This window comes from Lithobates pipiens, unplaced genomic scaffold (assembly GCF_037356315.1).
Source record: "Lithobates pipiens isolate NorthernLeopardFrog02 unplaced genomic scaffold, aLitPip1_a1.2 Scaffold_41, whole genome shotgun sequence".
NCBI classification, from domain to species: Eukaryota; Metazoa; Chordata; class Amphibia; order Anura; family Ranidae; genus Lithobates; species Lithobates pipiens.
In genome coordinates this window covers 7,484,364-7,545,168 of record NW_027507861.1, presented here as the reverse complement: position 1 = coordinate 7,545,168, position 60,805 = coordinate 7,484,364, and the positions used below count along the sequence as shown (strand labels likewise).

The 60,805-nt window shown below is 45.6% G+C and overlaps 1 protein-coding gene across 1 annotated transcript; it reads right to left on the bottom strand.

Moving 5' to 3' along the window:
* Window positions 1-1,845: 1,845 nt before the first annotated feature.
* On the bottom strand, window positions 1,846-56,638 carry LOC143956826 (olfactory receptor 51E1-like). The gene is made up of 2 exons (XM_077467000.1): window positions 56,382-56,638; window positions 1,846-5,011 (listed from the first exon to the last, which is right to left on the bottom strand). The coding sequence occupies exons 1-2, from the start codon at window positions 56,447-56,449 to the stop codon at window positions 4,027-4,029; spliced, it is 1,053 nt and encodes a 350-aa protein (XP_077323126.1). The 5' UTR covers window positions 56,450-56,638; the 3' UTR covers window positions 1,846-4,026.
* Between the last annotated feature and the right edge of the window lie 4,167 nt (window positions 56,639-60,805).

The window sequence follows — 60,805 nt, the reverse complement described above, 5'->3', positions numbered from 1 at the left end:
CTGGAGTAGAAAAACACTGATGTAACCTACTCCATTCCCTGCCTGTTTGCTTATGTGGCCTTGTAAGTGAAGGAGCCAAGTGACATCAGCTGGTTGGTATGGACACAGCAGCTGCAAGCACCCTCTGCTTACTTAGCGACCATTGACAGAAGAGATGATAGAGATATCATTGCCTGAATATAACAATGTGGTCATATTTAGGTGGTCATGTAACCTACTCCATTCACCGCCCATTTGCTTTTGTGGCCTTGTAAGTGAAGGAGCCTAGTGACATCAGCGGTTAGTATGGACACAGCAGCTGCAAGTACCCTCTGCTTCCTTAGCAACCATTCACAGACAAGATAGTAGTAATTTCATTGCCAGAATATGACAATGTGGTCATATTTAGGTGGTCATGTAACCTACTCCATTCACCGCCCATTTGCTTTTGTGGCCTTGTAAGTGAAGGAGCCAAGTGACATCAGTGGATTAGTATGGACACAGCAGCTGCAAGCACACTCTCCTTCCTTAGCAACCATTCACAGAAAACATAGTAGTAATTTCATTGCCAGAAAATGGCAATGTGGTCATATTTAGGCAGTGATGTAACCTGCTCCATTCCCCACCCATTTGCTTTTGTGGCCCTGTAAGTGAAGGGGCCAAGTGATGTCAGTGTTTAGTATGGACATAATAGCTATAACCACCCTCTGCTTCCTTAGCAACCATTGACAGATGAGATGATGGTGATATCATTGGCCAAATATAGCCATGCCGTCACATTTAGGCAGTGATATAACCTACTCCATTCCCTGCCTATTTGCTTATGTGGCCTTGAAAGTGAAGGAGCCAAGTGATATCAGCGGTTAGTATGGACACAGCAGCTGCAAGCACCCACTGCTTCCTTAGCAACCATTCACAGACAAGATAGTAGTAATTTCATTGCCAGAATATGACAATGTGGTCATATTTAGGCAGTGATGTAACCTGCTCCATTCCCCACTCATTTGCTTTTGTGGCCTTGTAAGTGAAGGAGCCAAGTGACATCAGCGGTTAGTATGGACACAGCAGTTGCAAGCATCCTCTGCTTCCTTAGCAACCATTCACAGACAAGATAGTAGTAATTTCATTGCCATAAAATGGCAATGTGGTCATATTTAGGCAGTGATGTAACCTGCTCCATTCCCCACCCATTTGCTTTTGTGGCCCTGTAAGTGAAGGGGCCAAGTGACGTCAGTGGTTAGTATGGACATAATAGCTATAACCACCCTCTGCTTCCTTAGCAACCATTGACAGATGAGATGATGGTGATATCATTGGCCAAATATAGCCATGCGGACACATTTAGGCAGTGATATAACCTACTCCATTCCCTGCCTATTTGCTTATGTGGCCTTGAAAGGAGCCAAGTGATATCAGCGGTTAGTATGGACACAGCAGCTGCAAGCACCCACTGCTTCCTTAGCAACCATTGACAACCGGATCCTGTCAAGTTCGTCTTTGCCAATTCGGCCTGAACTAATGTGCATTCCTATTGGACAGTTGTTACCAAAACATTTGTTCCCATTGGGAGTCTTCCCTTACCCCTTGCTCTGCTGGCAACTCCAACATTTTAGATTTCCCTTCACTTTCTGTTGACAAGGACCAATGAAGAGGGTGAATCTCCCCAGCAGGGACACAGACATCTATAAAAACCTCTTAATTTGTAGGTAGGAGATGATGGATCTGAAATGTTTTTGGTTCCCCAGGGTGAGGATACATCTGTATGGTGGAGAACAATGACTTTGGTTAGGCAGCTCTGTAACACAAAAGGGCCTCCAGTGAACAATAGAAAGGTATAAAGATAGGAGAGTCACACCAAAAGTCCAAATGCTTTATTTAATCACAGAAGTCCACAAATAACAAATTGACAAACGTGTTTCGGGGAATATTAGGTCCCCCCTCCCCCTTCATTCAGTCTCAAATAAGCTGGCTTGTTAATGAGGAACAAAACTGTATCTGAGCACCACAACCTGACAACACAATTTAATTTATTTCTAATATTCAACGCAAACTTCTCCATCCATCCATCTCTCCATGCTTTATTTGGTAGAGAAACAACCTCCCTAGCATTTCTAGCCATGGACATCTTGAGTTAGGGCAGATGATTCATGCAGCATTTACTTTCTGCAATCCACCTGCCCTTAGCTCAGGAATGCAAGCAGGAAGGTGTGCTTTTAAGCAGGTGAGGACAGAGTAGGTCCCCTTTTAATGGCTCCTCCTCTCTCTGGGAGAAGGTCGGGAGCTTCTATATAGGTGAGAGAGGAGAGGAGGTCAGTAGGCCCCAGGAAGAGAGAGAAACCGAGAGCTAGCAGACTGCTGTGCTCCTGTTCTCCCCCCTCCTAGGGGACAGCAGGGTGTCCCGGGGGATTCCCTCTCTGGATCCATGGGGAAGTTGAGGACACGCCACAGTACTTCTGAGTTGAGGTGAAACAGCTAGGACTTTGTCCGCTTCCTTGGTTCTCCTTTCACCACGGGAAGGAAGCTATGAAGATAATAGCTGGGAGAATGTTGGCTAACCACTCTTGTTGAGGCGGGGGGCGGACATCTTCCAGTTGGGCAGGGATTAACTACTTCCCTCACCTTGGGATCGGTTTTAGGGGTCCTGGACCCAACACTGTTGTGCTGCTAGTCAGTTTGATAAAGTAAAGGAACTCAACTTCGACCTCCATGTGAATCTGTCTATAAGCACAGCCAAATCCGGGTAGCATCTTAGAAGAGTGCCAGGGCCGTCTTTAATGCAGGGCAAAAGGGGGAAGCCACCCCAGGCCCAGTCATTGTTGTGGGGCCCAAAGCAGTTGAGCTGCCCCTTGACCCCACGCTGCCCGCAAACAGTTGATAAGTGGATTTGGCTATCACTCAGGAGGGGAGGGTGGAATTGAATGTTGGGGGTGCTGGTGATTGGTTGGGTGTTATGTCTGCAGCCTGTGTGGTGATTGGCCTGCCTGGTAAAGTAAACCTTGTCTGAGGATAGCATCTGTCAGTCTCGGGAACAGTCACACTGACCCCTCTCCCTCACCATGTCCGACAAACCGCAGACCATCGGCCCGCTGAGGAACCTCTTCACACCAGGGTTGCGGAATGGTGTGCCTGGTGTTCACCTGACATCCTCTGGACAATATCAAGGGATGGGGGTGGTATGAGGGAGGGGGGTTTTGTGTAATGATGGTGTAGTATGGGGTTTCTGTGTAATAATGAGGGTAGAATGGGGGAGGGGGTCCTGATTAATGATGGGGGTGGTATAGAGGGTCCTGCGTAATAATGGGGGTAGCATGTGGGAGGCGTCCTGTGTAATGATGGGGTAGAATGGAGGAGTGGGTCCTGTTTAATGATGGAGGTATTATGAGGGGGTCCTGTGTAATGATGGGGGTAGAATGGAGGAGGGGTCCTGTGTAATGATGGGGGTAGAATGGGGGAGGGGTCCTGTGTAATGATGGGGGTAGAATGGGGGCGGGGTCCTGTGTAATGATGGGGGTAGAATGGGGGAGGGGTCCTGTGTAATGATGGGGGTAGTATTAAGGGGTCCTGTATAATGATGGGGGTAGTATGGGGGAGGGGGTCGTGTATAATGATGGGGGTAGTATGGGGGGTTCCTGTGTAATGATGGGGTAGTATGGGGGAGTATGGGGAAGGGGTCCTGTATAATGATGGGTGTAGTATGAGGGGGTCCTGTATAATGATGGGGGTAGTGTGGGGGAGGGGGTCGTGTGTAATGATGGGGGTAGTGGGGGGGGGTCTTGTGTAATGATGGGGATAGTATGGGGGGTCCTGTGTAATGATGGGGATAGTATGGGGGGTCCTGTGTAATGATGGGGGTAGTATGGTTCCAACTGAAAAGCAGCTTTAACTGGTTTTGAGAGCCAATTTGATCTCCGCAGAGGGTCTTAGACGACCTCTGTCCGTAAAATTAGGAGGTAAAAAGCACTGGAATTGGACCTCTGATTGGCCGCAGTTCTACGACGTTCCCGATATTGTCTTGTGCTCATCCTGAGTCTTAAACCTCAACAAGTTTTACTTGGACTTTATTATTTTACTGACCAATTTGCTAAGCCTGTTTCGAATCTGCTTGGTTTTAATGCCATAAACTAAGGGGTTTATCACCGGGGGCAGTAGAAGGTAAACATTTCCAAAAAGGATATAAAGGTAGGGAGGCGAGGCATTCGGATACCGGTGCACCAAAGAAAGGCCGATGAGGGGGATGTAGTAGACGAGGACGGCACATATGTGGGCGGCGCAGGTACTAATGGCCTTCAGACTGGCCTCGGCCAGCAGACACACCGCCGTCTTTATGATCAGCAGGTACGAGATGGAGATGAAGAGAGAGTCCATGCCCATGGTATAGAGGATGATGAACAGGCCGTAGATGATGTTGACATTATAGTCAACGCAGGACAACGTCATGACTTCTTGGTGGAGGCAGTAAGAATGCTTCAGTGAATATTTCTGAAACAAGGTAAGCCTTTTAATAAGCAGCGGGAGAGGGGTCATCCCCGCTACCCCTCGTATTATTATGACCAAGGAGATCTTTGCGATGTTTCGGTTCGTTAAAGTGGAAGTATATCGAAGTGGGTGGCAAATGGCCACATATCGGTCTACAGCCATGGCCACCAGTATCCCAGAATCCAGAGCGGATAGGAAATGGATGAAGAACATCTGAGTCAGACACATGTTGAAAGTGATCTGCCGCCGGTTAAACCAGAAGATCCCCAACATCTGGGGCATGACTGTGGTGGCTATTAGGATTTCCACAACCGATAGCAGGAAAAGGAAGACGTACATGGGTTCATGAAGCTCCTGGTCCACCTTAATGATGTAGAGAATGGTGGAATTCCCCACGACAGCCATGACATACATTATGGCAACGAGAATCCCAAGCCATAAATTATAGCTATCCAAGTTGGGTATACCGCTGAGGGTGAATTCACTGACATTGCTGCATGACGTGATGTTGGCCTCTGCCATGTCTTTTAGACGGTCACCAGAGCTGCATCTTGTCCTGGAACAAGAGTGGAACACATTAGTCACATGATAGGACAATTCTGATCTTACCACCGTCTCCTTAGAGAAGATGTTTGACTTGGGATCAAACGAATACAATGTAATGGCCACAAAGCCATCGCTGTCTTACACACCTCCTTTCCGGCAATGCCCCCCACCCTGCTCCAAGGCCTACCACCTGCCTTCTTCTTTAATGAACAGCATTATAACAACCACTTCCTGTGACTCCAGGACCTCATTGACCCACCCCCTGGGAAAGCAGCATTAAGCCATCCTTGAGATTGAGTCGCTCCGTGTGTTGGATCTGGGACAGGATATTGCTGCACTAATTAACACTTTACTTTGCTTACTATCTTTCCCTTTGGTGGGAACCCAGTCAGGGTTCCAGGACATAGACTGATGGACTTGTGTAGCGCTGGCTCCTAACGAGCAGGCGCTATGGTTTTTTCAAAGTTAACCTTTCTGAAACCACAGTTGGGTTTTGGGGCTAATTTACTAAATTTATGGTTTCAGTACCAGTCTAGCACTGGGTTTCTCCTTGGCCGCAGGTGTCACCGTCATCCCTGGAAAGGGTAAGAACGCAGTCTAGCTGGGTGTATTGAATGCCACGTTTCTTTCAGAACCAGCCCAGTGGGAGTTTTCTCCTGCTGTGCATTCTGGGAGGTGGTATTTAAGGTACCGACATCACATGCTTCGGGGTTCCACTCCAGAGAATATTTTCTGTCTGTTTGGTTCTGGTCCTCCTCACCAGCCTCCATGGCCCTCCTGGCCTGGGGTGCGGAACCATGCATTTCCAAGTCTCGGGGTTGGCTAGCCCGAGGCAACGCAACTGCAGGGACAGGCCTGAATGGATCTCGGGGGCCTATTGATTCAAAGGTGGTCCGGTGCCGTCTCATCTAAGGGAGAGGCCCAGCAACTGGAGAAACCCCAGGGGGGGACTCTTCAGGATAAGGCCGTGCACAAGGCTGGCTTCTCTGAAGGAGCCTGGAGGCTCCGTTGAAGGACACTACATGGATCTTCACTCATACGGTATCTCCAGATTAGCTGAGAGATACTGATACCGTATGATAGCTCTTTAAATTTGTCTACGTCCTTCAGTTACTCAAGTCTGTGGCAGAGACTTTTCTCAAGTATTCTACGCTCAAGTTTGTGGCAGAGACTTTCCTTAACACCTTACCAGCTGCTAGGCCTAGTGAGAGGAGGTCTATCCGGGGGTTGTAAAATCCAGCTGTGAAACAGTCGCTATTCTCTGGATTTTTTCTATAAGAGCCTTTCTATTTTTTGCAGTTCAAAGTATCTGAACTTACTCCTCCCGTCTACCCTAACCTGTGAGACTCTGTTTCTGCTTCAAATAAATAACCCAAAAGAAGATTCAGTGTCAGTTTCCACAGTTCTTTGGGCCATCTACCACGGGAAACCCTAGATGCAAACAAGAAGGTAACGGTAAGCCCAATAAAACCAGCAGCTCCTTCGGGGGCCAGTGCTACACTTGTATAAGTGTACTAGGGACTTTGAGGACTCTCTCCAATTCAAATGGTATGACCACCTCAAGGAGCAAGGGCACCTGGAGGCACAAGCTAGAACTTTGTAAGAGGAGTGAAATGTATATGGAGAAGCTAACCCTAAAATTCCTCCCCAGCTTCCTTCTGGGACCTTCTTCCAGAGACAATATGATAAATATTTATACTGGATATTTGACTCTTCCTGCCCTACATTACAAAGGTGATAAACCACAGGGATATCCCGGACGAGCCCCCATATGTAACGCTCACCCCCTGGAGGAGCCACTAAAAATATGCCCAGGTCTGGAGCCCAGACATCAATTATTGTCTTAGTAGCCCTCTCCCAGGAGCAGCAGCCCCAGGAAAACTGGAACCCTCCCTGGAGAGGAAAAAACTCAGGAAAGGCCTCCTAAACATTTATCATCTCCCCAGTCACCTTCTGGGTACCTCTTTCCAGGGATTGCCTGAGGCATGATAAATATTCATACTGGATATTTGACTATTCCTGCCCTACATTACAGGTCCTTCTCAAAAAATTAGCATATTGTGATAAAGTTCATTATTTTCTGTAATGTACTGATAAACATTAGACTTTCATATATTTTAGATTCATTACACACAACTGAAGTAGTTCAAGCCTTTTCTTGTTTTAATATTGATGATTTTGGCATACAGCTCATGAAAACCCAAAATTCCTATCTCAAAAAATTAGCATATCATGAAAAGGTTCTCTAAACAAGCTATTAACCTAATCATCTGAATCAACTAATTAACTCTAAACACCTGCAAAAGATTCCTGAGGCTTTTAAAAACTCCCAGCCTGGTTCATTACTCAAAACCGCAATCATGGGTAAGACTGCCGACCTGACTGCTGTCCAGAAGGCCATCATTGACACCCTCAAGCAAGAGGGTAAGACACAGAAAGAAATTTCTGAACGAATAGGCTGTTCCCAGAGTGCTGTATCGAGGCACCTCAGTGGGAAGTCTGTGGGAAGGAAAAAGTGTGGCAGAAAACGCTGCACAATGAGAAGAGGTGACCGGACCCTGAAGAAGATTGTGGAGAAGGACCGATTCCAGACCTTGGAGGACCTGCGGAAGCAGTGGACTGAGTCTGGAGTAGAAACATCCAGAGACACCGTGAACAGGCGTGTGCAGGAAATGGGCTACAGGTGCCGCATTCCCCAGGTCAAGCCACTTTTGAACCAGAAACAGCGGCAGAAGCGCCTGACCTGGGCTACAGAGAAGCAGCACTGGACTGTTGCTCAGTGGTCCAAAGTACTTTTTTCGGATGAAAGCAAATTTTGCATGTCATTCGGAAATCAAGGTGCCAGAGTCTGGAGGAAGACTGGGGAGAGGGAAATGCCAAAATGCCTGAGGTCCAGTGTCAAGTACCCACAGTCAGTGATGGTCTGGGGTGCCATGTCAGCTGCTGGTGTTGGTCCTCTGTGTTTTATCAAGGGCAGGGTCAATGCAGCTAGCTATCAGGAGATTTTGGAGCACTTCATGCTTCCATCTGCTGAAAAGCTTTATGGAGATGAAGATTTCATTTTTCAGCACGACCTGGCACCTGCTCACAGTGCCAAAACCACTGGTAAATGGTTTACTGACCATGGTATTACTGTGCTCAATTGGCCTGCCAACTCTCCTGACCTGAACCCCATAGAGAATCTGTGGGATATTGGGAAGAGAAAGTTGAGAGACCCAACACTCTGGATGAGCTTAAGGCCGTTATCGAAGCATCCTGGGCCTCCATAACACCTCAGCAGTGCCACAGGCTGGTTGCCTCCATGCCACGCCGCATTGAAGCAGTCATTTCTGCAAAAGGATTCCCGACCAAGTATTGAGTGCATAACTGAACATAATTATTTGAAGGTTGACTTTTTTTGTATTAAAAACACTTTTCTTTTATTGGTCGGATGAAATATGCTAATTTTTTGAGATAGGAATTTGGGGTTTTCAGGAGCTGTATGCCAAAATCATCAATATTAAAACAAGAAAAGGCTTGAACTACTTCAGTTGTGTGTAATGAATCTAAAATATATGAAAGTCTAATGTTTATCAGTACATTACAGAAAATAATGAACTTTATCACAATATGCTAATTTTTTGAGAAGGACCTGTATATAGGCGATGGCAGCATATACCACAGGGATATTCTAGACGAGCCTCCACATGTAACACTCACCCCCTGGAGGGGCCACTGAGAATATGCCCAGGTCTGGAGCCCAGAATGCAATTCTTGTCTCAGTAGCCCTCTCCCAGGAGCAGCAGCCCCAGGAAAACTGGAACCTCCCCTGGAGAGGAAAGAACCGTCTGGAAAGGCTTCCCAAACATTTTTTTACCTCCCCAGTCACCTTCTGGGTGCCTCCTTCAAGGGATTGGTTGAAACACGACAAATATTCATGTAGTGGCAGCTCCTGAAGAGCACGTGCTATGCATTTTTCTAAAGTTAAAGTTGCCTAAACTGCAGTTTGGTTTGGGTATAATTGCCTAAATTGGAACTCAGCATCAGTCTGACTAGACCATGAGATGTTCAGCCTGGCCACAGAGGGCACTGTCTCTGGTGGCAGGTGTGGAACTATGGCTCTCTTTCGGAGTCAGGTCAGTGGGAGTGGCGCTCTCGCTGTGCTTTCTGGGAGAGGGTATTTAAGATGTGGACATCACGTGGTTCGGGGGTTCCGGTCCAGAATGATGTGCTGACTTCATGGTCCTGGTCCTCCTGACCAGCCCCCAGGAAGGCTATGGCCTGGGGTGCGGATCCACCCGACTTTAATGTCTCAGGGCTGGCTAGCCCGAGGCAAGGAAACTAAAGGAGGATTCTGAGGTGGTTGGGTGCCGTCCTCGGTTTGGGAGAGACCCATTGGACTTCAAGCATTCCAGGGGAGGACTCTTCAGAAGAAGACCACGTACGGGTTGGTTTTCTTAACAAGAGCCTGGAAGGGCTGAAGATACCGAGAGAATCCGGTCTTGTGGGTACTTTATACTGGAGCCCCCCCATTGTATTACAAATGTACTTTATACTGGAGCCCCCCCCCCATTGTATTATACATGTACTTTATACTGGAGCCCCCCCCCCCCATTGTATTACAAATGTACTTTATACTGAAGCCCCCCCCCCCATTGTATTATACATGTGCTTTATACTGGAGCCCCCCCCCATTGTATTATACATGTACTTTATACTGGAGCCCCCCCCATTGTAGTATACATGTACTTTATACTGGAGCCCCCCCCATTGTATTATACATGTACTTTATACTGGAGCCCCCCCATTGTATTACAAATGTACTTTATACTGGAGCCCCCCCCCCATTGTATTATACATGTGCTTTATACTGGAGCCCCCCCCCCCCATTGTATTATACATGTACTTTATACTGGAGCCCCCCCCATTGTAGTATACATGTACTTTATACTGGAGCCCCCCCCCCCATTGTATTATACATGTACTTTATACTGGAGCCCCCCCCATTGTATTATACATGTACTTTATACTGGTACCCCCCCCCATTGTATTATACATGTACTTTATACTGGAGCCCCCCCCCCATTGTATTATACATGTACTTTATACTGGAGCCCCCCCCCCCATTGTATTATACATGTACTTTATACTGGAGCCCCCCCCATTGTATTGTACATGTACTTTATACTGGAGCCCCCCCCATTGTATTGTACATGTACTTTATACTGGAGCCCCCCCATTGTATTATACAAGTACTTTATACTGGAGCCCCCCCCCATTGTATTATACATGTACTTTATACTGGAGCCCCCCCCCCATTGTATTATACATGTACTTTATACTGGAGCCCCCCCCCCCCCATTGTATTATACATGTACTTTATACTGGAGCCCCCCCCCCATTGTATTATACATGTACTTTATACTGGAGCCCCCCCCCCATTGTATTATACATGTACTTTATACTGGAGCCCCCCCCCATTGTATTGTACATGTACTTTATACTGGAGCCCCCCCCCCATTGTATTGTACATGTACTTTATACTGGAGCCCCCCCATTGTATTATACATGTACTTTATACTGGAGCCCCCCCCCATTGTATTGTACATGTACTTTATACTGGAGCCCCCCCCCCCATTGTATTGTACATGTACTTTATACTGGAGCCCCCCCCCATTGTATTATACATGAGCTTTATACTGGAGCCCCCCCCCCCATTGTATTATACATGTACTTTATACTGGACCCCCCCCCATTGTATTATACATGTACTTTATACTGGAGCCCCCCCCATTGTATTATACATGTACTTTATACTGAAGCCCCCCCCCATTGTATTATACATGTACTTTGTACTGGAGCCCCCCCTCCATTGTATTATACATGTACTTTATACTATAGCCCCCCCCCCATTGTATTATACATGTACTTTATACTGGAGCCCCCCCCCATTGTATTATACATTTACTTTATACTGGAGCCCCCCCATTGTATTATACATGTACTTTATACTGGAGCCCCCCCCCCATTGTATTATACATGTACTTTATACTGGAGCCCCCCCATTGTATTATACATGTACTTTATACTGGAGCCCCCCCCCATTGTATTATACATGTACTTTATACTGGAGCCCCCCCCCCCATTGTATTATACATGTACTTTATACTGGAGCCCCCCCATTCTATTATACATGTGCTTTATACTGGAGCCCCCCCCCATTCTATTATACATGTACTTTATACTGGAGCCCCCTCCCCCATTGTATTATACATGTGCTTTATACTGGAGCCCCCCCCCCCCCCCATTGTATTATACATGTGCTTTATACTGGAGCCCCCCCCCATTGTATTATACATGTACTTTATACTGGAGCCCCCCCCCCATTGTATTATACATGTACTTTATACTGGAGCCCCCCCCCATTGTATTATACATGTACTTTATACTGGAGCCCCCCCCCCCCCCATTGTATTATACATGTACTTTATACTGGAGCCCCCCCCCCATTGTATTATACATGTACTTTATACTGGAGCCCCCCCCCCATTGTATTATACATGTGCTTTATACTGGAGCCCCCCCCATTGTATTATACATGTGCTTTATACTGGAGCCCCCCCCATTGTATTATACATGTGCTTTATACTGGAGCCCCCCCCCCATTGTATTATACATGTACTTTATACTGGAGCCCCCCCATTGTATTATACATGTGCTTTATACTGGAGCCCCCCCCCCCCATTGTATTATACATGTACTTTATACTGGAGCCCCCCCCCCATTGTATTATACATGTGCTTTATACTGGAGCCCCCCCATTGAATTATACATGTACTTTATACTGGAGCCCCCCCCCCCATTGTATTATACATGTACTTTATACTGGAGCCCCCCCATTGTATTATACATGTACTTTATACTGGAGCCCCCCCCCCATTGTATTATACATGTACTTTATACTGGAGCCCCCCCCCATTGTATTATACATGTACTTTATACTGGAGCCCCCCCATTGTATTATACATGTACTTTATACTGGAGCCCCCCCCCCATTGTATTATACATGTACTTTATACTGGAGCCCCCCCCATTGTATTATACATGTACTTTATACTGGAGCCCCCCCATTGTATTATACATGTACTTTATACTGAAGCCCCCCCCATTGTATTATACATGTACTTTATACTGGAGCCCCCCCCATTGTATTATACATGTACTTTATACTGGAGCCCCCCCATTGTATTATACATGTGCTTTATACTGGAGCCCCCCCCCCATTGTATTATACATGTACTTTATACTGGAGCCCCCCCATTGTATTATACATGTGCTTTATACTGGAGCCCCCCCATTGTATTATACATGTACTTTATACTGGAGCCCCCCCCCCCATTGTATTATACATGTACTTTATACTGGAGCCCCCCCCCCCATTGTATTATACATGTGCTTTATACTGGAGCCCCCCCATTGTATTATACATGTACTTTATACTGGAGCCCCCCCCATTGTATTATACATGTACTTTATACTGGAGCCCCCCCCCATTGTATTATACATGCGCTTTATACTGGAGCCCCCCCATTGAATTATACATGTACTTTATACTGGAGCCCCCCCCATTGTATTATACATGTACTTTATACTGGAGCCCCCCCATTGTATTATACATGTACTTTATACTGGAGCCCCCCCCATTGTATTATACATGTGCTTTATACTGGAGCCCCCCCCCCATTGTATTATACATGTACTTTATACTGGAGCCCCCCCATTGTATTATACATGTGCTTTATACTGGAGCCCCCCCATTGTATTATACATGTACTTTATACTGGAGCCCCCCCCCCATTGTATTATACATGTACTTTATACTGGAGCCCCCCCCCATTGTATTATACATGTGCTTTATACTGGAGCCCCCCCATTGTATTATACATGTACTTTATACTGGAGCCCCCCCCATTGTATTATACATGTACTTTATACTGGAGCCCCCCCCCCCATTGTATTATACATGCGCTTTATACTGGAGCCCCCCCCATTGTATTATACATGTACTTTATACTGGAGCCCCCCCCATTGTATTATACATGCGCTTTATACTGGAGCCCCCCCCCCCATTGTATTATACATGCGCTTTATACTGGAGCCCCCCCCCCATTGTATTATACATGCGCTTTATACTGGAGCCCCCCCCCCATTGTATTATACATGTGCTTTATACTGGAGCCCCCCCCATTGTATTATACATGTACTTTATACTGGAGCCCCCCCCCCCCCATTGTATTATACATGTGCTTTATACTGGAGCCCCCCCCCCATTGTATTATACATGTACTTTATACTGGAGCCCCCCCCCCATTGTATTATACATGTGCTTTATACTGGAGCCCCCCCATTGTATTATACATGTACTTTTTACTGGAGCCCCCCCCCCATTGTATTATACATGTACTTTATACTGGAGCCCCCCCCCCCATTGTATTATACATGTACTTTATACTGGAGCCCCCCCATTGTATTATACATGTACTTTATACTGGAGCCCCCCCCATTGTATTATACATGTACTTTATACTGGAGCCCCCCCCCCCCATTGTATTGTACATGTACTTTATACTGGAGCCCCCCCATTGTATTATACATGTACTTTATACTGGAGCCCCCCCCCATTGTATTATACATGTACTTTATACTGGAGCCCCCCCCATTGTATTATACATGTACTTTATACTGGAGCCCCCCCATTGTATTATACATGTACTTTATACTGAAGCCCCCCCCATTGTATTATACATGTACTTTATACTGGAGCCCCCCCCATTGTATTATACATGTACTTTATACTGGAGCCCCCCCATTGTATTATACATGTGCTTTATACTGGAGCCCCCCCCCCCCATTGTATTATACATGTACTTTATACTGGAGCCCCCCCATTGTATTATACATGTGCTTTATACTGGAGCCCCCCCATTGTATTATACATGTACTTTATACTGGAGCCCCCCCCCCCCATTGTATTATACATGTACTTTATACTGGAGCCCCCCCCCCCCATTGTATTATACATGTGCTTTATACTGGAGCCCCCCCATTGTATTATACATGTACTTTATACTGGAGCCCCCCCCATTGTATTATACATGTACTTTATACTGGAGCCCCCCCCCCATTGTATTATACATGCGCTTTATACTGGAGCCCCCCCATTGAATTATACATGTACTTTATACTGGAGCCCCCCCCATTGTATTATACATGTACTTTATACTGGAGCCCCCCCATTGTATTATACATGTACTTTATACTGGAGCCCCCCCCATTGTATTATACATGTGCTTTATACTGGAGCCCCCCCCCATTGTATTATACATGTACTTTATACTGGAGCCCCCCCATTGTATTATACATGTGCTTTATACTGGAGCCCCCCCATTGTATTATACATGTACTTTATACTGGAGCCCCCCCCCATTGTATTATACATGTACTTTATACTGGAGCCCCCCCCCCATTGTATTATACATGTGCTTTATACTGGAGCCCCCCCATTGTATTATACATGTACTTTATACTGGAGCCCCCCCCATTGTATTATACATGTACTTTATACTGGAGCCCCCCCCCCATTGTATTATACATGCGCTTTATACTGGAGCCCCCCCCATTGTATTATACATGTACTTTATACTGGAGCCCCCCCCCATTGTATTATACATGCGCTTTATACTGGAGCCCCCCCCCCCATTGTATTATACATGCGCTTTATACTGGAGCCCCCCCCCATTGTATTATACATGCGCTTTATACTGGAGCCCCCCCCCATTGTATTATACATGTGCTTTATACTGGAGCCCCCCCCATTGTATTATACATGTACTTTATACTGGAGCCCCCCCCCCATTGTATTATACATGTGCTTTATACTGGAGCCCCCCCCCATTGTATTATACATGTACTTTATACTGGAGCCCCCCCCCCCATTGTATTATACATGTGCTTTATACTGGAGCCCCCCCATTGTATTATACATGTACTTTTTACTGGAGCCCCCCCCCCCATTGTATTATACATGTACTTTATACTGGAGCCCCCCCCCCCATTGTATTATACATGTACTTTATACTGGAGCCCCCCCATTGTATTATACATGTACTTTATACTGGAGCCCCCCCCATTGTATTATACATGTACTTTATACTGGAGCCCCCCCCCCCATTGTATTGTACATGTACTTTATACTGGAGCCCCCCCATTGTATTATACATGTACTTTATACTGGAGCCCCCCCCCATTGTATTATACATGTACTTTATACTGGAGCCCCCCCCATTGTATTATACATGTGCTTTATACTGGAGCCCCCCCATTGTATTATACATGTATTTTATACTGGAGCCCCCCCCCATTGTATTATACATGTACTTTATACTGGAGCCCCCCCCCATTGTATTATACATCTACTTTATACAGGAGCCCCCCCATTGTATTATACATGTACTTTATACTGGAGCCCCCCCCCATTGTATTATACATGTACTTTATACTGGAGCCCCCCCATTGTATTATACATGTACTTTATACTGGAGCCCCCCCCCCCATTGTATTATACATGTACTTTATACTGGAGCCCCCCCATTGTATTATACATGTGCTTTATACTGGAGCCCCCCCCCCCCATTGTATTATACATGTGCTTTATACTGGAGCCCCCCCATTGTATTATACATGTACTTTATACTGGAGCCCCCCCATTGTATTATACATGTGCTTTATACTGGAGCCCCCCCCCCCATTGTATTATACATGTACTTTATACTGGAGCCCCCCCCCATTGTATTATACATGTGCTTTATACTGGAGCCCCCCCCCCCCATTGTATTATACATGTACTTTATACTGGAGCCCCCCCATTGTATTATACATGTACTTTATACTGGAGCCCCCCCATTGTATTATACATGTACTTTATACTGGAGCCCCCCCCATTGTATTATACATGTACTTTATACTGGAGCCCCCCCCCCCCCATTGTATTATACATGTGCTTTATACTGGAGCCCCCCCATTGTATTATACATGTACTTTATACTGGAGCCCCCCCCCATTGTATTATACATGTACTTTATACTGGAGCCCCCCCCCCCCCCATTGTATTATACATGTGCTTTATACTGGAGCCCCCCCATTGTATTATACATGTGCTTTATACTGGAGCCCCCCCCCATTGTATTATACATGTGCTTTATACTGGAGCCCCCCCCCATTGTATTATACATGTACTTTATACTGGAGCCCCCCCATTGTATTATACATGTGCTTTATACTGGAGCCCCCCCATTGTATTATACATGTGCTTTATACTGGAGCCCCCCCATTGTATTATACATGTGCTTTATACTGGAGCCCCCCCCCCCCATTGTATTATACATGCGCTTTATACTGGAGCCCCCCCCATTGTATTATACATGTACTTTATACTGGAGCCCCCCCATTGTATTATACATGTGCTTTATACTGGAGCCCCCCCCCATTGTATTATACATGTGCTTTTATACTGGAGCCCCCCCCCCATTGTATTATACATGTACTTTATACTGGAGCCCCCCCCCCCCATTGTATTATACATGTGCTTTATACTGGAGCCCCCCCATTGTATTATACATGTACTTTATACTGGAGCCCCCCCCCCCCATTGTATTATACATGTACTTTATACTGGAGCCCCCCCATTGTATTATACATGTACTTTATACTGGAGCCCCCCCCATTGTATTATACATGTACTTTATACTGGAGCCCCCCCCCCCATTGTATTGTACATGTACGTTATACTGGAGCCCCCCCATTGTATTATACATGTACTTTATACTGGAGCCCCCCCCCATTGTATTGTACATGTACGTTATACTGGAGCCCCCCCATTGTATTATACATGTACTTTATACTGGAGCCCCCCCCCATTGTATTATACATGTACTTTATACTGGAGCCCCCCCCATTGTATTATACATGTGCTTTATACTGGAGCCCCCCCATTGTATTATACATGTATTTTATACTGGAGCCCCCCCCCATTGTATTATACATGTACTTTATACTGGAGCCCCCCCATTGTATTATACATCTACTTTATACAGGAGCCCCCCCATTGTATTATACATGTACTTTATACTGGAGCCCCCCCCCCCATTGTATTATACATGTACTTTATACTGGAGCCCCCCCATTGTATTATACATGTACTTTATACTGGAGCCCCCCCCCATTGTATTATACATGTACTTTATACTGGAGCCCCCCCATTGTATTATACATGTGCTTTATACTGGAGCCCCCCCCATTGTATTATACATGTGCTTTATACTGGAGCCCCCCCCCATTGTATTATACATGTACTTTATACTGGAGCCCCCCCCCATTGTATTATACATGTACTTTATACTGGAGCCCCCCCATTGTATTATACATGTGCTTTATACTGGAGCCCCCCCCCCATTGTATTATACATGTACTTTATACTGGAGCCCCCCCCCATTGTATTATACATGTGCTTTATACTGGAGCCCCCCCCCCCCATTGTATTATACATGTACTTTATACTGGAGCCCCCCCCCCCCATTGTATTATACATGTACTTTATACTGGAGCCCCCCCCCCCCATTGTATTATACATGTACTTTATACTGGAGCCCCCCCCATTGTATTATACATGTACTTTATACTGAAGCCCCCCCCCATTGTATTATACATGTACTTTATACTGGAGCCCCCCCATTGTATTATACATGTACTTTATACTGGAGCCCCCCCCATTGTATTATACATGTACTTTATACTGGAGCCCCCCCATTGTATTATACATGTACTTTATACTGGAGCCCCCCCCCATTGTATTATACATGTACTTTATACTGGAGCCCCCCCCCCCCTGTATTATACATGTGCTTTATACTGGAGCCCCCCATTGTATTATACATGTACTTTATACTGGAGCCCCCCCCCATTGTATTATACATGTACTTTATACTGGAGCCCCCCCCCCCCCATTGTATTATACATGTGCTTTATACTGGAGCCCCCCCATTGTATTATACATGTGCTTTATACTGGAGCCCCCCCCATTGTATTATACATGTGCTTTATACTGGAGCCCCCCCCCCCCCATTGTATTATACATGTACTTTATACTGGAGCCCCCCCATTGTATTATACATGTACTTTATACTGGAGCCCCCCCCCCATTGTATTATACATGTGCTTTATACTGGAGCCCCCCCATTGTATTATACATGTGCTTTATACTGGAGCCCCCCCCCCATTGTATTATACATGTGCTTTATACTGGAGCCCCCCCCCATTGTATTATACATGTGCTTTATACTGGAGCCCCCCCCCATTGTATTATACATGTGCTTTATATTGGAGCCCCCCCCCCCATTGTATTATACATGTACTTTATACTGGAGCCCCCCCCCATTGTATTATACATGTGCTTTATACTGGAGCCCCCCCATTGTATTATACATGTACTTTATACTGGAGCCCCCCCCCCATTGTATTATACATGTGCTTTATACTGGAGCCCCCCCCCCATTGTATTATACATGTGCTTTATACTGGAGCCCCCCCCCCATTGTATTATACATGTACTTTATACTGGAGCCCCCCCCATTGTATTATACATGTGCTTTATACTGGAGCCCCCCCCCCCCATTGTATTATACATGTACTTTATACTGGAGCCCCCCCATTGTATTATACATGTGCTTTATACTGGAGCCCCCCCCCATTGTATTATACATGTACTTTATACTGGAGCCCCCCCCCCATTGTATTATACATGTACTTTATACTGGAGCCCCCCCCCCCATTGTATTATACATGTACTTTATACTGGAGCCCCCCCATTGTATTATACATGTACTTTATACTGGAGCCCCCCCATTGTATTATACATGTACTTTATACTGAAGCCCCCCCCCATTGTATTATACATGTACTTTATACTGGAGCCCCCCATTGTATTATACATGTACTTTATACTGGAGCCCCCCCCATTGTATTATACATGTACTTTATACTGGAGCCCCCCCATTGTATTATACATGTACTTTATACTGGAGCCCCCCCCCATTGTATTATACATGTACTTTATACTGGAGCCCCCCCCCATTGTATTATACATGTGCTTTATACTGGAGCCCCCCCATTGTATTATACATGTACTTTATACTGGAGCCCCCCCCCCCCATTGTATTATACATGTACTTTATACTGGAGCCCCCCCCCCCATTGTATTATACATGTGCTTTATACTGGAGCCCCCCCATTGTATTATACATGTGCTTTATACTGGAGCCCCCCCCCCATTGTATTATACATGTGCTTTATACTGGAGCCCCCCCCCCCATTGTATTATACATGTACTTTATACTGGAGCCCCCCCATTGTATTATACATGTACTTTATACTGGAGCCCCCCCCCATTGTATTATACATGTGCTTTATACTGGAGCCCCCCCATTGTATTATACATGTGCTTTATACTGGAGCCCCCCCCCATTGTATTATACATGTGCTTTATACTGGAGCCCCCCCCCATTGTATTATACATGTGCTTTATACTGGAGCCCCCCCCATTGTATTATACATGTACTTTATACTGGAGCCCCCCCCCATTGTATTATACATGTGCTTTATATTGGAGCCCCCCCCCCATTGTATTATACATGTACTTTATACTGGAGCCCCCCCCCCATTGTATTATACATGTGCTTTATACTGGAGCCCCCCCATTGTATTATACATGTACTTTATACTGGAGCCCCCCCCCCCATTGTATTATACATGTACTTTGTACTGGAGCCCCCCCATTGTATTATACATGTACTTTATACTGGAGCCCCCCCATTGTATTATACATGTACTTTATACTGGAGCCCCCCCCATTGTATTATACATGTGCTTTATACTGGAGCCCCCCCCCCATTGTATTATACATGTACTTTATACTGGAGCCCCCCCCCCATTGTATTATACATGTGCTTTATACTGGAGCCCCCCCATTGTATTATACATGTATTTTATACTGGAGCCCCCCCCCCCATTGTATTATACATGTACTTTATACTGGAGCCCCCCCCCCCCCCATTGTATTATACATCTACTTTATACAGGAGCCCCCCCATTGTATTATACATGTACTTTATACTGGAGCCCCCCCCATTGTATTATACATGTACTTTATACTGGAGCCCCCCCCCATTGTATTATACATGTACTTTATACTGGAGCCCCCCCATTGTATTATACATGTGCTTTATACTGGAGCCCCCCCATTGTATTATACATGTGCTTTATACTGGAGCCCCCCCCCCATTGTATTATACATGTACTTTATACTGGAGCCCCCCCCATTGTATTATACATGTACTTTATACTGGAGCCCCCCCCCCCATTGTATTATACATGTACTTTATACTGGAGCCCCCCCCCATTGTATTATACATGTGCTTTATACTGGAGCCCCCCCATTGAATTATACATGTACTTTATACTGGAGCCCCCCCCCCCCATTGTATTATACATGTACTTTATACTGGAGCCCCCCCCATTGTATTATACATGTACTTTATACTGGAGCCCCCCCCCCATTGTATTATACATGTACTTTATACTGGAGCCCCCCCATTGTATTATACATGTGCTTTATACTGGAGCCCCCCCCCCCATTGTATTATACATGTACTTTATACTGGAGCCCCCCCCCATTGTATTATACATGTGCTTTATACTGGAGCCCCCCCCCCATTGTATTATACATGTACTTTATACTGGAGCCCCCCCCCCCATTGTATTATACATGTACTTTATACTGGAGCCCCCCCCCCCATTGTATTATACATGTACTTTATACTGGAGCCCCCCCATTGTATTATACATGTACTTTATACTGAAGCCCCCCCCCATTGTATTATACATGTACTTTATACTGGAGCCCCCCCATTGTATTATACATGTACTTTATACTGGAGCCCCCCCCATTGTATTATACATGTACTTTATACTGGAGCCCCCCCATTGTATTATACATGTACTTTATACTGGAGCCCCCCCCCATTGTATTATACATGTACTTTATACTGGAGCCCCCCCCCCCTTGTATTATACATGTGCTTTATACTGGAGCCCCCCCATTGTATTATACATGTACTTTATACTGGAGCCCCCCCCCATTGTATTATACATGTACTTTATACTGGAGCCCCCCCCCCATTGTATTATACATGTGCTTTATACTGGAGCCCCCCCATTGTATTATACATGTGCTTTATACTGGAGCCCCCCCCATTGTATTATACATGTGCTTTATACTGGAGCCCCCCCCCCATTGTATTATACATGTACTTTATACTGGAGCCCCCCCATTGTATTATACATGTACTTTATACTGGAGCCCCCCCCCCATTGTATTATACATGTGCTTTATACTGGAGCCCCCCCATTGTATTATACATGTGCTTTATACTGGAGCCCCCCCCCATTGTATTATACATGTGCTTTATACTGGAGCCCCCCCCCATTGTATTATACATGTGCTTTATACTGGAGCCCCCCCCATTGTATTATACATGTGCTTTATACTGGAGCCCCCCCCCATTGTATTATACATGTACTTTATACTGGAGCCCCCCCCCATTGTATTATACATGTGCTTTATACTGGAGCCCCCCCATTGTATTATACATGTACTTTATACTGGAGCCCCCCCCCCATTGTATTATACATGTACTGGAGCCCCCCCCCATTGTATTATACATGTACTTTATACTGGAGCCCCCCCCCCCATTGTATTATACATGTAGCTTTATACTGGAGCCCCCCCCCCATTGTATTATACATGTTCTTTATACTGGAGCCCCCCCCCATTGTATTATACATGTGCTTTATACTGGAGCCCCCCCCCCATTGTATTATACATGTACTTTATACTGGAGCCCCCCCCATTGTATTATACATGTGCTTTATACTGGAGCCCCCCCCCATTGTATTATACATGTGCTTTATACTGGAGCCCCCCCCCATTGTATTATACATGTGCTTTATACTGGAGCCCCCCCCCATTGTATTATACATGTGCTTTATACTGGAGCCCCCCCCCCCCATTGTATTATACATGTACTTTATACTGGAGCCCCCCCCCATTGTATTATACATGTGCTTTATACTGGAGCCCCCCCCCATTGTATTATACATGTAAGCCTTTTACTGGAGCCCCCCCCCCCATTGTATTATACATGTACTTTATACTGGAGCCCCCCCCCATTGTATTATACATGTACTTTATACTGGAGCCCCCCCCATTGTATTATACATGTACTTTATACTGGAGCCCCCCCCATTGTATTATACATGTACTTTATACTGAGCCCCCCCCCATTGTATTATACATGTACTTTATACTGGAGCCCCCCCATTGTATTATACATGTACTTTATACTGGAGCCCCCCCATTGTATTATACATGTACTTTATACTGGAGCCCCCCCCCATTGTATTATACATGTACTTTATACTGGAGCCCCCCCATTGTATTATACATGTACTTTATACTGGAGCCCCCCCCCATTGTATTATACATGTACTTTATACTGGAGCCCCCCCATTGTATTATACATGTACTTTATACTGGAGCCCCCCCCATTGTATTATACATGTACTTTATACTGGAGCCCCCCCCCATTGTATTATACATGTACTTTATACTGGAGCCCCCCCCATTGTATTATACATGTGCTTTATACTGGAGCCCCCCCCCATTGTATTATACATGTACTTTATACTGGAGCCCCCCCCCCATTGTATTATACATGTGCTTTATACTGGAGCCCCCCCCATTGTATTATACATGTGCTTTATACTGGAGCCCCCCCCCATTGTATTATACATGTGCTTTATACTGGAGCCCCCCCCCATTGTATTATACATGTACTTTATACTGGAGCCCCCCCCCATTGTATTATACATGTACTTTATACTGGAGCCCCCCCCATTGTATTATACATGTGCTTTATACTGGAGCCCCCCCATTGTATTATACATGTGCTTTATACTGGAGCCCCCCCCCATTGTATTATACATGTGCTTTATACTGGAGCCCCCCCCATTGTATTATACATGTGCTTTATACTGGAGCCCCCCCCATTGTATTATACATGTACTTTATACTGGAGCCCCCCCATTGTATTATACATGTTACTTTATATTGGAGCCCCCCCCCATTGTATTATACATGTACTTTATACTGGAGCCCCCCCCATTGTATTATACATGTGCTTTATACTGGAGCCCCCCCCCATTGTATTATACATGTACTTTATACTGGAGCCCCCCCCATTGTATTATACATGTGCTTTATACTGGAGCCCCCCCCATTGTATTATACATGTACTTTATACTGGAGCCCCCCCCCCCATTGTATTATACATGTGCTTTATACTGGAGCCCCCCCCATTGTATTATACATCTACTTTATACAGGAGCCCCCCCCCATTGTATTATACATGTATTTATACTGGAGCCCCCCCCCATTGTATTATAACATGTACTTTATACTGGAGCCCCCCCCCCATTGTATTATACATGTACTTTATACTGGAGCCCCCCCCATTGTATTATACATGTGCTTTATACTGGAGCCCCCCCATTGTATTATACATGTGCTTTATACTGGAGCCCCCCCCCATTGTATTATACATGTACTTTATACTGGAGCCCCCCCCCATTGTATTATACATGTACTTTATACTGGAGCCCCCCCCCCATTGTATTATACATGTACTTTATACTGGAGCCCCCCCCATTGTATTATACATGTGCTTTATACTGGAGCCCCCCATTGAATTATACATGTACTTTATACTGGAGCCCCCCCCCCATTGTATTATACATGTACTTTATACTGGAGCCCCCCCCATTGTATTATACATGTACTTTATACTGGAGCCCCCCCCCATTGTATTATAAAACATGTACTTTATACTGGAGCCCCCCCCATTGTATTATACATGTACTTTATACTGGAGCCCCCCCATTGTATTATACATGTACTTTATACTGGAGCCCCCCCCATTGTATTATACATGTACTTTATACTGGAGCCCCCCCCCATTGTATTATACATGTGCTTTATACTGGAGCCCCCCCATTGTATTATACATGTACTTTATACTGGAGCCCCCCCCCATTGTATTATACATGTGCTTTATACTGGAGCCCCCCCCATTGTATTATACATGTACTTTATACTGGAGCCCCCCCCATTGTATTATACATGTACTTTATACTGGAGCCCCCCCCCCATTGTATTATACATGTACTTTATACTGGAGCCCCCCCCATTGTATTATACATGTACTTTATACTGGAGCCCCCCCCATTGTATTATACATGTACTTTATACTGGAGCCCCCCCCCCATTGTATTATACATGTGCTTTATACTGGAGCCCCCCCATTGTATTATACATGTGTTTTATACTGGAGCCCCCCCCATTGTATTATACATGTGCTTTATACTGGAGCCCCCCCCCATTGTATTATACATGTACTTTATACTGGAGCCCCCCCCCCCATTGTATTATACATGTGCTTTATACTGGAGCCCCCCCATTGTATTATACATGTACTTTATACTGAGCCCCCCCCCCCATTGTATTATACATGTACTTTATACTGGAGCCCCCCCCTATTGTATTATACATCTACTTTATACAGGAGCCCCCCCCATTGTATTATACATGTACTTTATACTGGACCCCCCCCCATTGTATTATACATGTACTTTATACTGGAGCCCCCCCATTGTATTATACATGTACTTTATACTGGAGCCCCCCCATTGTATTATACATGTGCTTTATACTGGAGCCCCCCCCATTGTATTATACATGTGCTTTATACTGGAGCCCCCCCCCCCATTGTATTATACATGTACTTTATACTGGAGCCCCCCCCCATTGTATTATACATGTGCTTTATACTGGAGCCCCCCCATTGAATTATACATGTACTTTATACTGGAGCCCCCCCCCATTGTATTATACATGTACTTTATACTGGAGCCCCCCCCCATTGTATTATACATGTACTTTATACTGGAGCCCCCCCCCCATTGTATTATACATGTACTTTATACTGGAGCCCCCCCATTGTATTATACATGTACTTTATACTGGAGCCCCCCCCCATTGTATTATACATGTGCTTTATACTGGAGCCCCCCCCCATTGTATTATACATGTACTTTATACTGGAGCCCCCCCCCCATTGTATTATACATGTACTTTATACTGGAGCCCCCCCCCATTGTATTATACATGTACTTTATACTGGAGCCCCCCCCCCATTGTATTATACATGTGCTTTATACTGGAGCCCCCCCCCATTGTATTATACATGTGCTTTATACTGGAGCCCCCCCCCCATTGTATTATACATGTACTTTATACTGGAGCCCCCCCATTGTATTATACATGTGCTTTATACTGGAGCCCCCCCATTGTATTATACATGTACTTTATACTGGAGCCCCCCCCATTGTATTATACATGTACTTTATACTGGAGCCCCCCCCCCATTGTATTATACATGTGCTTTATACTGGAGCCCCCCCATTGTATTATACATGTGCTTTATACTGGAGCCCCCCCCCCCATTGTATTATACATGCGCTTTATACTGGAGCCCCCCCCCATTGTATTATACATGTACTTTATACTGGAGCCCCCCCATTGTATTATACATGTGCTTTATACTGGAGCCCCCCCCCCCCCATTGTATTATACATGTGCTTTATACTGGAGCCCCCCCCCCATTGTATTATACATGTACTTTATACTGGAGCCCCCCCCCCATTGTATTATACATGTACTTTATACTGGAGCCCCCCCCCATTGTATTATACATGTGCTTTATACTGGAGCCCCCCCATTGTATTATACATGTATTTTATACTGGAGCCCCCCCCATTGTATTATACATGTACTTTATACTGGAGCCCCCCCCATTGTATTATACATCTACTTTATACAGGAGCCCCCCATTGTATTATACATGTACTTTATACTGGAGCCCCCCCCCCCATTGTATTATACATGTACTTTATACTGAGCCCCCCCATTGTATTATACATGTACTTTATACTGGAGCCCCCCCCATTGTATTATACATGTACTTTATACTGGAGCCCCCCCATTGTATTATACATGTGCTTTATACTGGAGCCCCCCCCCCATTGTATTATACATGTACTTTATACTGGAGCCCCCCCCATTGTATTATACATGTGCTTTATACTGGAGCCCCCCCCCCCATTGTATTATACATGTACTTTATACTGGAGCCCCCCCCCCCATTGTATTATACATGTGCTTTATACTGGAGCCCCCCCATTGAATTATACATGTACTTTATACTGGAGCCCCCCCCCCCATTGTATTATACATGTACTTTATACTGGAGCCCCCCCATTGTATTATACATGTACTTTATACTGGAGCCCCCCCCCATTGTATTATACATGTACTTTATACTGGAGCCCCCCCATTGTATTATACATGTACTTTATACTGGAGCCCCCCCCATTGTATTATACATGTACTTTATACTGGAGCCCCCCCCCCATTGTATTATACATGTACTTTATACTGGAGCCCCCCCCCCCATTGTATTATACATGTGCTTTATACTGGAGCCCCCCCATTGTATTATACATGTGTTTTATACTGGAGCCCCCCCATTGTATTATACATGTGCTTTATACTGGAGCCCCCCCCATTGTATTATACATGTACTTTATACTGGAGCCCCCCCCCCATTGTATTATACATGTGCTTTATACTGGAGCCCCCCCATTGTATTATACATGTACTTTATACTGGAGCCCCCCCCCCCATTGTATTATACATGTACTTTATACTGGAGCCCCCCCTATTGTATTATACATCTACTTTATACAGGAGCCCCCCCATTGTATTATACATGTACTTTATACTGGACCCCCCCCCCATTGTATTATACATGTACTTTATACTGGAGCCCCCCCCATTGTATTATACATGTACTTTATACTGGAGCCCCCCCCATTGTATTATACATGTGCTTTATACTGGAGCCCCCCCCCATTGTATTATACATGTGCTTTATACTGGAGCCCCCCCCCCCATTGTATTATACATGTACTTTATACTGGAGCCCCCCCCATTGTATTATACATGTGCTTTATACTGGAGCCCCCCCATTGTAATTATACATGTACTTTATACTGGAGCCCCCCCCATTGTATTATACATGTACTTTATACTGGAGCCCCCCCCCATTGTATTATACATGTACTTTATACTGGAGCCCCCCCCCATTGTATTATACATGTACTTTATACTGGAGCCCCCCCATTGTATTATACATGTACTTTATACTGGAGCCCCCCCCCATTGTATTATACATGTGCTTTATACTGGAGCCCCCCCCCATTGTATTATACATGTACTTTATACTGGAGCCCCCCCCCCATTGTATTATACATGTACTTTATACTGGAGCCCCCCCCCATTGTATTATACATGTACTTTATACTGGAGCCCCCCCCCCATTGTATTATACATGTGCTTTATACTGGAGCCCCCCCCCATTGTATTATACATGTGCTTTATACTGGAGCCCCCCCCCATTGTATTATACATGTACTTTATACTGGAGCCCCCCCATTGTATTATACATGTGCTTTATACTGGAGCCCCCCCCATTGTATTATACATGTACTTTATACTGGAGCCCCCCCCCATTGTATTATACATGTACTTTATACTGGAGCCCCCCCCCCATTGTATTATACATGTGCTTTATACTGGAGCCCCCCCATTGTATTATACATGTGCTTTATACTGGAGCCCCCCCCCCATTGTATTATACATGCCTTTATACTGGAGCCCCCCCCCCATTGTATTATACATGTACTTTATACTGGAGCCCCCCCATTGTATTATACATGTGCTTTATACTGGAGCCCCCCCCCCCATTGTATTATACATGTGCTTTATACTGGAGCCCCCCCCCCATTGTATTATACATGTACTTTATACTGGAGCCCCCCCCCCATTGTATTATACATGTACTTTATACTGGAGCCCCCCCCCATTGTATTATACATGTGCTTTATACTGGAGCCCCCCCATTGTATTATACATGTATTTTATACTGGAGCCCCCCCCCCATTGTATTATACATGTACTTTATACTGGAGCCCCCCCCATTGTATTATACATCTACTTTATACAGGAGCCCCCCCATTGTATTATACATGTACTTTATACTGGAGCCCCCCCCCATTGTATTATACATGTACTTTATACTGGAGCCCCCCCATTGTATTATACATGTACTTTATACTGGAGCCCCCCCCCATTGTATTATACATGTACTTTATACTGGAGCCCCCCCATTGTATTATACATGTGCTTTATACTGGAGCCCCCCCCCCATTGTATTATACATGTACTTTATACTGGAGCCCCCCCATTGTATTATACATGTGCTTTATACTGGAGCCCCCCCCCCCATTGTATTATACATGTACTTTATACTGGAGCCCCCCCATTGTATTATACATGTGCTTTATACTGGAGCCCCCCCCCCCATTGTATTATACATGTACTTTATACTGGAGCCCCCCCCCCCATTGTATTATACATGTGCTTTATACTGGAGCCCCCCCATTGAATTATACATGTACTTTATACTGGAGCCCCCCCCCCCATTGTATTATACATGTACTTTATACTGGAGCCCCCCCATTGTATTATACATGTACTTTATACTGGAGCCCCCCCCCCATTGTATTATACATGTACTTTATACTGGAGCCCCCCCATTGTATTATACATGTACTTTATACTGGAGCCCCCCCCCATTGTATTATACATGTGCTTTATACTGGAGCCCCCCCCCCCCCCATTGTATTATACATGTACTTTATACTGGAGCCCCCCCATTGTATTATACATGTACTTTATACTGGAGCCCCCCCCCCATTGTATTATACATGTACTTTATACTGGAGCCCCCCCATTGTATTATACATGTACTTTATACTGGAGCCCCCCCCATTGTATTATACATGTGCTTTATACTGGAGCCCCCCCATTGTATTATACATGTACTTTATACTGGAGCCCCCCCATTGTATTATACATGTACTTTATACTGGAGCCCCCCCCCCCATTGTATTATACATGTGCTTTATACTGGAGCCCCCCCATTGTATTATACATGTGCTTTATACTGGAGCCCCCCCCCATTGTATTATACATGTGCTTTATACTGGAGCCCCCCCCCCCATTGTATTATACATGTACTTTATACTGGAGCCCCCCCATTGTATTATACATGTGCTTTATACTGGAGCCCCCCATTGTATTATACATGTGCTTTATACTGGAGCCCCCCCCCATTGTATTATACATGTACTTTATACTGGAGCCCCCCCCCCATTGTATTATACATGTGCTGTATACTGGAGCCCCCTCATTGTATAATACATGTACTTTATACTGGAGCCCCCCCCCCATTGTATTATACATGTACTTTATACTGGAGCCCCCCCATTGTATTATACATGTACTTTATACTGGAGCCCCCCCCCATTGTATTATACATGTACTTTATACTGGAGCCCCCCCCCCCCATTGTATTATACATGTACTTTATACTGGAGCCCCCCCCATTGTATTATACATGTACTTTATACTGGAGCCCCCCCCATTGTATTATACATGTACTTTATACTGGAGCCCCCCCCCCATTGTATTATACATGTACTTTATACTGGAGCCCCCCCCATTGTATTATACATGTACTTTATACTGGAGCCCCCCGAATTATACATGTACTTTATACTGGAGCCCCCCCCCCCATTTGTATTATACATCTACTTTATACAGGAGCCCCCCCATTGGATTATACATGTGCTTTTATACTGGAGCCCCCCCCCATTGTATTATACATGTGCTTTATACTGGAGCCCCCCCCCCCATTGTATTATACATGTACTTTATACTGGAGCCCCCCCATTGTATTATACATGTGCTTTTATACTGGAGCCCCCCCATTGTATTATACATGTGCTTTATACTGGAGCCCCCCCCCCATTGTATTATACATGTACTTTATACTGGAGCCCCCCCCCATTGTATTATACATGTGCTGTATACTGGAGCCCCCTCATTGTATAATACATGTACTTTATACTGGAGCCCCCCCCCCATTGTATTATACATGTACTTTATACTGGAGCCCCCCCCATTGTATTATACATGTACTTTATACTGAGCCCCCCCCCATTGTATTATACATGTACTTTATACTGGAAGCCCCCCCCCCCCATTGTATTATACATGTACTTTATACTGGAGCCCCCCCCCATTGTATTATACATGTACTTTATACTGGAGCCCCCCCATTGTATTATACATGTACTTTATACTGGAGCCCCCCCCCCCATTGTATTATACATGTACTTTATACTGGAGCCCCCCCCATTGTATTATACATGTACTTTATACTGGAGCCCCCCATTGAATTATACATGTACTTTATACTGGAGCCCCCCCCCCATTGTATTATACATGTACTTTATACTGGAGCCCCCCCCATTGTATTATACATGTACTTTATACTGGAGCCCCCCCCCCCCATTGTATTATACATGTGCTTTATACTGGAGCCCCCCCCCCATTGTAATATACATGTACTTTATACTGGAGCCCCCCCATTGTATTATACATGTACTTTATACTGGAGCCCCCCCCCCCCATTGTATTATACATGTGCTTTATACTGGAGCCCCCCCCCATTGTATTATACATGTACTTTATACTGCAGCCCCCCCCATTGTATTATACATGTGCTTTATACTGGAGCCCCCCCCCCATTGTATTATACATGTGCTTTATATTGGAGCCCCCCCCCCATTGTATTATACATGTACTTTATACTGGAGCCCCCCCATTGTATTATACATGTACTTTATACTGGAGCCCCCCCCCATTGTATTATACATCTACTTTATACAGGAGCCCCCCCATTGTATTATACATGTACTTTATACTGGAGCCCCCCCCCCATTGTATTATACATGTACTTTATACTGGAGCCCCCCCCCATTGTATTATACATGTACTTTATACTGGAGCCCCCCCATTGTATTATACATGTGCTTTATACTGGAGCCCCCCCATTGTATTATACATGTGCTTTATACTGGAGCCCCCCCCCCCCATTGTATTATACATGTGCTTTATACTGGAGCCCCCCCCCCATTGTATTATACATGTACTTTATACTGGAGCCCCCCTCCCCCATTGTATTATACATGTGCTTTATACTGGAGCCCCCCCATTGAATTATACATGTACTTTATACTGGAGCCCCCCCCCCATTGTATTATACATGTACTTTATACTGGAGCCCCCCCCCCATTGTATTATACATGTAATTTATACTGGAGCCCTCCCTCCATTGTATTGTACATGTACTTTATACTGGAGCCCCCCCATTTTATTATACATGTACTTTATACTGGAGTCCCCCCCCCCATTGTATTGTACATGTACTTTATACTGGAGCCCCCCCCCCCATTGTATTATACATGTACTTTATACTGGAGCCCCCCCATTGTAGTATACATGTACTTTATACTGGAGACCCCCCCATTGTATTATACATGTACTTTATACTGGAGCCCCCCCACATTCTATTATACATGTGCTTTATACTGAAGCCCCCCCCATTCTATTATACATGTGCTTTATACTGGAGCCCCCCCATTGTATTATACATGTACTTTATACTGGAGCCCCCCCCCCATAGTATTATACATGTACTTTATATTGGAGCCCCCCCCCCATTGTATTATACATGTACTTTTTACAGGAGCCCCCCCCCCATTGTATTATACATGTACTTTTTACTGGAGCCCCCCCCCCATTGTATTATACATGTACTTTATACTGGAGCCCCCCCCTATTGTATTATACATGTACTTTTTACTGGAGCCCCCCCCCATTGTATTATACATGTACTTTATACTGGAGCCCCCCCCATTGTATTATACATGTACTTTATACTGGAGCCCCCCCCCCCCATTGTATTGTACATGTACTTTATACTGGAGCCCCCCCCCCATTGTATTATACATGTACTTTTTACTGGAGCCCCCCCCCATTGTATTATACATGTACTTTATACTGGAGCCCTCCCCATTGTATTATACATGTACTTTATACTGGAGCCCCCCCCATTGTATTATACATGTACTTTATACTGGAGCCCCCCCCCATTGTATTATACATGTACTTTATACTGGAGCCCCCCCCCCCCCCATTGTATTATACATGTACTTTATACTGGAGCCCCCCCATTGTATTATACATGTACTTTATACTGGAGCCCCCCCCCATTGTATTATACATGTACTTTATACTGGAGCCCCCCCCCCATTGTATTATACATGTGCTTTATACTGGAGCCCCCCCCATTGTATTATACATGTACTTTATACTGGAGCCCCCCCCCCATTGTATTATACATGTACTTTATACTGGAGCCCCCCCCCCATTGTATTATACATGTACTTTATACTGGAGCCCCCCCCCCATTGTATTATACATGTACTTTATACTGGAGCCCCCCCCCATTGTATTATACATGTAATTTATACTGGAGCCCTCCCTCCATTGTATTGTACATGTACTTTATACTGGAGCCCCCCCCATTGTATTATACATGTACTTTATACTGGAGCCCCCCCCCATTGTATTATACATGTGCTTTATACTGGAGCCCCCCCCATTGTATTATACATGTGCTTTATACTGGAGCCCCCCCCCATTGTATTATACATGTACTTTATACTGGAGCCCCCCCATTGTATTATACATGTGCTTTATACTGGAGCCCCCCCATTGTATTATACATGTACTTTATACTGGAGCCCCCCCCCATTGTATTATACATGTACTTTATACTGGAGCCCCCCCCCCCCCCATTGTATTATACATGTGCTTTATACTGGAGCCCCCCCCCCCCATTGTATTATACATGCGCTTTATACTGGAGCCCCCCCCATTGTATTATACATGTACTTTATACTGGAACCCCCCCCTATTGTATTATACATGTGCTTTATACTGGAGCCCCCCCCCCATTGTATTATACATGTGCTTTATACTGGAGCCCCCCCCCCCATTGTATTATACATGTACTTTATACTGGAGCCCCCCCCCCCCATTGTATTATACATGTACTTTATACTGGAGCCCCCCCCCATTGTATTATACATGTGCTTTATACTGGAGCCCCCCCATTGTATTATACATGTATTTTATACTGGAGCCCCCCCCCCCATTGTATTATACATGTACTTTATACTGGAGCCCCCCCCCCATTGTATTATACATGTACTTTATACTGGAGCCCCCCCCCCATTGTATTATACATGTGCTTTATACTGGAGCCCCCCCCCCATTGTATTATACATGTACTTTATACTGGAGCCCCCCCATTGTAATTATACATGTACTTTATACTGGAGCCCCCCCCCCCCATTGTATTATACATGTACTTTATACTGGAGCCCCCCCATTGTATTATACATGTACTTTATACTGGAGCCCCCCCCCCATTGTATTATACATGTACTTTATACTGGAGCCCCCCCATTGTATTATACATGTACTTTATACTGGAGCCCCCCCCATTGTATTATACATGTACTTTATACTGGAGCCCCCCCATTGTATTATACAGGTGCTTTATACTGGAGCCCCCCCCCCCATTGTATTATACATGTACTTTATACTGGAGCCCCCCGCCATTGTATTATACATGTACTTTATACTGGAGCCCCCCCCATTGTATTATACATGTACTTTATACTGGAGCCCCCCCCCATTGTATTATACATGTGCTTTATACTGGAGCCCCCCCATTGTATTATACATGTACTTTATACTGGAGCCCCCCCCCATTGTATTATACATGTACTTTATACTGGAGCCCCCCCCATTGTATTATACATGTGCTTTATACTGGAGCCCCCCCCATTGTATTATACATGTGCTTTATACTGGAGCCCCCCCCCCCATTGTATTATACATGTACTTTATACTGGAGCCCCCCCATTGTATTATACATGTACTTTATACTGGAGCCCCCCCATTGTATTATACATGTGCTTTATACTGGAGCCCCCCCCATTGTATTATACATGTGCTTTATACTGGAGCCCCCCCCCCCATTGTATTATACATGTACTTTATACTGGAGCCCCCCCCCCCATTGTATTATACATGTGCTGTATACTGGAGCCCCCTCATTGTATTATACATGTACTTTATACTGGAGCCCCCCATTGTATTATACATGTACTTTATACTGGAGCCCCCCCCCATTGTATTATACATCTACTTTATACAGGAGCCCCCCCATTGTATTATACATGTGCTTTATACTGGAGCCCCCCCCCCCATTGTATTATACATGTACTTTATACTGGAGCCCCCCCATTGAATTATACATGTACTTTATACTGGAGCCCCCCCCCCCCATTGTATTATACATGTACTTTATACTGGAGCCCCCCCCATTGTATTATACATGTACTTTATACTGGAGCCCCCCCCCATTGTATTATACATGTGCTTTATACTGGAGCCCCCCCATTGTATTATACATGTACTTTATACTGGAGCCCCCCCCCATTGTATTATACATGTACTTTATACTGGAGCCCCCCCCCATTGTATTATACATGTGCTTTATACTGGAGCCCCCCCCATTGTATTATACATGTGCTTTATATTGGAGCCCCCCCCCATTGTATTATACATGTACTTTATACTGGAGCCCCCCCCATTGTATTATACATGTACTTTATACTGGAGCCCCCCCCCATTGTATTATACATCTACTTTATACAGGAGCCCCCCCATTGTATTATACATGTACTTTATACTGGAGCCCCCCCCCCATTGTATTATACATGTACTTTATACTGGAGCCCCCCCCCCCATTGTATTATACATGTACTTTATACTGGAGCCCCCCCCCATTGTATTATACATGTGCTTTATACTGGAGCCCCCCCATTGTATTATACATGTACTTTATACTGGAGCCCCCCCCCCCATTGTATTATACATGTGCTTTATACTGGAGCCCCCCCCCCATTGTATTATACATGTGCTTTATACTGGAGCCCCCCCCCATTGTATTATACATGTACTTTATACTGGAGCCCCCTCCCCCATTGTATTATACATGTGCTTTATACTGGAGCCCCCCCCCATTGAATTATACATGTACTTTATACTGGAGCCCCCCCCCATTGTATTATACATGTACTTTATACTGGAGCCCCCCCCCATTGTATTATACATGTACTTTATACTGGAGCCCCCCCCCCATTGTATTATAAATGTACTTTATACTGGAGCCCCCCCATTGTATTATACACGTACTTTATACTGGAGCCCCCCCCATTGTATTATACATGTACTTTATACTGGAGCCCCCCCATTGTATTATACATGTACTTTATACTGGAGCCCCCCCCCATTGTATTATACATGTGCTTTATACTGGAGCCCCCCCCCATTGTATTATACATGTGCTTTATACTGGAGCCCCCCCCATTGTATTATACATGTACTTTATACTGGAGCCCCCCCCCATTGTATTATACATGTACTTTATACTGGAGCCCCCCCCCCCATTGTATTATACATGTACTTTATACTGGAGCCCCCCCCCCCCCATTGTATTATACATGTGCTTTATACTGGAGCCCCCCCCCCATTGTATTATACATGTGCTTTATACTGGAGCCCCCCCCCCCCATTGTATTATACATGTACTTTATACTGGAGCCCCCCCCCCCATTGTATTATACATGTGCTTTATACTGGAGCCCCCCCCCCCATTGTATTATACATGTGCTTTATACTGGAGCCCCCCCCCATTGTATTATACATGTACTTTATACTGGAGCCCCCTCCCCCATTGTATTATACATGTGCTTTATACTGGAGCCCCCCCCATTGAATTATACATGTACTTTATACTGGAGCCCCCCCCCATTGTATTATACATGTACTTTATACTGGAGCCCCCCCCCATTGTATTATACATGTACTTTATACTGGAGCCCCCCCCCCCATTGTATTATAAATGTACTTTATACTGGAGCCCCCCCATTGTATTATACACGTACTTTATACTGGAGCCCCCCCCATTGTATTATACATGTACTTTATACTGGAGCCCCCCCATTGTATTATACATGTACTTTATACTGGAGCCCCCCCCCATTGTATTATACATGTGCTTTATACTGGAGCCCCCCCCATTGTATTATACATGTGCTTTATACTGGAGCCCCCCCCCATTGTATTATACATGTACTTTATACTGGAGCCCCCCCCCATTGTATTATACATGTACTTTATACTGGAGCCCCCCCCCATTGTATTATACATGTACTTTATACTGGAGCCCCCCCCCATTGTATTATACATGTGCTTTATACTGGAGCCCCCCCATTGTATTATACATGTGCTTTATACTGGAGCCCCCCCCATTGTATTATACATGTGCTTTATACTGGAGCCCCCCCCCCATTGTATTATACATGTACTTTATACTGGAGCCCCCCCCCCCATTGTATTATACATGTGCTTTATACTGGAGCCCCCCCATTGTATTATACATGTATTTTATACTGGAGCCCCCCCCATTGTATTATACATGTACTTTATACTGGAGCCCCCCCCATTGTATTATACATGTACTTTATACTGGAGCCCCCCCATTGTATTATACATGTGCTTTATACTGGAGCCCCCCCCCATTGTATTATACATGTACTTTATACTGGAGCCCCCCCCCATTGTATTATACATGTACTTTATACTGGAGCCCCCCCATTGTATTATACATGTACTTTATACTGGAGCCCCCCCCCCATTGTATTATACATGTGCTTTATACTGGAGCCCCCCCCCCATTATATTATACATGTACTTTATACTGGAGCCCCCCCCCCATTGTATTATACATGTGCTTTATACTGGAGCCCCCCCATTGAATTATACATGTACTTTATACTGGAGCCCCCCCCCCCCATTGTATTATACATGTACTTTATACTGGAGCCCCCCCCCATTGTATTATACATGTACTTTATACTGGAGCCCCCCCCCCCCATTGTATTATACATGTACTTTATACTGGAGTCCCCCCCATTGTATTATATATGTACTTTATACTGGAGCCCCCCCATTGTATTATACATGTGCTTTATACTGGAGCCCCCCCCCATTGTATTATACATGTACTTTATACTGGAGCCCCCCCCCCATTGTATTATACATGTACTTTATACTGGAGCCCCCCCCATTGTATTATACATGTACTTTATACTGGAGCCCCCCCCATTGTATTATACATGTGCTTTATACTGGAGCCCCCCCCCCATTGTATTATACATGTACTTTATACTGGAGCCCCCCCCCATTGTATTATACATGTGCTTTATACTGGAGCCCCCCCATTGAATTATACATGTACTTTATACTGGAGCCCCCCCCCCATTGTATTATACATGTACTTTATACTGGAGCCCCCCCCCCATTGTATTATACATGTACTTTATACTGGAGCCCCCCCCCCCATTGTATTATACATGTACTTTATACTGGAGCCCCCCCATTGTATTATACATGTACTTTATACTGGAGCCCCCCCCCCCCATTGTATTATACATGTACTTTATACTGGAGCCCCCCCCCATTGTATTATACATGTGCTTTATACTGGAGCCCCCCCCCATTGTATTATACATGTACTTTATACTGGAGCCCCCCCCCCCCATTGTATTATACATGTACTTTATACTGGAGCCCCCCCCCCATTTTAGTATACATGTACTTTATACTGGAGCCCCCCCCCCATTGTATTATACATGTACTTTATACTGGAGCCCCCCCCCATTGTATTATACATGTACTTTATACTGGAGCCCCCCCCCCCCCATTGTATTATACATGTAACTTATACTGGAGCCCTCCCTTCATTGTATTGTACATGTACTTTATACTGGAGCCCCCCCATTGTATTATACATGTACTTTATACTGGAGCCCCCCCCCCATTGTATTGTACATGTACTTTATACTGGAGCCCCCCCCCATTGTATTATACATGTACTTTATACTGGAGCCCCCCCATTGTAGTATACATGTACTTTATACTGGAGACCCCCCCATTGTATTATACATGTACTTTATACTGGAGCCCCCCCCATTGTATTATACATGTACTTTATACTGGAGACCCCCCCATTGTATTATACATGTACTTTATACTGGAGCCCCCCCACATTCTATTATACATGTGCTTTATACTGAAGCCCCCCCCCCCATTCTATTATACATGTGCTTTATACTGGAGCCCCCCCATTGTATTATACATGTACTTTATACTGGAGCCCCCCCCCCATAGTATTATACATGTACTTTATATTGGAGCCCCCCCCCCATTGTATTATACATGTACTTTTTACAGGAGCCCCCCCCCCCCCATTGTATTATACATGTACTTTATACTGGAGCCCCCCCTATTGTATTATACATGTACTTTTTACTGGAGCCCCCCCCATTGTATTATACATGTACTTTATACTGGAGCCCCCCCCATTGTATTATACATGTACTTTATACTGGAGCCCCCCCCCCATTGTATTGTACATGTACTTTATACTGGAGCCCCCCCCCATTGTATTATACATGTACTTTTTACTGGAGCCCCCCCCCCATTGTATTATACATGTACTTTATACTGGAGCCCCCCCCATTGTATTATACATGTACTTTATACTGGAGCCCCCCCCCCCATTGTATTATACATGTACTTTATACTGGAGCCCCCCCCCCATTGTATTATACATGTACTTTATACTGGAGCCCCCCCCCCCATTGTATTATACATGTTCTTTATACTGGAGCCCCCCCCCCCATTGTATTATACATGTACTTTATACTGGAGCCCCCCCCCTCATTGTATTATACATGTACTTTATACTGGAGCCCCCCCCATTGTATTATACATGTACTTTATACTGGAGCCCCCCCACCCCATTGTATTATACATGTACTTTATACTGGAGCCCCCCCCATTTTATTATACATGTACTTTATACTGGAGCCCCCCCCATTGTATTATACATGTACTTTATACTGGAGCCCCCCCCCCCCATTGTATTATACATGTACTTTATACTGGAGCCCCCCCCATTGTATTATACATGTACTTTATACTGGAGCCCCCCCCCATTGTATTATACATGTACTTTATACTGGAGCCCCCCCCCCATTGTATTATACATGTACTTTATACTGGAGCCCCCCCCCCCCCATTGTATTATACATGTACTTTATACTGGAGCCCCCCCCATTGTATTATACATGTACTTTATACTGGAGCCCCCCCCCCATTGTATTATACATGTACTTTATACTGGAGCCCCTCCCCATTGTATTATACATGTACTTTATACTGGAGCCCCCCCCCCATTGTATTATACATGTACTTTATACTGGAGCCCCCCCCCCATTGTATTATACATGTACTTTATACTGGAGCCCCTCCCCCATTGTATTATACATGTACTTTATACTGGAGCCCCCCCCCATTGTATTATACATGTACTTTATACTGGAGCCCCCCCCCCATTGTATTATACATGTACTTTATACTGGAGCCCCCCCCCCATTGTATTATACATGTACTTTATACTGGAGCCCCCCCCCCATTGTATTATACATGTACTTTATACTGGAGCCCCCCCCATTGTATTATACATGTACTTTATACTGGAGCCCCCCCCCCATTGTATTATACATGTACTTTATACTGGAGCCCCCCCCCATTGTATTATACATGTACTTTATACTGGAGCCCCCCCCATTGTATTATACATGTACTTTATACTGGAGCCCCCCCCCCCCATTGTATTATACATGTACTTTATACTGGAGCCCCCCCCATTGTATTATACATGTACTTTATACTGGAGCCCCCCCCCCCCCCATTGTATTATACATGTACTTTATACTGGAGCCCCCCCCATTGTATTATACATGTACTTTATACTGGAGCCCCCCCCCCCATTGTATTATACATGTACTTTATACTGGAGCCCCCCCCCCATTGTATTATACATGTACTTTATACTGGAGCCCCCCCCCCCATTGTATTATACATGTACTTTATACTGGAGCCCCCCCCATTGTATTATACATGTACTTTATACTGGAGCCCCCCCCCCATTGTATTATACATGTACTTTATACTGGAGCCCCCCCCCATTGTATTATACATGTACTTTATACTGGAGCCCCCCCCCATTGTATTATACATGTACTTTATACTGGAGCCCCCCCCCCATTGTATTATACATGTACTTTATACTGGAGCCCCCCCCATTGTATTATACATGTACTTTATACTGGAGCCCCCCCCCCCCCATTGTATTATACATGTACTTTATACTGGAGCCCCCCCCCATTGTATTATACATGTACTTTATACTGGAGCCCCCCCCCATTGTATTATACATGTACTTTATACTGGAGCCCCCCCCATTGTATTATACATGTACTTTATACTGGAGCCCCCCCCCCCCATTGTATTATACATGTACTTTATACTGGAGCCCCCCCCATTGTATTATACATGTACTTTATACTGGAGCCCCCCCCCCCCCATTGTATTATACATGTACTTTATACTGGAGCCCCCCCCATTGTATTATACATGTACTTTATATTGAACCCTATTGTACATTTTGTAGATATTTATGATTTTCTTTCCTCTATTTTCTCTCCGTTGTATGAAGAGATGAGAGACGCCGGAAATCTCACCACAAACATTTCCCAGGCCTTGTCATAAAATGGAAATCAGATCAATCACAACCCTAATTATTGTCTGTATTCCCAGCGATCAATACGAGAGAACGATCGTCACACGGCTCCGATTGGAACAGATTCCAACTGTAGATCAATATATCAGCCGGGAATTCCTTATTTTACACAATATGAAATGTAATACTCATTTCATGTTCACACACCTCACAGTGACATCACACAGACTTCATAGTGACATCACAGTGACATCACACACACCTTACAGTGACATCACACACACCTCACAGTGACATCACACACACCTCAAAGTGACATCACACACACACAAACACACCTCACGGTGACATCACACACAACTCACAGTGACATCACACACAGACACACACCACAGTGACATCACACACACACATCACAGTGACATCACAGTGACATCACACACACACATCACAGTGACATCACACACACACACACACATCACAGTGACATCACACACATCACAGTGACATCACACACACACACACACACACATCACAGTGACATCACACACACACATCACAGTGACATCACACACACATCACAGTGACATCACACACACACACACACACACACACACACATCACAGTGACATCACACACACACACATCACAGTGACATCACACACACACACACACACACATCACAGTGACATCACACACACATCACAGTGACATCACACACACACATCACAGTGACATCACACACACACACATCACAGTGACATAACACACACACACACACACACACATCACAGTGACATCACACACACACACACATCACAGTGACATCACACACACACACACACACACACACACACACACACACACACACACACATCACAATGACATCACACACACATCACAGTGACATCACACACACATCACAGTGACATCACACACACACACACATCACAGTGACATCACACACACACACATCACAGTGACATCACACACACACATCACAGTGACATCACACACACACACACATCACAGTGACATCACACACACACACACACACACACACACATCACAATGACATCACACACACATTACAGTGACATCACACACACACACACACACACATCACAGTGACATCACACACACACACACATCACAGTGACATCACACACACACACACACACACACACACATCACAATGACATCACACACACACATCACAGTGACATCACACACACATCACAGTGACATCACACACACACACACATCACAGTGACATCACACACACACACATCACAGTGACATCACACACACACATCACAGTGACATCACACACACACACATCACAGTGACATCACACACACACACACACACACACACATCACAATGACATCACACACACATCACAGTGACATCACACACACACACATCACAGTGACATCACACACACACATCACAGTGACATCACACACACACACACACATCACAGTGACATCACACACACGCACACACACATCACAGTGATATCACACACACACACACACACACACACACACACACACACACACACACACACACATCACAGTGACATCACACACACACACACACACACATCACAATGACATCACACACACACACACATCACAGTGACATCACACACATCACAGTGACATCACACACACACACACACACATCACAGTGACATCACACACACACATCACAGTGACATCACACACACATCACAGTGACATCACACACACACACACACACACACACACACACACACACACATCACAGTGACATCACACACACACATCACAGTGACATCACACACACACACACACACACATCACAGTGACATCACACACACACATCACAGTGACATCACACACACACATCACAGTGACATCACACACACACACATCACAGTGACATAACACACACACACACACACACACACACACATCACAGTGACATCACACACACACACACATCACAGTGACATCACACACACACACACACACACACACACACACATCACAATGACATCACACACACATCACAGTGACATCACACACACATCACAGTGACATCACACACACACACACATCACAGTGACATCACACACACACACACATCACAGTGACATCACACACACACATCACAGTGACATCACACACACACACACACACACACACATCACAATGACATCACACACACATTACAGTGACATCACACACACATCACAGTGACATCACACACACACACACACATCACAGTGACATCACACACACGCACACACACATCACAGTGATATCACACACACACACACACACACACACACACACACACACACACACACACACACACACACACACATCACAGTGACATCACACACACACACACATCACAGTGACATCACACACACACACATCACAGTGACATCACACACACACATCACAGTGACATCACACACACACACACACACACACACATCACAATGACATCACACACACATTACAGTGACATCACACACACATCACAGTGACATCACACACACACACACACATCACAGTGACATCACACACACGCACACACACATCACAGTGATATCACACACACACACACACACACACACACACACACACACACACACACACACACACACACACACACATCACAGTGACATCACACACACACACACACACACATCACAATGACATCACACACACACACATTATACATGTACTTTATACTGGAGCCCCCCCCCCCATTGTATTGTACATGTACTTTATACTGGAGTCCCCCCCCATTGTATTGTACATGTACTTTATACTGGAGCCCCCCCCCCCCATTGTATTATACATGTACTTTATACTGGAGCCCCCCCATTGTATTATACATGTACTTTATACTGGAGCCCCCCCCCCATTGTATTATACATGTACTTTATACTGGAGCCCCCCCCCCATTGTATTATACATGTACTTTATACTGGAGCCCCCCCCCATTGTATTATACATGTACTTTATACTGGAGCCCCCCCATTGTATTATACATGTGCTTTATACTGGAGCCCCCCCATTGTATTGTACATGTACTTTATACTGGAGTCCCCCCCCCATTGTATTGTACATGTACTTTATACTGGAGCCCCCCCCATTGTATTGTACATGTACTTTATACTGGAGTCCCCCCCCCATTGTATTGTACATGTACTTTATACTGGAGCCCCCCCCCCCCATTGTATTATACATGTACTTTATACTGGAGACCCCCCCATTGTATTATACATGTACTTTATACTGGAGCCCCCCCCCATTGTATTATACATGTACTTTATACTGGAGACCCCCCCATTGTATTATACATGTACTTTATACTGGAGCCCCCCCACATTCTATTATACATGTGCTTTATACTGAAGCCCCCCCCCCATTCTATTATACATGTGCTTTATACTGGAGCCCCCCCATTGTATTATACATGTACTTTATACTGGAGCCCCCCCCCCCCATAGTATTATACATGTACTTTATATTGGAGCCCCCCCCCCCCCATTGTATTATACATGTACTTTTTACAGGAGCCCCCCCCCCCCCCATTGTATTATACATGTACTTTTTACTGGAGCCCCCCCCCCCCATTGTATTATACATGTACTTTATACTGGAGCCCCCCCTATTGTATTATACATGTACTTTTTACTGGAGCCCCCCCCATTGTATTATACATGTACTTTATACTGGAGCCCCCCCCATTGTATTATACATGTACTTTATACTGGAGCCCCCCCCCCCATTGTATTGTACATGTACTTTATACTGGAGCCCCCCCCCATTGTATTATACATGTACTTTTTACTGGAGCCCCCCCCCCCATTGTATTATACATGTACTTTATACTGGAGCCCCCCCCATTGTATTATACATGTACTTTATACTGGAGCCCCCCCCCCCATTGTATTATACATGTACTTTATACTGGAGCCCCCCCCCCCATTGTATTATACATGTACTTTATACTGGAGCCCCCCCCCATTGTATTATACATGTTCTTTATACTGGAGCCCCCCCCCCCCATTGTATTATACATGTACTTTATACTGGAGCCCCCCCCCCCTCATTGTATTATACATGTACTTTATACTGGAGCCCCCCCCCCCATTGTATTATACATGTACTTTATACTGGAGCCCCCCCACCCCATTGTATTATACATGTACTTTATACTGGAGCCCCCCCCATTGTATTATACATGTACTTTATACTGGAGCCCCCCCCCCCCATTGTATTATACATGTACTTTATACTGGAGCCCCCCCCCATTGTATTATACATGTACTTTATACTGGAGCCCCCCCCCCATTGTATTATACATGTACTTTATACTGGAGCCCCCCCCCCCATTGTATTATACATGTACTTTATACTGGAGCCCCCCCCCATTGTATTATACATGTACTTTATACTGGAGCCCCCCCCCCCATTGTATTATACATGTACTTTATACTGGAGCCCCCCCCCATTGTATTATACATGTACTTTATACTGGAGCCCCTCCCCATTGTATTATACATGTACTTTATACTGGAGCCCCCCCCCCCCATTGTATTATACATGTACTTTATACTGGAGCCCCCCCCCCATTGTATTATACATGTACTTTATACTGGAGCCCCTCCCCCATTGTATTATACATGTACTTTATACTGGAGCCCCCCCCCCCATTGTATTATACATGTACTTTATACTGGAGCCCCCCCCCCATTGTATTATACATGTACTTTATACTGGAGCCCCCCCCCCCCATTGTATTATACATGTACTTTATACTGGAGCCCCCCCCATTGTATTATACATGTACTTTATACTGGAGCCCCCCCCCATTGTATTATACATGTACTTTATACTGGAGCCCCCCCCCCCATTGTATTATACATGTACTTTATACTGGAGCCCCCCCCATTGTATTATACATGTACTTTATACTGGAGCCCCCCCCCCATTGTATTATACATGTACTTTATACTGGAGCCCCCCCCCCCATTGTATTATACATGTACTTTATACTGGAGCCCCCCCCATTGTATTATACATGTACTTTATACTGGAGCCCCCCCCCCCCCCATTGTATTATACATGTACTTTATACTGGAGCCCCCCCCCCCCCCCATTGTATTATACATGTACTTTATACTGGAGCCCCCCCCATTGTATTATACATGTACTTTATACTGGAGCCCCCCCCCCCCATTGTATTATACATGTACTTTATACTGGAGCCCCCCCCATTGTATTATACATGTACTTTATATTGAACCCTATTGTACATTTTGTAGATATTTATGATTTTCTTTCCTCTATTTTCTCTCCGTTGTATGAAGAGATGAGAGACGCCGGAAATCTCACCACAAACATTTCCCAGGCCTTGTCATAAAATGGAAATCAGATCAATCACAACCCTAATTATTGTCTGTATTCCCAGCGATCAATACGAGAGAACGATCGTCACACGGCTCCGATTGGAACAGATTCCAACTGTAGATCAATATATCAGCCGGGAATTCCTTATTTTACACAATATGAAATGTAATACTCATTTCATGTTCACACACCTCACAGTGACATCACACAGACTTCATAGTGACATCACAGTGACATCACACACACCTTACAGTGACATCACACACACCTCACAGTGACATCACACACACCTCAAAGTGACATCACACACACACAAACACACCTCACGGTGACATCACACACAACTCACAGTGACATCACACACAGACACACACCACAGTGACATCACACACACACATCACAGTGACATCACAGTGACATCACACACACACATCACAGTGACATCACACACACACACACACATCACAGTGACATCACACACATCACAGTGACATCACACACACACACACACATCACAGTGACATCACACACACACATCACAGTGACATCACACACACATCACAGTGACATCACACACACACACACACACACACATCACAGTGACATCACACACACACATCACAGTGACATCACACACACACACACACACACACACATCACAGTGACATCACACACACATCACAGTGACATCACACACACACATCACAGTGACATCACACACACACACATCACAGTGACATCACACACACACACACACACACACACACACACACATCACAGTGACATCACACACACACACACATCACAGTGACATCACACACACACACACACACACACACACACACACACACATCACAATGACATCACACACACATTACAGTGACATCACACACACATCACAGTGACATCACACACACACACACATCACAGTGACATCACACACACGCACACACACATCACAGTGATATCACACACACACACACACACACACACACACACACACACACACACACACACATCACAATGACATCACACACACACATCACAATGACATCACACACACACACACACACATCACAATGACATCACACACACACACATTATACATGTACTTTATACTGGAGCCCCCCCCCATTGTATTGTACATGTACTTTATACTGGAGTCCCCCCCCATTGTATTATACATGTACTTTATACTGGAGTCCCCCCCCCATTGTATTGTACATGTACTTTATACTGGAGCCCCCCCATTGTATTATACATGTACTTTATACTGGAGCCCCCCCCCCATTGTATTATACATGTACTTTATACTGGAGCCCCCCCCCCCCCCATTGTATTATACATGTACTTTATACTGGAGCCCCCCCCCATTGTATTATACATGTACTTTATACTGGAGCCCCCCCCCCCCATTGTATTATACATGTACTTTATACTGGAGCCCCCCCCATTGTATTATACATGTACTTTATACTGGAGCCCCCCCCCCCCCCATTGTATTATACATGTACTTTATACTGGAGCCCCCCCCATTGTATTATACATGTACTTTATATTGAACCCTATTGTACATTTTGTAGATATTTATGATTTTCTTTCCTCTATTTTCTCTCCGTTGTATGAAGAGATGAGAGACGCCGGAAATCTCACCACAAACATTTCCCAGGCCTTGTCATAAAATGGAAATCAGATCAATCACAACCCTAATTATTGTCTGTATTCCCAGCGATCAATACGAGAGAACGATCGTCACACGGCTCCGATTGGAACAGATTCCAACTGTAGATCAATATATCAGCCGGGAATTCCTTATTTTACACAATATGAAATGTAATACTCATTTCATGTTCACACACCTCACAGTGACATCACACAGACTTCATAGTGACATCACAGTGACATCACACACACCTTACAGTGACATCACACACACCTCACAGTGACATCACACACACCTCAAAGTGACATCACACACACACAAACACACCTCACGGTGACATCACACACAACTCACAGTGACATCACACACAGACACACACCACAGTGACATCACACACACACACACACATCACAGTGACATCACACACACACATCACAGTGACATCACACACACATCACAGTGACATCACACACACACACACACACACACACACATCACAGTGACATCACACACACACATCACAGTGACATCACACACACACACACACACACATACATCACAGTGACATCACACACACATCACAGTGACATCACACACACACATCACAGTGACATCACACACACACACATCACAGTGACATCACACACACACACACACACACACACACACATCACAGTGACATCACACACACACACACATCACAGTGACATCACACACACACACACACACACACACACATCACAATGACATCACACACACATTACAGTGACATCACACACACATCACAGTGACATCACACACACACACACATCACAGTGACATCACACACACGCACACACACATCACAGTGATATCACACACACACACACACACACACACACACACACACACACACACACACACACACACACACATCACAGTGACATCACACACACACACACACACATCACAATGACATCACACACACACACATTATACATGTACTTTATACTGGAGCCCCCCCCCATTGTATTGTACATGTACTTTATACTGGAGTCCCCCCCCCATTGTATTGTACATGTACTTTATACTGGAGCCCCCCCATTGTATTATACATGTACTTTATACTGGAGCCCCCCCCCCATTGTATTATACATGTACTTTATACTGGAGCCCCCCCCCCCCCCATTGTATTATACATGTACTTTATACTGGAGCCCCCCCCCCATTGTATTATACATGTACTTTATACTGGAGCCCCCCCATTGTATTATACATGTGCTTTATACTGGAGCCCCCCCATTGTATTGTACATGTACTTTATACTGGAGTCCCCCCCCCATTGTATTGTACATGTACTTTATACTGGAGCCCCCCCCATTGTATTGTACATGTACTTTATACTGGAGTCCCCCCCCCATTGTATTGTACATGTACTTTATACTGGAGCCCCCCCCCCCCATTGTATTATACATGTACTTTATACTGGAGACCCCCCATTGTATTATACATGTACTTTATACTGGAGCCCCCCCCCCATTGTATTATACATGTACTTTATACTGGAGACCCCCCCATTGTATTATACATGTACTTTATACTGGAGCCCCCCCACATTCTATTATACATGTGCTTTATACTGAAGCCCCCCCCCCCATTCTATTATACATGTGCTTTATACTGGAGCCCCCCCATTGTATTATACATGTACTTTATACTGGAGCCCCCCCCCCATAGTATTATACATGTACTTTATATTGGAGCCCCCCCCCCCATTGTATTATACATGTACTTTTTACAGGAGCCCCCCCCCCCCATTGTATTATACATGTACTTTTTACTGGAGCCCCCCCCCCCATTGTATTATACATGTACTTTATACTGGAGCCCCCCCTATTGTATTATACATGTACTTTTTACTGGAGCCCCCCCCATTGTATTATACATGTACTTTATACTGGAGCCCCCCCCATTGTATTATACATGTACTTTATACTGGAGCCCCCCCCCCATTGTATTGTACATGTACTTTATACTGGAGCCCCCCCCCCCCATTGTATTATACATGTACTTTTTACTGGAGCCCCCCCCCCCCATTGTATTATACATGTACTTTATACTGGAGCCCCCCCCATTGTATTATACATGTACTTTATACTGGAGCCCCCCCCCCCATTGTATTATACATGTACTTTATACTGGAGCCCCCCCCCCCATTGTATTATACATGTACTTTATACTGGAGCCCCCCCCCCATTGTATTATACATGTTCTTTATACTGGAGCCCCCCCCCCCATTGTATTATACATGTACTTTATACTGGAGCCCCCCCCTCATTGTATTATACATGTACTTTATACTGGAGCCCCCCCCCATTGTATTATACATGTACTTTATACTGGAGCCCCCCCACCCCATTGTATTATACATGTACTTTATACTGGAGCCCCCCCCATTTTATTATACATGTACTTTATACTGGAGCCCCCCCCATTGTATTATACATGTACTTTATACTGGAGCCCCCCCCCATTGTATTATACATGTACTTTATACTGGAGCCCCCCCCCATTGTATTATACATGTACTTTATACTGGAGCCCCCCCCCATTGTATTATACATGTACTTTATACTGGAGCCCCCCCCCCATTGTATTATACATGTACTTTATACTGGAGCCCCCCCCCCATTGTATTATACATGTACTTTATACTGGAGCCCCCCCCCCCCATTGTATTATACATGTACTTTATACTGGAGCCCCCCCCCCATTGTATTATACATGTACTTTATACTGGAGCCCCTCCCCATTGTATTATACATGTACTTTATACTGGAGCCCCCCCCATTGTATTATACATGTACTTTATACTGGAGCCCCCCCCCCCCATTGTATTATACATGTACTTTATACTGGAGCCCCCCCCCCCCATTGTATTATACATGTACTTTATACTGGAGCCCCCCCATTGTATTATACATGTACTTTATACTGGAGCCCCCCCCCCCCCCATTGTATTATACATGTACTTTATACTGGAGCCCCCCCCATTGTATTATACATGTACTTTATATTGAACCCTATTGTACATTTTGTAGATATTTATGATTTTCTTTGCTCTATTTTCTCTCCGTTGTATGAAGAGATGAGAGACGCCGGAAATCTCACCACAAACATTTCCCAGGCCTTGTCATAAAATGGAAATCAGATCAATCACAACCCTAATTATTGTCTGTATTCCCAGCGATCAATACGAGAGAACGATCGTCACACGGCTCCGATTGGAACAGATTCCAACTGTAGATCAATATATCAGCCGGGAATTCCTTATTTTACACAATATGAAATGTAATACTCATTTCATGTTCACACACCTCACAGTGACATCACACAGACTTCATAGTGACATCACAGTGACATCACACACACCTTACAGTGACATCACACACACCTCACAGTGACATCACACACACCTCAAAGTGACATCACACACACACAAACACACCTCACGGTGACATCACACACAACTCACAGTGACATCACACACAGACACACACCACAGTGACATCACACACACACATCACAGTGACATCACAGTGACATCACACACACACATCACAGTGACATCACACACACACACACACATCACAGTGACATCACACACATCACAGTGACATCACACACACACACACACACATCACAGTGACATCACACACACACATCACAGTGACATCACACACACATCACAGTGACATCACACACACACACACACACACACACACATCACAGTGACATCACACACACACATCACAGTGACATCACACACACACACACACACACACATCACAGTGACATCACACACACATCACAGTGACATCACACACACACACACACACACATCACAGTGACATCACACACACATCACAGTGACATCACACACACACATCACAGTGACATCACACACACACACATCACAGTGACATCACACACACACACACACACACACATCACAGTGACATCACACACACACACACATCACAGTGACATCACACACACACACACACACACACACACACACATCACAATGACATCACACACACATTACAGTGACATCACACACACATCACAGTGACATCACACACACACACACATCACAGTGACATCACACACACGCACACACACATCACAGTGATATCACACACACACACACACACACACACAGACACACACACACACACACACACACACACACACATCACAGTGACATCACACACACACACATCACAGTGACATCACACACACACACATCACAATGACATCACACATACATCACAGTGACATCACACACACACACACACATCACAGTGACATCACACACACACATCACAGTGACATCACACACACACACACACACATCACAGTGACATCACACACACACACACACATCACAGTGAAATCACACACACACATCACAGTGACATCACACACACACACACACACACACACATCACAGTGACATCACACACACACACACACACACACACACACACATCACAGTGACATCACACACACATCACAGTGACATCACACACACACACACACACACACACACACACACACACACACACACACATCACAGTGACATCACACACACATCACAGTGACATCACACACACACACACACACACACACACACACACACACACATTACAGTGACATCACACGCACATCACAGTGACATCACAAACACACTTCACAGTGACATCACACACACCTCACAGTGGCATCACACACACCTCACAGTGACATCACACACCTCACAGTGGCATCACACACACCTCACAGTGGCATCACACACCTCACAGTGACATCACACACACCTCACAGTGGCATCACACACACCTCACAGTAACATCACACACACCTCACAGTGGCATCACACACACCTCACAGTGGCATCACACACAACTCACAGTGACATCACACACACACACATCACAGTGACATCACACACACACACACACACACACATCACAGTGACGTCACTGTGATGTGTGTGTGTGTGTGTGTGATGTCACTGTGATGTGTGTGTGTGTGTGTGTGATGTCACTGTGATGTGTGTGTGTGTGATGTCACTGTGATGTATGTGTGATGTCATTGTGATGTGTGTGTGTGTGTGATGTCACTGTGATGTGTGTGTGTGTGATGTCACTGTGATGTGTGTGATATCACTGTGATGTGTGTGTGTGTGTGTGTGTGTGTGTGTGATGTCACTGTGATGTGTGTGTGTGTGATGTCACTGTGATGTGTGTGTGTGATGTCACTGTGATGTGTGTGTGATGTCATTGTGATGTGTGTGTGTGTGTGTGTGTGTTTGTGTGATGTCACTGTGATGTGTGTGTGTGTGTGTGTGATATCACACACACACACACACACACACATCACAATGACATCACACACACATCACAGTGACATCACACACACATCACAGTGACATCACACACACACATCACAGTGACATCACACACACACACACACACACACACACATCACAGTGATATCACACACATCACAGTGACATCACACACACACACACACACACACACATCACAGTGATATCACACACATCACAGTGACATCACACACACACACACACACATCACAATGACATCACACATACATCACAGTGACATCACACACACACACACATCACAGTGACATCAAACACACACATCACAGTGACATCACACACACACACACACACACATCACAGTGAAATCACACACACACATCACAGTGACATCACACACACACACACACACACACATCACAGTGACATCACACACACACACACACACACACACACACACATCACAGTGACATCACACACACACACACATTACAGTGACATCACACACACATCACAGTGACATCACAAACACACCTCACAGTGACATCACACACACCTCACAGTGACATCACACACACCTCACAGGGGCATCACACACACCTCACAGTGGCATCACACACACCTCACAGTGGCATCACACACACCTCACAGTGACATCACACACACCTCACAGTGGCATCACACACACCTCACAGTGGCATCACACACACCTCACAGTGGCATCACACACACCTCACAGTGACATCACACACACCTCACAGTGGCATCACACACACCTCACAGTGGCATCACACACACCTCACAGTGGCATCACACACACCTCACAGTGACATGACACACACCTCACAGTGGCATCACACACACCTCACAGTGACATGACACACACCTCACAGTGGCATCACACACACCTCACAGTGACATCACACACACCTCACAGTGACATCACACACACCTCACAGTGGCATCACACACACCTCACAGTAACATCACACACACCTCACAGTGGCATCACACACACCTCACAGTGACATCACACACAACTCACAGGGACATCACACACACACACACACACACACACACACACATCACAGTGACATCACACAAACACACATCACAGTGACATCATACACATCACACAAACACACATCACAGTGACATCACACACACACACATACACACACATCACAGTGACATCACACACACACACACACACATCACAGTGACATCACACACACACACACACACACACACACACACACATCACAGTGACATCACACACACATCACAGTGACATCACACACACACACACACACACACACACACACACATTACAGTGACATCACACGCACATCACAGTGACATCACAAACACACTTCACAGTGACATCACACACACCTCACAGTGGCATCACACACACCTCACAGTGACATCACACACCTCACAGTGGCATCACACACACCTCACAGTGGCATCACACACCTCACAGTGACATCACACACACCTCACAGTGGCATCACACACACCTCACAGTAACATCACACACACCTCACAGTGGCATCACACACACCTCACAGTGGCATCACATACAACTCACAGTGACATCACACACACACACATCACAGTGACATCACACACACACACACACACATCACAGTGACGTCACTGTGATGTGTGTGTGTGTGTGTGTGTGATGTCACTGTGATGTGTGTGTGTGTGTGTGATGTCACTGTGATGTGTGTGTTTGTGTGATGTCACTGTGATGTATGTGTGATGTCATTGTGATGTGTGTGTGTGTGTGATGTCACTGTGATGTGTGTGTGTGTGATGTCACTGTGATGTGTGTGATATCACTGTGATGTGTGTGTGTGTGTGTGTGATGTCACTGTGATGTGTGTGTGTGTGATGTCACTGTGATGTGTGTGTGATGTCACTGTGATGTGTGTGTGATGTCATTGTGATGTGTGTGTGTGTGTGTTTGTGTGATGTCACTGTGATGTGTGTGTGTGTGTGTGTGTGTGTGTGATATCACACACACACACACACACACACACACACACACACACATCACAATGACATCACACACACATCACAGTGACATCACACACACATCACAGTGACATCACACACACACACACATCACAGTGACATCACACACACACACACACACACACACATCACAGTGATATCACACACACCTCACAGTGGCATCACACACACCTCACAGTGGCATCACACACACCTCACAGTGGCATCACACACACCTCACAGTGGCATCACACACACCTCACAGTGGCATCACACACACCTCACAGTGACATCACACACACCTCACAGTGACATCACACACACCTCACAGTGACATCACACACACCTCACAGTGGCATCACACACACCTCACAGTAACATCACACACACCTCACAGTGGCATCACACACACCTCACAGTGACATCACACACAACTCACAGGGACATCACACACACACACACACACACACACACACACATCACAGTGACATCACACAAACACACATCACAGTGACATCATACACATCACACAAACACACATCACAGTGACATCACACACACACACATACACACACTTCACAGTGACATCATACACACACACACACACACACATCACAGTGACATCACACAAACACACATCACAGTGACATCATACACATCACACAAACACATCACAGTGACATCACACACACACACACACACTTCACAGTGACATCATACACACACACATCACAGTGACATTACACACACATCGCAGTGACCTCACATGTACATTTCAGTGAAGTGATACATATTGTGGTGACATCACAGACATCCCGGTGACATCACACATATACGTTAATGGTAAATACCTCGCAGCACAGCAGAGTTTCTCGCCCCTATGCCCAGTGTAGAAGGTTGCCCATCTCTCAGGGTACATCCAGGTCAGAGGGGGTCATTAGACAGGGTCCGCCAGGCCAGGTGGAAGCTTCCAGCATGGGCTTTGCACAGCGGTGGACAGAGTGGGGTCACCGGGGTGGTCCAGCATTGAGTCCCCTGGAGAAGATGTGGAAGGTTGGTGTGACTCTGCAGACCACAGAGAGGGGAAGAGGAAGTTTCTACATCTCATGAAAACTCTCAGAGAAGAAATCTAAACATAACAGAACAATAGTTATCAGTCAGGAGAGGGAACGGCCGCCAGCTGAGACTCAGCCAAGAGGAGAAACTTTCCATACAGGGACCATGGGCCAATCTGCCTGATAAAAGGCTGGCGCTGGCTGGATGGGCACAGCGGGGGAGGGGGGGGGGGCACTCAGTATTTGGAATCAGTCATTGTGGGTAGTTTTCCATAGATTTGAATTCTGATAGTTATCAGGCAAACTCTGCAACTTACTCATTCTCTATGAGCCTGTACCCCACATGGAGACCCGAGAGATACGCAGAGGTTCAATGCTGGCGTCCGAGCAACCGCAGTCCAGGGGATGGCATGGAGCACCCCCTAGTGTAGAGTGCTAGCTGTGTGTTTAGTGTAGGTACATTGTAACCTGGCTGAGAGCCAGACTGGCTGGAATCTGGGTCAGGACTGAGTGACTCGGGGAGGCCGGATGACTCCTCAGGCAGCATCTCTGGTACCTCTCCCTACTTGCTGGAACATTGGAGAAGCTTCCAGAACAAATGGATGGAGGTTAGGAGGAGCTGCTTGGAGTATTGAGGAGGTCTCCAGCCAATCCCCAGCAAGTGGGCTGGCAGGGGGTCTTAAATTCTCTTAAGTACTCTGAGTTATACCAGAAGGGTCAGTAGGATGGAAGCTGGAGATGGAGTGCTGAGGAGGCTGTCAGCGGCCCTTTAGGGTGCCCCCTAGTGTGGGAGGCTGATCTCGAGCCTGGGGCTTGGATGCTGGAAGGATTCTCTTACAACACACGGAATGGTCCTGATGGGTCACTATTCCTCCCACTGACACCAATGATGGGGCACTATTCCTCCCACTGACACCTATAATGGGGCACTATTCCTCCCACTGACACCAATGATGGGGTATTATTCATCCCACTGACACCAATCATGGGGCACTATTACTCCCACTGACACCAATGATTGGGCACTATTCCTCCCACTGATACTAATGATGGGACACTATTCCTCCCACTGACACCAATGATGGGGTACTATTCATCCCACTGACACCAATCATGGGGCACTATTCCTCCCACTGACACCTATAATGGGGCACTATTCCTCCCACTGACACCAATGATGGGGTACTATTCATCCCACTGACACCTATAATGGGGCACTATTCCTCCCACTGATACCAATGATGGGGCACTATTCTTCCCATTGATACCAATGATGGGGCACCATTCCTCCCACTGATACCAATGATGGGACACTATTCTTCCCATTGATACCAATGATGGGGCACCATTCCTCCCACTGATACCAATGATGGGGCACTATTCCCCCCACTGATATCAATGAATGGGTACTATTTCTCCCACTGATACTAATGATGGGGCACTATTCCCCCCACTGATACCAATGATGGGGTACTATTCCTCCCACTGATACTAATGATGGGGCACTATTCCTCCCACTGATGCCAATGATGGGACATTTTTCCCCCAATGACACCAATGATGGGACACTATTCCTCCCACTGATACCAATGATGGGGTACTATTCCTCCCACTGATACTAATAATGGGGCACTATTCCTCCCACTGACACCAATGATGGGGCACTATTCCTCCCACTGATACCAATGATGGGGTACTATTCCTCCCACTGATACTAATAATGGGGCACTATTCCTCCCACTGACACCAATGATGGGGCACTATTCCTCCCACTGATACCAATGATGGGACACCATTCTTCCCACTGATACCAATGATGGGGCACTATTCCTCCCACTGATACCAATGATGGGACACGATTCTTCCCATTGATACCAATGATGGGGCACTATTCCTCCCACTGATACCAATGATGGGGTACTATTCCTCCCACTGATACTAATAATGGGGCACTATTCCTCCCACTGACACCAATGATGGGGTACTATTCCTCCCACTGATACCAATGATGGGACACTTTTCCCCCCACTGACACCAATGATGGGGCACTATTCCCCCCACTGATACCAATGATGGGACACTTTTCCCCCCACTGACACCAATGATGGGGTACTATTCCCCCCACTGATACCAATGATGGGACACTTTTCCCCCCACTGACACCAATGATGGGACACCATTCTTCCCATTGATACCAATGATGGGGCACTATTCCTCCCACTGATACCAATGATGGGGTACTATTCCTCCCACTGATACTAATGATGGGGCACTATTCCTCCCACTGATACCAATGATGGGACACCATTCTTCCCATTGATACCAATGATGGGGCACTATTCCTCCCACTGATACCAGTGATGGGGCACTATTCCTCCCACTGATACCAGTGATGGGGCACTATTCCTCCCACTGATACCAATGATGGGGCACTATTCCTCCCACTGATACCAGTGATGGGGCACTATTCCTCCCACTGATACCAGTGATGGGGCACTATTCCTCCCACTGACACCAATGATGGGGCACTATTCCTCCCACTGACACCAATGATGGGGCACTATTCCTCCCACTGATACCAGTGATGGGGCACTATTCCTCCCACTGACACCAATGATGGGGTACTATTCCTCCCACTGATACCAGTGATGGGGCACTATTCCTCCCACTGATACCAGTGATGGGGCACTATTCCTCCCACTGACACCAATGATGGGGCACTATTCCTCCCACTGACACCAATGATGGGACACTATTCCTTCCACCAGGCATGGACTGGCCATCGGGACTACTGGGAGATTCCTGTGGATGGATGGCTCAGTGGGCCAGTCTGGTGCAGTCCTGGAGCCACTCCTCTCTGACAGTGAGTGATTGCGATTGCATTCCTGTCAGGAAGAGCAGCTCCACCATATGCTGGAGAGAGCATTAGGCGTTATGCTCCCTCCAGCCTGCAGGGGGAGATAGACAGCGGCAGACTTCCCTTCCTCTCTCCCCTTATCACTTAAGAAAAGCTGCCTTCAAAACTGTGAGTACATGTGGGAGGGGGAGGAGAGGGAGGACACTCTGATGTGAAGGGGGGCTGCTGATAGGGACTTATGTGAAGGGGACTTCTGATGGGAAATGATGTGAAGTGGGCTTCTGTAGGGGACTCTGATGTGAAGAGGGCTTCTGGTGGGGAATCTGATGAGAAGGGGACATTTGGTGGGGACTCTGATGAGAAGGGGACATTTGGTGGGGACTCTGATGAGAAGGGGACATTTGGTGGGGACTCTGATGTGAAAGGGGGCTGCTGATGGGGACTGATGTGAAGGGAGCTTCTATTGAGGACTGGTATGAAGGGGGTTTCTGTAGGGGAATCAGATGTGAAGGGGGCTTCTGATGAGGACTGGTGTGAAAGGGGCTTCTGTAGGGGAGTCTGATGTGAATGGGGCTCCTGTAGGGGACTCTGATGTGAAGGGGGCTTCTGTAGGGGAGTCTGATGTGAAAGGGGCTGCTGGTGGGGACTTATGTGAACGGGTTTCTGTAGGGGACTCTGATGTGAAGGGGGCTTCTGGAGGGGACTCTGATGTGAAGGGGGCTGCTGATGGGGACTCTGATGTGAAGGGGGCTTCTGTAGGGGAGTCTGATGTGAAAGGGGCTGCTGGTGGGGACTTATGTGAACGGGTTTCTGTAGGGGACTCTGGTGTGAAGGGGGCTTCTAGAGGGGACTCTGATGTGAAGGGGGCTGCTGATGGGGACTCTGATGTGAAGGGGGCTGCTGATGGGGATTGATGTGAAGGGGGCTGCTGATGGGGATTCTAAAGTGAAGGGGGCTGCTGATGGGGATTGATGTGAAGGGGGCTGCTGATGGGGATTGATGTGAAGGGGGCTGCTGATGGGGACTCTGATGTTAAGGGGGCTGCTGATGGGGACTGATGGGAAGGGGGCTGCTGATGGGGACTGAGTGAAGGGGGCTGCTGGTGAGGACTCTGATGTGAAGGGGGCATCTGGAGGGGACTCTGATGTGAAGGGGACTCTGATGTGAAGTGAGCTTCTGTAGGGGAGTCTGATGTGAAGGTGGCTGCTAGTGGGAACTCTGATGTGAAGGGGGCTGCTAGTGGGGACTCTGATGTGAAGGGGGCTGCTGGTGGGACTCTAATGTGAAGGGGCTTCTGGTGGGGACTGATGTGAAGGGGGCTTCTGGTGGGGACTCTGATGTTAAGGGGACTTCTGGTGGGAAC

Coding starts and splice junctions, on each gene's coding strand:
- LOC143956826 (XM_077467000.1), bottom strand. CDS start 56,449: ATGTACCCTGAGAGATGGGCAACCTTCTACACTGGGCATAGGGGCGAG. Junction 5,012..56,381: donor AAACTCTGCTGTGCTGCGAG/GTATTTACCATT, acceptor CTCTTGTTCCAG/GACAAGATGCAGCTCTGGTG.